Source organism: Planococcus citri, chromosome 4, assembly GCF_950023065.1.
Source record: "Planococcus citri chromosome 4, ihPlaCitr1.1, whole genome shotgun sequence".
Taxonomy (NCBI): Eukaryota; Metazoa; Arthropoda; class Insecta; order Hemiptera; family Pseudococcidae; genus Planococcus; species Planococcus citri.
The window spans coordinates 31,268,127-31,338,050 of NC_088680.1; the positions used below are offsets into that span (position 1 = coordinate 31,268,127).

Genomic DNA, 69,924 nt, shown 5'->3' on the forward strand with positions numbered 1-69,924 from the left:
GAGCTGGGCAAACTTTACAAAAAATGATGACGACTTACCAACACGCATCAAGCGACAGCTACACGAATATTTAAAGAGATTAGACCAGATACAATGTCGAGATATGAAATGCTCAAACATCATTCGTCGATTAAAAACACCTAATAATGAATTAACGATCACCGGACGAACGATCAAGAGCAATTTAGCGAAGAAATTTTCGATCGACAACTTCCAAGGAAGAGAAATATTAATGTATCAGTACCCAGATGACGTCAGAGTACCTGTAATTCCAGACGAATTATTCAAGGACTTAATCCTATTCCTACACGAAGTATACGGACACGTCGGTGCTAACAAACTCGAGGCGATTTTTCGACGTCTATATTATTCAGCAAATGCGAAATATTATATTCGATTCATAACTGGAGAATGTTTGCACTGCAAAGCGAATAAGATTTATTCCGAAAAGAAACCAATCGAGTATGCCCGGATTATTTCACACGGATTAGGAAATGTCGTTTCTGTCGACATACTGGGACCAATCGCCAATTATTCGGACCAGCCGAGATACCTACTTGTTTCGAAGGACGTCCTGACTGGAAAAACATGGATTTGTGCACTGCTGGACATAAAGCAAGAAACAGTAGTCAAAGCGATGGAACCCGTCATCAACCATATAGAACAAAAAGGATTGAAAATAGCCAGAATCGTAACCGACAATGCGACTCAATTCACGAATACCCTGTGGAAGGACCTAATGAAGAAATACAAAATTAAACTCAGCCATTCTACAGCCTATAACCCACAGTCGAATTTAGTCGAAAGGGCGATGAGAGATATTGGTCAGCGATTGAGAATCAAGATGAATACCTGTTCAGACGGAGCTTATTCCCATCACGGATGGAGTGCATTTATTGCTGAAATCGAAGCTGAAATCAACAACACGCCTAATGACGTCGACATTCCTCCAAACGAAGCCTGGGGCATAGACGATTTCGACAACGAACTTCCTGCGGAAAAATACACGATTAATGCCAAATATCATCTCAAACGACTTCAAGAACAAAAGGACAAACGAAATCCACCGTCAATTACCAGCGACGAGTTATTCATCAACAAATTAGACATTCCAAATGACGTATTAATTGCATCAGACGGATTCGCATGGATTTCGATCGACGGAGCTTGCGCTGATAATGGATCACCGAAGGCGATAGCAGGAATCGGTATATGCTGGCATCCTGAAGGAAAAAAAGAACATATCACAAAGAATCACGAATTCTAATTATTCCTTGACCAATAATCTCGCCGAAGCGATGGCGCTACTCACCGCTATGAAGATCATGCTGTTCAACGACGTCAGAAAACTGCGGGTAATTTCGGATTCGTATTATCTCACCTCAGCTGTCAACGACACCTTCGTCAAATGGTCTGAAAACAAATGGAAAAATTCAGCTAATAAACCTGTACACCATAAGGATATTTTCGAAGAGATACTTAATCTAAAAAACCAATTCGAGGAATTCCAATTAGTACACGTATATGCCCGACAGACCGACTTTGGAAATTTTACCGCTGACGCATTGGCAAGGAAAGCTGTATACACCGAAGAATTAGATATAACTCGAATCGATTCGCTGACTAACCACCAGGCACTTATTCGACTAATAAAAGAACGAAAAGAAATAAAACATCAAACCAACGAGCAAAGACATAACAAACGATACGGCGATCCACGTATATTTCAACCAGGAGAATTAGTTATGATAACTAATCATGCACAATCATCAAGCGATAAAGGAACATCAGCGAAATTGTACCCGAAACGTTATGGGCCATTTGTGGTCGTATCACACGTCGGTAGAAATTGTTACGAAGTGCAGAAAATTGGAGACAAAGATGATAGGCGCCTCATCAATGTTCGCCAAATATCGACTTATTTAAATCTCTACCACCTGAAGATTTAACGCAAAGAGCCAAAATCCGCGTGGAGAGGGGAAACACATTTCACCCCCGCCCGCCCATATGCCAACTCATACAAAGACGAACTCCTTATCGATTCCTGGAACTGACTGCGCAGATTTCGTCGATCAAACCAATTATACCACCAACACTCGGCGCTCATTATTAATGTGCCTTTTGAAGTGTATACTACGTTTGCCTTCTTTTGAATTTTTATGAGTCCATATTTGGATTTAATTTTGCGTTATTTGAATTAATTGTGGTTTATTATCAAAGGTGAGTTAATCGGTTTTCAACTTATATTATACGACGACTGCATTTCATCTAATAAGTCAATTATTCTAATTCGAAAATTTTGTTCGTTAGCCTATGTTTTGCGCGTCCTTACGCCATCTTTAATTGGTGTCAATTTTCAAGATTTTTGGTTTTTGTTGACTTCAGCGGTTCGATCTGAGTAAGTAATGCAACGAATATTTATTCATATTTACGAGTGATTATTTTTTATATCAACCAAAAGTGAATTTTCGATAACTGTACACAAAGCATGCTATGAACCGGTGGAGATATTTACGACTGTGTGACGACATTTAGGAAACACCCTGTGTCTCGAAAGGAAGATTGTCGAAAGAAAACACATTATAATTTGCTGTAGATATTTTTTTTTTTAGTCGCATAATCTCCATCGACGTCTTTTCAGCTAATAATTCCGTGCTTTATTCTATATTCTAATTCGGTGATAATATTAGATAAATAATCGACAAATCTGTCTTATAGTTCGTCAAGATTGATCCAACGATTAAGATTAACCATTCAGTCGAGGTCTTATTTGAGTACCTGCGTTTACGTCGAAAATTGCCTATCAGACCGCCTCCAGCTGCGTAAAGAAGTTTTTCGTCATCTCATAGCCAATTAATAAGGTAATAAATATCGTTCGCTAGTATCAGCTAATAATAATCAGTTTCCTGTATTAACGACGTGTTTTTCACATCTAATAGTTTGGCGATCAGACGTTCGTGGAATTTTCTAAGTTGGACGAATTTTTTGTAATACGAGGCGTTAGTTTTTGTCATTCGTCGGCAAAAATATCCGGAGTAATTTTGGTAAATATTCATCTTATAATATTCATCTTATAATTTTGCATGATTGATGGTATTGTTTATTCGTATGAACGATTGCCATATCAAACTGCATTAAGTAGCTTACCATATTTACCCATTATGACCGATAAACGCCCCAAATCACCTCGTCTGCCACTCTTGTCTGGATACTCGCTTGTATCCTCGTGCTCATCATCATGCGAAGACATCGATATTCATCAATCAGCGAAAGATCCAGAATCCGACACCGATAGCTCATCTGATAACTCAGTTACCTTTTCTGAAAACTCGTATGGAAAACCGAATGCTGATCATTACAAAGAAATCAAACAACGACTCGACGACGCTGGACATCATCGACCATATTCCTTTGATCGATACTGTTATGATTATTGTCGACGATACTACGGAAAGAAGAAGGATCCAACCAACGAAATCTCTGAATATGAGAAGATCATGGATTTTCCAAGGACCGAACGAAATGTACCGACTGTTTATCAATACGATGAAATTTTGAACGAGTTATTTCACGCCGGCCTAGATACGAGCTACAGTTACGAGGATTATCGACGCGATTATAATTCGAAGTATCAAATCGACAACAGAAAAGTATTAAGCAGACCCAACTCGCCTATCACCGATGACATTTTGGAACATGGTTCCTGGAATTTTCTGACAAAATTTATCCACGATAGAGTTTTCCAAAAACTCGATAGATCCGGAGATTTAACTCGAGGTAACTTTGCAAAGATCTATAATCAGGAATTGGCTTTATATGGACCCAACGACATCGACAAACCGCCACGAGATCGACCAGTATCGCCGAATTCAGTTGATTTCAATCTCGACGAAGGATGTATGCCCAGCGAACATACTTACGATGACCTAATATGTCGATGGAAGAAACTAGGTTGGGACCGAGAATACGACATCGACCAATTCTACGAACATCATGAAATTCGAAATCCGAAAATGTATACACACGAAAAGGAACAGCGAGAAGAAAGCCGACGCTCCCGCCTAATGGATCAACTCAAAATATTAGCAAAACGACGACTGGCTGAGAAGAAAACTCCCGTTCCTGCAACATGCCCATTTCCGGAGTGCGAAGACGATGATCATTGCTGTCCAAGATACCACATGAGATATGCTGAATTCATCGTCATGACCCAGGACCAACACCTAGAATACAAACGAGCGTGGACTGTTTACGAGAAACGAACGGAAGACGATCGACGACAGGGAGCTCCTATGTCAATGATGGAAAAACACAACATAATGATGAGAAAACTTCGAGCCGAACGCAAACAACGACCAACGATTGATCCAGAGCCACGAAAGGAAGATCCATTTCGAATTCCAAGATCATCACGAAATAGACGGATTAATTGCCCAGTATTTGGGTGTGAAATCGACATCGCTTATTATCCTGGACATAAGCACTCGTGGAATGAAATTTTTGAAACTATCAAAGAACACCACCGTCAAACTGGAACTTTATGGGATATAAACTACCATCATATCAACTCGTCGAAATCAACTGATAATTTAGAAAAAGAAGTGACTAATGAGAATCGCTTGAAGTCAGAATCTGAATTACGACGAGAGAAAATCGACGAACGAGTAAACCGATTTTTCGAGCCTTATGAACGAGCCCTTATTGAAGACTCAACAATTGATCCAATTCCAGATACATCGACTCAATCGACGAATGATTCAACTCATAACACCGATCAATCGACCAATATTCCACGTGGACAAAAACGATATCGATCAATTTCCGAAGTTTCATCAGATCCCGGCGAAGTCATAATGCAACCCAGTTCGTACCGCGAATTGCCAGTACTCGATCTATCCCAAACGACCTATTCACTCAAATCTATTTGCAACGATGCTATCAACGGCTTCAAAGAAGCAGTCGACCGACGAGATGAATTTTGTGATCAAATCAAAAAGAACTTTGAACCGCTTGAATCCATATGCAACAACGCAACGGGTATCTTTAAGGAAGTGATCGCTCGACGAAATGAATTCTGCGAAGGAATTTGGGAAAATTTTGAAAGAAAACTGGACATCAATGAAAAAGCATCGAAATGTATCGGAAAGAAAGCAATAAAGGAATTCGAATCAATGCGAAAGCCAACTGAAGAGTTAGTACCGCCATCGAATATATTATCGAAAGAGAAATTGATCGAAGCAGCAACGAACGCAAGTGCTGATTATATCAAGATGAAATCGACTTTTGAACAGTTCCATTACGAATGGATGACCGTCATCGATAAATTGGAAAAAATACACGAAGACTTAGACAACAGTATTGTATCCACGAAAAATCCTAGTTTCAGTGATCATTGCGGATTAAACCTCAAGAAAGATACAAAAAGAATGATGACTATAATTGATGAAGCATATACCAAATATCGACGATTGTTCGAAAACGCACTAGTGGTGTACGATTCCAATATTCTACCGAAACTACTCGCTCTAAAATCAGCCAATTTACTCGATACGCCGATCGACAATCCGATCAAATACAGAAACCCTGAAAAAAGACTTTTGATCGACGTCAAGAACATGACACCTTATGATTTTATCGACTTCACATTTATCTGCCACATAGTACTACGAAAGATGGAAAAATCTAGATGCAAATGGAATTTCATACGAGAAGATACCGCTGTAAGATATGAGGAAAATAAACAAAAGCGAAAGGAGCATAAAATCAAAGGAGAATTACTTGACGCATATAGAGAAGCTGATTCGCTGTTTTATACCATACGAACGACCAATCGAAAGAAATTTCTCGATGGATTAATGACCTACGATCGATTAATGAACAATATAGATGAATACTACGACGAAAACCCGACAATCAAACGCAATTCATATATGGTAAGGTTCTGCCAAGGAGCAAAGAGTAGTTTCAGTAACATGAACAACGAATGTCAAAATGTGGTGAACAAAATTCGAGACGCATACCGGTCCCAAATACAAGCTACTGTTGACAAAATTGAAGAACACGGGATCGAAAATATTCCCCTTAAACAACTTATGCCGATATCATCTAATAATTATATAAATGACAATTCAGATACTGGTAACGATAACGTAGATTTCTTCACAGATCATCCATTCAAGATGCCTAACGAATTGATTGATTTTTCACTGTTGTGTCGAGACGCTATCAAAGAACTCTACGAAATAGAGAAGCGACATCGAAAAACTTGTGAAGTGATCATTCAAGAATATGAAAAGAATATATGTCTCCGAACTGAAGCCAACATTTTGACAAGTGAGAAATCATCTATCGAGGACATCATCGCCGTTAGAAATCGACTATTTCCTTCCGACTCGGCAGAACCGTCTATTCAATCGACCATTCATATTGAACCAACTAATAATTCGACCCATACTGATAATATTGGTATGACTGCATCTAATAACCTTTCGATTGATAGTTTAGAATTATCAAACCAAACACCTAATATCAACCATAATCGACCCATTTCTCCCGTTCGAACCTATTTAGATGATATAGCCATCGCTCAGCAACGGATGATCGAAGATACGGTCAGTTTCCATTCCAGTACGCACGACTTCGACGGAATCTCCAACACTGATGAACGAACTCATTGTTCGCTAATTGAAGGCGGTCCAGACGAGAGGTGGCAACTCATAAATCCCCATGATATCTCTATTAATCAAAATAATTTTATACCTTCTAATTCTAACCATAATGTCATCTTATATGTTGATAGTATCATGGAGATCGACAATCCGCGGCAGGAGATTCGGGCAGTTTGCCAATTATGCGGCTTCACTTTTACGCCAGACCACGTCGTCGTGAAAAGTCCAAACTGTGATCATATCTACCATCTCGGCTGCCTGAGGGGTTTGACCCAAAACACTGACTTTCGCGGAAACATCGTCGAACCGGAAATCTACTGCCAACATCGTGATTGTAATGCTCGACTCGTCTATTCTGAACAACATCCATTAAGTTTTCGTTTCGGTGTAATCGACCTCCCTGCTGGTAATGACGACAACCATGAGTACCAACAACGGATACGAGTCTTGGAAGCTCATGTAGAGCATATCACTGAGGAACAGACAAGACGCGACCAACAGATCGCTGACCTCAACGATATTATCACCAACGCCAGAGCCGAGAACGCGGCAGTGGATCAAGATATTTCAACGTATCAGCAGAGAATCACCGACCTCCAAACCGAACTTGAAACTTTATCGACCCGACTTAACGACCATGATATGCGAAGGACGCAACTTGATAACGCTCAAAGAGAAATTGCCCGGTTAACCGAAGAGAATATCGCGATGAACCAAATCCGCGGAGCAAACCGTCGCCTGGAGGAAGAAGTCGATATTGCCCGCCGTACCATCGACGAACTCAACGGAGAAATGGGTAAGACAATAATGACATCTAATAATAAATATATTGATTTTCCAACTTATATCACCAACCATCTCATACGCATGTTACATGTAGAACGTCAAGTCGACGAGCGAGTCAACGAACGATTGCGGGAAATGGCGCGAAGACTCCAAGGACCGATTTCTCAACGACACGTACCTGAGCCAAATTGGAGATTAAACGACGATCCCCCGCCAGCGGTTCCAGTTCTCGTCGAACCTAATTTAGGAGAAGCCGCCCCAATTATCTCTCGACAAGATCCTCGGTTAAATCGACAAATTAATATAGACATTGGAAACGGCTTTGCGGTAGTATTACCCTTAGTCAATGTCAACGATCGCCAGTTCCCGAACGCCAACGCTGAACGACCATACCAAGTAGCGAGACGAGGAACTTCCCGACGTCACCATAATCAGCAACCGGTCGTACTTGGCCGAGAGGATTTGCAACAGATTGGTGGGATTAACCGAGAAAACGACGCGGCCAGGATGGCGATTGAAAATAATCATCAGGAAAACATCGATCAGAACAACGACGATAACGGCCAATTCGATGACGCAGAAAGCACCGACTCAGACGTGATGATTATAGGCGAAGAACCGATGTCCGACGATGATGTCGTGGAAGTTCCGATTAACGGCGATAACAACCCTCAGTTAGTCATCTCGAATGTGGTGAGCTGCGCGCCGGTAAATCCAATTGGAAATAACCCCGTCGACGATCAACCGAATCCACCACCCATCAACGAACCACAGATCCGACCAGCAGCCGAAGCCGAGAATGGGAACGATGAAAACGTCGCCGTCAACGAACTAGCTGATGAAGGCATCGAAGAAGTCGATGAAAATGAAGAAAACGCCGAAAACGGGGAAGCTGCCGAAGAACCTCCCCAAGTACCACCGGTTGGTCAAGCTGAAGATATCGCGAATATCCATCCGGCGGTGGTTGCACGAGCAAACGACCGAGTAGCGGTGATTGGAAATGACCATATGTGGAGAGGATGGAATCAACAAAATTTCCGTATCGACGACGACTACCCGATGGAAAGAGTCACCGACAATCGACCAATTCCGCGCTACGAGGCCTTTGACGGTGACCTGTATCAATACGGAGTCTTCCCCAATCGTATGACCAACAACACCGAGACATTACATCGACGAGGTTTCTTTTTTACGACCCCACTTAACCGGGAGGAAGCCCGATATTTTGAATTTAGTCGCCAAATCGATTACGTATCTATTTTTAAAACAATCTCGAAGAAAACGAATGAAGAGGTCTTCTGCGTGTTCATCAATAATTTCATGGTCCTTGGCGATGGAATCGCTCACAGTATCGCTGGCGAGCCATTAAGACACGACACGTATTTGAAAGCGAAATGGGATAGCAGCGAGGTTGGAGGAGCATTCCTATCGGACCAGAGATGTTTGTTTAATCTTATTACTCACATCACCTTTATCCCAGAATACCTGTTGGTTTCGTTCGGTGGCCATAACATCATGAAACCGGATGAGACGGAAGCATCCATTAGAGGACACACCATCGACGTCCTACGACGACTTCTCGGCCCTAATACACGACAGATTTTCATCCTACCGACACCGATAGCTCCTCGACGAACCGCACGAGACGAATTGAACAGACGGTTGAATTACCGGCAATGGCTACGGCGGGGACCGGCGAGGGAATTAAATACTCATTTGATTCGATATATTCACGAACTTGAACCAGTAATCGACAGAATGGAGCCGTATCGCACCGACCGCCCAGGAAATTTATTCGTCCATCCTTTCATCAATTATGACGTTATCCAATTCCTTGCTCCGTTTCTTCATGGCCAGCCGCTACCCCAGCCTGAAATCGACCCCGACGAAGATGAAAACCAGCTTTATTCCGACGAAGATGAAAACTAATCGACCAGCGATCTTTCAAATCGACCTATCTAGTCAAACTCCACGACCATCGACCTCTCGTCCATCAAATAAATCGACCTTGGCACATCGAAAGCTGCCTGTAAGTGTCGATCCATCTTATAATTGAATCCTCGACTAGATTTCGATCCTAACCGGAATCCACAGTAACATCGACGAGAAGGTCTAAAAAGAAGACATCTTATATTTTTTGTTCGTGAATTTTTTGTATATCAATTAAGACTTAAGCTTAATTTTCGTGTTTTGTGAATATTTTCGTGTTTCGTCGCTCTGCGACTTACTATTAGTTAGGTTTAGGGACCAGTAGTCCATTTAGTTCACGCTGTGGACCTGTAAATAGTGTTAGTTTTCGGCTTTTTAGCCATTTAAATATCGACTTATTTAGTATTATTTGACTAGATTAAGTTATCGAATTGGCGATGAAAAAATTCCGTCTCTTTTTCTTTAGAAATAAGCCTTCTTTCTCGTTTCACGATTGAAATAAATAATATTGAAACGTGTCGAGTACTGATCCAGTTTATTTACATCTCATAATTCTCAGAATTAACAACTTATAAATAGATTTTGGGAAAATAACAACTTATAAATTACATAACAACCAATAAAATTAACGACGATTTTCACCGATAGGCATCCCCATCTGGTACACTCGGAAGTACCTACCGAATCTCGTCTCCAATACACTTGATGGAATTTTACGTTGAATCCAGAAAAAAGAGGAAATTGATCACGTAAGTACCAGCTTATAGTATTGTGCTTTGAGAAAGTGTTTGCTATTTATTCATCTAATAACGTGAATCCAAAACTCGACGTAAAAAACGACCAAATTTGACAAAAATGCAAATTTAAACACGCTACGTACGACAAAGTGCGCAACTATTATTACGACGACGTTGAACCCTTTTGTTGGACGTTACGCCATTTTGTTTAGTCTATTCAACTCGTTCGCCGTACGACGCGCGCATATCAACGACTTTTGCAGCTCGACCTTTTCAGTTCACAATGCGAGGCAGTATTATTATTTTTACTTCTGTGTAAGCTGGTTCATTTTATACTTACGTAAGAACTGTGTTCAAACATCTCATAGTCCTGGAGATTTAAGTTGATTACATCTTATAATCAATTCGTAATTCAACGTAGTTCTATCAAGGTAAAATTCATCTTATAAATACCTATTCGGATTTTGGATTTTTCGACTCATCTAATAAGCATATTTTCGTTCGATAGAAATGACATTTCTTGGTGAATTGTCGGTAAAAATTGCAGCCTGCGTTGGTTGTCAAAATTCGCTAGCGATGCCGCCCAGTGAACACTGCAGTACGAATTCGGTAATATCGGCTGATTCCTGTCATCATGCCTATCATTTAGTTTGCGCTAACGCACTCGACGAAAAAAATGATCCTCTGATATGCACATACGTTGATCCAGAAGATGGCAAAAAATGCGGCATGAAAATCAACATCAAGAAATCTTACATCGTTTCATTATTAAAGCAGCCAATCGGAGAATCGCTTTGTCTAGTCGTTAATAATTCCATTCGTCGACAAATAATCCAGATACAAGAGGAAAAATCATTTTATTTCGATCAGAATCATCGACTTTACAAGGAGAATTTACAGTATCTAAAAAGAATTGACGAACTCGAGAGAGATTTAATTAAAAGCCACGGTTTTATCGTAAAATTCATCGACGATCATTATCAAGTTCCGAAGAACCAAATCACTGACGATATTGTTGAAAACCAACCGATGACAAACGACGATCCGGATACCATCAACCTGGATACTTCTTCTCTTGAGAGTGACGACGATTCAGCGGCTACGGTGATTGAAGCGATTTCGAAAATTACAACATCAACTACTCCCTCGAATCCGATTACGATTACACCGATAATTGCTGCGATCAAAGCTGAGCCAAAATCTACGACAAGCATCAATGAGAACGATCAACGTATGAATGTAGCTGAAAGAATATCAGATAGCGTGATTTCGGGAAGTGTCGTTATAAAAAATGCAACTATATTGAACGAAAATAACGTAAGCCATACCGTGACACGTACCTGTGCTGAACCGATTTCATCCGAAACATCCGAAGATTTGGAAACACCTTATCTGGCAGTATGCAGCTCGAAAACACCGACTCCAGTTCGGTCATCCAGTTCGAGATACGTAGTTCCAAAAATACGACGAACCGAACAATCTCAACGACGTTCATCGAATCGACAGCCATTCATTATTAAAGGTATACCGAGACCTGGAGAATTCGCTCAATTAACGACCCGAGATAATGCAATTCTGGATTTGAGAGACTATCATGACTTATTGCAGTACTTACCAACTTATATCGATCGAACCTTACCAGACATTTTGTTCAGAGAGTTGAAAGATGTTCAAGAAATGGAATACATGATGACTGCGACATTTTACCAGACTAAAGACGTTGATAAATTAAGAGAACTAGTGTTTTTCTTCCAGCAGTATATGGTAATCGGTGACGGAATATGCTACGACTTAGCAAACTCGGTGTTGTCTCTAGATAACAGAAAAAGGCAAAACTTATTCCTTGGACGAACACACACGGCTGCAACGATATTAGAAAATCTCAAGAAGTACGTCGTTAAGTTTCCTACCTGTGTCCTATTATCCATTGGAGATATTGATCTTACGACCACAACTCCCGTATCAATGATGAAAATTGAAACAATACGACTGGTCAAATATCTTCTCGATTCCAAGGTAAAGAATATCGTGATTCTGCCACCGTCAACGATTCCAGAGCATTATGAACGATGCCGAATATTCCGCGATTTCCTTCAGAATAATCTTCCAACGTTGAGCAACTCCGGAGAAATAACTTATGTCGAAGAAGTAGAAGAAATCCTTGACAGATATAATCCGGATGACACTTCTGTGAAAACACCGAAACACCCATTAAATATTGTATTGGAAACGGCATTGGGGTTAATTACACGATTAGCTTCAAACCTGATGGTGAAACGACAGCGTAATTCAGCTCCAGTGCGAAGAACAAATGAACATCGACATCGAACTCCAGCTTCAACATCATCTTCTCGAAATAGTCGACGAACCCCAGCACGAACACCAGCCAAACGATCGTCTTATTCATCGTCGAATCGACCTGTAAAAAGAGAAAGAAGATATTAACAAAGTATTGTGTATCGACGAGCGGCTGAAAATTCACAACTGATAACACTTCCCGTTACATAATCAACCATTTGTATTTCGGTAGCCGTACTGTAAACATCTTATAACCACGCGATCCTGAAACAAGAAAGCAAAAAACACAAAAAAACGGATCAATAATCAGCCTCTATATCAACCATTCTTTTTCTTCTATCTACCGACAACGTCACATCGGGCGTATCCAATCAGACCATCGATAAAGAATTATTTTATTTTTATTATTATTATTTTATTTTAATAAGTCTGATTTTAATTTTCACCTTATAATTCAAGACAGTATTATAATTTATTTCTATCCGTTGTGTTTGAATTCTGTTTCGATCATGAACTTCATCTCATATCATACGATTGCGAATAATTTATTGATCGCTGCTGCTAATGAACAACTATACATTTGGCATCAAAATTCTGCCATTGCAATTTGGAAAGCTGGAATAATACATTCATCAATAGTCAAGAACCCAGAGTTATCGTCATCGATCCCCGAGATATGTTCAAGCATCAATATTGGAATTTACGACACAAATACTCGAAAATTTATTATACCACCTAATAGTAATGACCATAAATACGTACATGATGGAATAAACCTGATCCCGTTCGACCAAATCCATGAAGATTCATTTCGGCCAAATTCGCAGATAGTCATTGTGACCAAGGAAACTCAAGTATTAAGCGACTACGAATTATATTTCACCTGCAAAAGTTTCGTATTAGATTTCCATCATATACCATACTTCAAAATGGTTCAAGGAGTACCTGGTTGCGGAAAAACTACTCATATCCTGAATAATCTCCATTACCTGAGCTTGGATTTGGTGTTGTTCCCAACACGGGAAGCGGCAATAGATTTCCGTTCCCGATACTGTGCACAATTTGGAGTACCCATCGATACCGCCTGGTTAAAATACCGCTTCCGTACTATCGACTCATACCTAATGGGCACCGACAAAAACATCTATAAACGACTATTTATCGACGAGGCATCAATGCTACACTTTGGTCAGATTGTGTACGCGATTTGCAAAAGTTCAGCCAGGATTGTCATCATGATTGGGGATACACACCAAATTCCCTATATCAATCGATCTCCCATACCAGTGATATTTCATAGCTCCATTCCAGATGCACTTATAAACGAAACTGAATACCTATCGACCTCATATCGATGTACTACAACTTCATCATTTCTATTGTGTCATCTCTACAAACACGGAATGTTCACTACTTCGACAGTTCGGCGGGAAATGAAACTCCATCAATACGTGAACATCGAACAACTTCCACACGTCAAAGAGGCACATTACCTGACCTTTACCCAACAAGAAAAAGCATTTCTGGCAAAACACGGATTCCCGACCAATACGATACATGAGTTCCAGGGAAAACAAAATGGTCATATCATTGTTGTTCGATTCATCAAGGACAAAGCCGCTATATTTGAAAGCTTACCTCATATCATCGTTGGACTCACTCGACACCGAGAGAAATTGGATTATTATACTTCCGACTTTACAGACTCATTATCGGCACTCATTTTAAGGTCATACGACTTAACCGACGGAGATTACGATTCAGTATATATGGGAGTCTCTGACCCCACCCAAAGTTAAAAAAAAAAAAAAAAAAAAAACCTACTAAGAAAAGAATAAAACCTCTGAAATAAATGTCATTACACAGAGAAGAATTTTCATTTTGTCTTTTTAATTCTCTCTTTTGATTTTTTGATATTTTAATCATACAATCAAGAATTTCATTTTTATACACTCAAAGAACTTAGAATTAAGATTGTAAAATATTATTAACTTACTATGTACGAAGGTTATTGACATCCGATATATCCATCATCCTTCGGCACTTCACGTTAAAGGTCACTCTTCGTTCCTAAAATCCTGGTACGAAAATCGGGGCAGGGGTCATACATCGGGTCATTATGGTCATTTGTATTCGACATTTCGTCTTATAAAATAATCGACTTCAACTTATAATTATTAATCCAGTATAGACATCGATACCCAAGCCAACCTGGACATTTTCCCGATATCATTCGATTGGATTTACGATACCATATTTTCTGCACTCATATGTCACCATAAATCGGGGCATTTGTAATGGGAGAAAATGATCACATTTATGTCACCTATACTGGGAGAAAACTAACCAATTTCTCCCACCTAAAGTGACAGAAAACTGTCAGGAACCAGTCGTCTATACTGGGAGAAAACATTTTATGCCATCTTATACTGGGAGAAAAATATCATTTTTCTTACATCTATACTGGGAGAAAAAATCGACCTGCATCATACATAATTATGCCGATTATATGCCACTTAAGTGGGAGAAATACTGCGGCGTAATCTGTCAGCTCAAAAAAAAAAAATACGTGGTATTTTTCTTATTTGATCGACGTCGAATTTTCCCATCACTGAAATCATGCGACTTTAATGACCACTCATCTATAGATCGACCCTACCTGCCGCCCCGTATACCTACCTAATCGATTTTACCTATTTATTCTCAAATATGACGCAACTTCCGGAAATATTACTTCCGAGATGATGCAATCGATTAGATATTACGTCATATTCTCGACATCCTATTCGTTCCTTAATACTTCCGGGGGTAACGCTTAGCCAATCATAATTCATGGCGCGCGCACAACTTACCCTCTCTTTTTCCTAAAAATCATAATTTCATAAGAAGCGATCCGAGCAACAACTCTCTCGGCACTCTTCTCTTTCTGCTCGTACTGTTCGGTAAAGTGCAAGTTCTGGTTCGGTTCCTGTGTTAAGTATGAGATCGATGTTCGTTCATGGGCTTCGGACTCGCTCCCAACCCAGTGGCCGTTCTTTCTAAGTTCGTTTCGATGCCGTATATTTCTAAGTATCGCTTTTTTTGACTTAGAAATATTTTCACTTCTGGACTAGTAATGTTTCCAGTCTAGGTCAACTTGGCGACCTTTCATCTTATAATCATCTCATATGGACCAGCGAAATAACCCCCAGAACTGGAGAGAGTCCGTAATTGAATAATTACGTATTTCGCGTCCCTTAGTGGACAGTTGGAGATTGCTCATCGACCTCGGATCGCCTTCTGTAAGTTTATCGTGGAGATCGATTTATTATTTCCGTTTTGTATCCTAAGTGTTCCTTATTATTTCCTTATTGACCTAAGCATCCTCGTGTTATTGATCTAAGTTTATTGACCTAAGCAACCCGTGAATCCTTTATTGACCTAAGCAACCCGCGTATCCAACAGTCCTAGGTTTATTCTGATAAGTACCCTCGCGTTATTGACCTAAGTATCCTAAAATCTATTTTTTCCTCGAAATAATAGTCAAATAACCTTCAATTTTCATCCCTTAAATGGAGACTGATTATTGGTATTGCGATGCGTTTCAATCCAATATAAACGTGTTTCGAAGTTATTTGTGTGTTCTCGATTTATTTCGCTCTATAATAGTTCCAGTGTATAAGTCGAGTCAATATAATGGTTCCATGCATATAGACCATTGAATCGCCGAAGTATTGTCATCTAATAATATGTCATCTAATAAATATGGTCGAAAATTCCCATTTTCGACATCAAAATCAACAAATCGATCAAAGATTCGATTTAACCTTTCATCTCATAGCTATTCCAGAAAATAAATTCACGCCTCAACTTATATTCTAAGGGGATTTGCGCTCAAGTGTATAATGGATTCATCTTATACGTCCTCACGTTAAATTTAAACTGTTATGATTCGTCATAACTGAATTATGTTCCAGGAGGGAACCCCTATAATCGTCCGCGATCTATCACGACCCTAAAGATTCCCTGAGCTAACAACCAGATCGCGAGAGATATCAACTTATAATTAACCACATCTATAATTAACCAACCCAGTGCTTAAAAAGATATCCAGACAACAAAGTTAATATGGATTAGTCTAATCTACGTTTCCATATTTTCATAGATCCACATTTCAAGAACCAAAAATCTACGATTTCTGGTATTTTCCGAAATTATTCGTAATTACGAAAGATCTTCCCTTAAATTCTCCCGGTACACTTGACCAAAATTTCAGATTATAAGCAAAGTTCAATTTTGAATTTTTCGCAAATTTTTGAAAATTGGAAAATAAAAACTAATAAATTGTAAAAGCTGTTTTTAAGGGAGATTTCTAAACCGTTTCATTAAATATTAAAAAAATTTAAGAATTTGTAAACAGTACTGGAAAACACATGTAAAATTTGATAACAATTTGAGAAGATGGAAATTATTTCATTTAAAACTCAATAAAAATTTTTTAAAAATAATTTCATGCTGCAAAATCATTATAAAATGCTAGAAATTTGAAAATTTTCAGATCTCTTTTCCCACAAGTATGAAGTTTCAAATAGAGTTTCTTCTCTTTCAGAAAAATTCGTTTTGTTTTTCTCTTTGTTTTTTTTTTTTGGAAACCTTTCACCCTAATTTTCGATGGATAAAAAATTCATTTAAATAGAAGAATGATGATTTTCGAACCTAAAAGTATGCCTGGGTATCATTTAGAAAAAATGTAAATTCACTCAAATTTTGTAAACATGAAGACATTTTCTCCTCTCTTTGGATACCTATTACCTATAAGTCTAGGCTTGAAAATGTCTCTCAGAAAAATATAGGTACCTAATACCTATTTGTAATACATCAATGAGTGAAATTTATTCTGCTTCGAATTTTAGCCTCCTTCTTCTTCTCCTCCGTCGAATGAGTATTTTGGTTCAGAGGAGAAAAATGTTCAAAAGTTACTCCCCCAATATGCCTGAAATCACCTTAAAAATACGACATTTTTCAAGTTTTGAGCAATCATCGTGTCGATGTCGCTATAAATTCTAATCTACGTACAGGATATATGACAGTAATTATGAAGAACTAGATATACTTGTACTACGATATCCGCATCAAAGTAGGTACCTACCTAATTTTGCAAAAAAAAAGCACTACCAATGAGAATTTTTTGCAGCAAATTTTTCGTAGAATATTTATAGTGATTACCTATAATTTTTATTTTAAAAAGTGGGTATTTTATGAGATGAATGCAAAAAGCGTTTCGATATGGGATAAATTTTACACTCTAGCACACAATAAAAGCGATAGGTAATGTTAAGAGTGCGATTAGCATTAAAATACATACTACAAAATAGCGAAAAAATTCGTTTAGCAATTTGTCAAAACGAACTAATTGTACAGGACTGACAGCAGTTTAGAGATAGATACCTTTTGTATGTTTTACAATAGAAAAACGATTAAAAACTAGACAAAATTGCTTAATTATGGTCATATGCATTTTGTATCCTGCATAAGGAAGGCAATATAGGCACAATATTCATATTTAATTACAATTCTATGAAAATAAATACCCAGAGTTAATTTTTTGCGTAACGTAGTCGATGTGTTATAAACCCAACGATGATTACACGGAGCGATGACTTGATTACAGTACAAAGCTAGGTACAATTATTACCTATACCTTGTTGTTTCGTGCTTCTTGATTGGCCTTCATACGACCAACAAAATTTTCTCCTTCTCTATGCCTCATTTTGACAAAATAATTATTACGGTATGAAGAATAATTGCAAACCAACCAAACACTCGTTTTGTCATTTTAGTTGAGTATAAGTAGGGAATATGTATAAGTTTACGGTGTATTTTTAAGGGCGAGTTGATTCGGAAAATAGTAGACAAAAATCCGGCACACTTCAAAAGATTCGTTTGTAGAAAGTATGAGTAGATATTTTTGTTTTTCTATTCGAAATTTTAAAATTTTCAAGATGCGGTATTTTCAGCTTGTTGAGTTACTTCTTCCTATCTTACTCTTCAGTCTCGTGAGTATATTTTTAATTGCCTAAATATTTGTGTTTTATCAATTTGAAACTATAAAATTAAGTTTTTTCAATGAATGGCAGCTTTGGTCAAATGTACAATCCGTTAGTAAAATGGATAAGGATGATATAGTTCCAGACGCTGTTTCAGTTGCTCCAGAAGAGATCTGTTCAGTAAGTAATAAAAATTTTAAAGCCGTATTTAAAAAAATTGAACGTGTTTTTAATTTTATTAAGAAGAAGCTTTCAATTTTTCAATTCTTGATATTTAAAAAAAATATTTTTTCGTTTATGTTATGTTATTATTTTTTTAAAATCGTTTTCCACGTTTATTATTTTATGGTGAGAGGGGTCAGGGGGGCAGTTAACAATTGAACAAAGGCGAATTGATGATCGTATATATACTTGATTTATAATTTACAGATCACGTACCCTAGCGGTTCTACCGTGAATTTGGGCAATGAATTGGCACCGGCCCAAGTCAAAGACCAACCAGTCATTAATTGGAAAGCTGAAAATGATAAATTCTACACATTATTTTTCATAGGTAATTTTACACATCTACTCTCTCCATTCCATTTACTGATGTACATATTTTCAAAACGATTAATAAAATCACCAAAGTTCTCCTACTCATCAATGTAGTTCTAAAGCATCAATGAAATATTTAGTGGCACATTCACAATCTTATTTTTTATTTTTATTTATTTTTTTGATACTCGTATCATATTATAGATCCAGATGCACCAAGTCGAGCAGATCCTAAACTTCGACAAGCAGTTCACTGGCTCGTTAGTAACATACCAGGCTCAGATATCTCTAAGGGTGAAGTTTTAACCGAATTCATCGGCTCAGGACCGCCACAAGGAACTGGTAGGTGTCTCAAAAGAAGTCAATTTTCTTTCCTCGAATCTCCCCAGCAGCGGAAAAATAAATCGAATCTGAGTAATTCAGAAGGGAGTCATCTAGGAACATTGACCTGTACATTCTCATTTTGTAAATATGTTCGCAGGACTTCATCGTTACACATTCCTGATCTATAAGCAACCTGGCAAGATTGATTTAAAAGATCATCCTCGTATTACCAATAAGTAAGTTATCTGGAATTTCAATTCCAAATTAACGAACTAAATTTTTAATTTAAAAAGTTACAAAATTATGTATTAATGGATAAATTTACTTTTAAACAGATCAGTAGCAGGTCGTTTTGGATTCAAAGTCTCCGATTGGACTGCTAAGTACAATTTGGGCAACCCTGTAGCCGGTAATTACTATCAAGCCCAGTTCGACGACTACGTACCAATATTACATAAGCAACTCGGATTATAGATAACAATATCATTCATCAGTATACTATTTTTTTTTAATATATGACTTTTTTTCCACTTTTTCAATTTACATTGAGCTCATGTCAATTTTAAGTACATATACTGTAGATATTTTTGCAATAAAATTTTACATAATTTATAAAATTGTTTTGATAGGAAAAAATTTTGAAAATAAATACCTACTTATAGGTAGGTAGGAACATAGGTATCATTTGTAGATACGAGAAAACATGAAGGCGAACTTCTTTGGTCTGCGAAGAGAACTCCATTCCTCCAAATAGTTCCAATCCTTCCTTCCACGTTTTTAATTGCTACTAAAAATATGAAACATCCAACTTGAACTTCTCAACTTCTGCTCAGTATGCTTATCTCAAACAAAACAATTTCCATGTTTTTGTACATCTTCGTTGTTGTCATTAGACCACCAATTTTCAAACTTCAATTTTTTCAACATTTTAACGTAGGTAAAAGCCAATGGTTCGATTAAAAAAATAATGAGAAACACAATTTGTAGCGAGCTGTAGTTAATTTTCCATCAATATAGTACTCGTAAAACGTAGGTAGGTAGCTTTTAGAATGCTCAACTTCATTGAATGATTTTATGAAGATCTCACAAATGAGCCACCTTCCTCCTTCGTCATGTGTTTTAGTAACACATTTTTAACAAACCAAAGAAATAGGTACCTAGAATCAGAAATGAGCCTGCTGGTTCTTCATATTTCAGGTAAGGATAATTTTTAGTCAGAAAATTAAAATCTATACGAATAGAAAATAAATGTTCTGGTAGAGTAGGTATTTATTTTTACATTTTTTCTATATACGTAGGTGGGTTGTTTCGCGTAGGTGAAGAGCTACTTGGTGCCTATTTGTGTATACCCCCTCCTCTCTATTTCAATCGAAAAAATTTCTCCTCGAAACGTATACGAACAAAGCTGATTAAATGCATAAAACTAACCGTATGAATAACCATTTTAAAATAGGTACCTACTGATGAAAATAATAATAGTCTTTAAAGAATCACACAATAGAATACGTAATAGGATAATTATTGGGAATTAATATCACAGAGGCATCAAAAAGTCAAGCAGTAGGTAAATACTATTTTATTTATTTTTTTCAACCAACAAGACTTGAGTGACAAGCTAGGTAAAAATGAGTAAGTAATTGACAGTTGGACACTATTCGTACATCCTAGCTATTTATAAATTTTGAATGAAAAAATTTTAAACAAGAAGTGAATCGGTGAGTACGGAAAGGGGATAAGTCCATTTTTACGTTTTTCAGGAATAACAAAAAACAGATTCATTCAAAAATCAAAAAAATTTAGTAAACATGCTTAAGGTCATTGAAAGAGGACCCCAAGACACAACTTTTAGCGCAGTTTCCAAAAAAAAATATTCTGCGCCGGTGCTGTTGCTGCCTAAACAAATGGGACTTAGACCCTTTCTGCACCCAATCGACAAAATTTCTTTTGAAATTTCTCGGGCACGAATGGGGCTTGATTCTACATCTAAGTACATCATTTAGACTGCTATCTCGTTTAAATTGACCAAAAACCCCTTGAGTTCTAAGACTTTTTGCCGAAGTTGTTAATTTTTTCATCATTTTTCAGTTCAGAGATTAACTTAAATTTCAAAAAATGGTCTTCTCAAAAATGTTAGTTATTTTTCAAGGAATTTAAAACATTTTACAAAAAAGTCATAAATGCGGATCCGCCCTTTTTCTGCGCCCAAATACCACTTTCCCGGCAGTTTTGCGGAAATCTGACATCACCAGTCGATCCGCCGTACTTTGAAACCCCCATTTCCGCAAAAAAATTTTTTTTCAAAAATGTGACTTGTTACCTTTCCATACTCACCGATTCAAGTGTACCTACGTATTTCAATTGTTGGCAGATTTTTCATTATTTTGAAATATTTTTATTAAATATTGTACGAACGTATTGAATTTTCGCGAAATTTTGGGAATACATAGCTGTTTTGTAAATTTCATAGGATTTGTTGATGATTTTTTTTCTTCAATTTTTGCAAGATTTTTTGATTTTTAGAGGATGCGATTGTCATTCAAAATGTGACTAGAAATGTGTTTCTCCAACATTATAATAATATCCAAATTGATTTTTTCATCAATTTTTGCAATTTTTCTGTTATTTTTTTGGGAAGTTTGAGTAGCAGTTTCTTGTGGCTTAAGATCTTTGAACAATACAATGTAACATTGCTTAACTTGAGTAGGAGAAACTTCATCCCAATCAATATTATTTTCGGTTTCTACATTTTTGATTATTGATTTAAAATTAATAACAGATTCATTTTCGGAAAACTAAATTATGAAAATTCATTTACAAATCAAAATATTTTTGAAAATTAAGAAAAATTATCTAATGCAATATTAAAGCGGTAGAATTTGACAGAATTTTCAAATTCACCAATTTCTGAAATGTTATGGGCGAAACGGCAGATTTTGCACCTTGCAGATACATTTCGCCGGTCCTGTCAGTTTCAGGAAGGGAGAGAGGGAGGACTCCCTCTGAAAAAAAGTTTAAAACACACATCATGGTGACTTCTGGTTAATCTGTCACCAGAAGTCACCAGAATTCACCAAGGAGTCACCAGACACGAAAAAAAATTTTCAAAGACTCTGAGAACATTCTGGTGATTTGTTCACCATAAATTCACCTTTAAAAAAGTCGAAAACTCACTTGGTGACTTCTGGTGAATCTGTCACCAGAAGTCACTAGGATTAACTAAAGAGTCATCATTCATCAATCATTCCAACAAAATTTCTATGATCATTAGGACAGTCTGGTGATTTTTTCACCATAAATTCACCTTTAAAAAAGTCAAAAACTCACTTTGTGACTTCTGGTGAATCTGTCACCGGAGGTCACCAGGATTCACCTATGAGTCGCCACATATTCAAAGGAGTCACCAGACTCGCAAAAAAATGTTCAAAGGATAAGGGGTAGAGCATCGTTGGAGGCTGGAGCAATTAAGTTGAAGCACTCAGTCTGGACATTAGAGCAGCCCCTCCCACCCTTTAAAATAATATGTATAGGTACCCTCTTAATGATATTTACCCATCTGTCTGACTTCTCAAGCTCGTATGTCTGCCCTCTTAAGGACATTGATCGTCTGTGTGGATCCCCAAGGTTGTAGGTTCGAGTGTCCGGGCACCAAGGTCATTGACTCGAGTGTCTGATTTCTCAAAGTCGTCTGTTTCCCTTATTAAGGTTATTGACCCGCCTGTCTGGCTTCTCAAGGTCGTCTGTCTGCCCGTCTGGAGAGTTTTCAAGGTCGTCTGTCTGTCTTTCTGGCCTGCAAGGTCATTTACTCGTCTGTCTGACTTCTCAAGGTCGTCTTGAGTTGCGTAAATAATTCAAAATTTATTCATTATAATAAATGTGGTTACTTAGTCACATTTTTTTTTCTTTTCATTGAAAATTAATTTTTCAATTTTTACTGCGTCACTTTTAATCAATGTATCTAACATTAACCAATTATCAATTGCTTTGATAAGAAAGCCACAACAACGATAGAAGATGGAAAATTTCTTCAAATAATAATCATCCTCTGTGCACACCAAGTTCATCAAAACATTGGTACATACATGAGATAAGATTACAGTTTATATTTTTATCCAGTTCAATCTTGCCTACGATTTTCAAGTTATTTGTGCTTTTATCCCAGCGAAAGAAACGATCACCGATTATAAAATATCTTTCAAGGTACGTGAAACCCTTCATTTTCAGTGTTAATTTACCAAATAAATCGACGTATCTAGCATTTTGAACCATTTCTAAAAATTACTCTAGAAAACCTCATCCCAATGGAACTCAAGACCACCATCTTGTTCCTCATCTCAAGCATCCCTTTCGGATACTTCGAGCTCGTCACTGAAACCACCAACGACTTCATCGATCTCGTAAAACAACCTTACTACGTAGACAAATCATACCTCGTGTTGGAATTCCTACACCATCGAAACGAACAAAACTTCATCACGTATCCTCGTCAATTCGGTAAAACCGTCAATATAAAAATGCTAAAAACATTCTTTCAAGCCGAGGTCAACTCCTCCGGACACATAAAACCATACAACCAAACCAACGCTTACGAGATCTTCAAATCCTCAAAACTATTTCAAAATCACCCCGACGTGATTCGAGATCACATGGCTCAATATCCCGTACTCTTTTTCGATTTCAAACTCAACATCACTAAAGAAATCACACGTCAGCAAGTGGTTAGAATATTGAACGAAAGAATCAGCCAGTCATTTTCCGAATACGAATGGATGAGGAATGTCGAATTAGACGATGTCTCCGAATGCAGCACTGTTCCCGAATTAGTAAATTTAATCGATGGTAATCTAAACGAGCACGAGTTGAAATACTCCATTCTGTCGTTTTCCATCATGTTACAAAAGTATTTCAAAAGACAGGTCATCGTTCTGGTCGACGATTACGATTACGCTTTTCTAAACGCTGTTTACGATTTTGATCATATCTACGATAGAAGTCACGGTATTCATCGATACTACGATTTAATCAACGTGATGTTAGGATTAGCTTTTCACGACGATAAGAAACACATAGATTTCGCCCTTTTGACCGGTGTAGGAGGTAAAATATTTACCGAAAATGATCCCTTCAATACCTTAGAGTATTGTCACTTCTTAGACGATAGTCACTTTTTCACACCTTACTTTGGTTTCAATAAAGAAGAACTTGATGATCTGCTCCACCGATACAACTGCACTAAACAAGATCGCAGCTCTATAAGTAAATATTACAAAGGATACTACACCAATACACGCCATACCCTCATGTACAATCCTTACTCTATAATCAGATATCTGCAATCGAAAAAGAAATCAGACAGACCCGGAGTAATGTCGGGATACTGGGTCGAAGAAGAGAAATCTAAATTTATCCCTTTGGTTCTTCAAGTTCCCGAATTTCGTCAAGTACTGAAAGCTATTGTGGAAGGACACGACTCGATTGATATGTCTGATGATAAACCCAACAAAAAGGCCATTTTTGAGACATTCTATAATAATATTTTGGTATGGGGAGTGCCAGTGGAGAAATCTGATCTCGAAGATCTGTTCAGATTTCTGTTCGACTTGGGCTACCTTAGTTTTAAAGGCAAGGAACCCAAATTATGCATACCGAATAACGAAATTGGAGACTTTTTGAAGAGCAAACTGAACGATGATAGTAAAAAGACTGCTGACGAGTCTGAATCTGAATGATTAATTTGTCGCATAGATTCGATAATTTGGACGAGAGCAATTGACTGCAGAGATTTTCTAGTCTTTGAAAATATACTAAGCACTGTTTAGAAGTTATGGTGGAGATTAACATTGTGTAATATACCTACCAAAGTATTTTTATTTTTAATAAAAAGTTCTACAAGCTGCATTTTTTCCACTTTTACAAGAAAATTCTTCAAATCTTTCGATTGTAAATTTTGCTCAAAACTTTATTTCAAGATAGCCAATCGACAAAATGCACACGAAACATAGGTACCGAAAATATTATCTTTCAAGTTCGGGAAAGGAGAGGGCTCTTCTCAGATTAGATTTCAAATTAAGTAGTTAAGCAGAAACATTTTCTAATCAACCAAACAGAAGAGGCCACATGACTGACTTCAGTTTGATAATTCGAACTGCTAATCTTTCAGTAATATGTGAACTAAGAATGAGCTACCAACTCATAGATAATGATTAATGCAATAATTTTTCATGCTTTTTATCTACTCATTTGGAGCTTGGTAAGTTTAAATTACAAACAAAATACAGTGTTACCAACTGTCATCAATGATTTTGATTCAGTTTGTTTATTTTTTAGAGTCATGTGTTCAGTGTTGATCAAAATCTAATTAATCATTTCTCAGAATCCAAATTGGTTCCAGAATTAATTCCAGAAGCACCCACCGAACTTTGCCATGTAAGCTATTTACATCAAACATCAAATTAATCCCTCCCTTCTTCCCAAACATCAATCCACAAATTTCTACGAATTTATCAGGTCACATATTCGGAGTATGGGGTCGTCCAGCCTGGATCTGTTTTAACTGACGAGCAATCATTTGTCCAACCCAGCATAACTTGGGATGCGGATCCTAATTCGTTGTACACTTTATATTGGGCTGGTAAAGAAGGAATTAATCCATAATATTCCCTATTGAAGTGATCAAAAACCTGTTTAATATTCAATGCATCAGTTTTATAATCATTTTTAGGCATAGCAAGCCAAAGATTGGTAGCAACCAGGTCACCAGATTATGAGGATATGACTTATGAAGATCGCATAAAAACAGAATACAGCATAATGGTGGTTGTCAACATCCCAGGGAACAATTACTCTGTAGGATTAGACTTATGGAGTTATGTGCCACCAGGAGACCCTCCTGTGAAAAAATGTAAGCGTCTTGACTGCATTCTGCAGTAAAAACTTGTATCGCTAAAATAATCATTGAAAAAATTTGATGACGTTTTTGTCTTTTCTCTCAGTACGTGACAGATACGCAATTCTGATTTACAAACAACAAGATACCATCGTTCCTCCGACCAAAAAAATAAAATACGACGAGTGGGTATCAATATTGTATAATTTTCCAATGTTCTCGCCATTAATCGAACCAAGTTTGTTCGTCTGGTAATAATGACCTCTTTAAATTTACAGATATGAATTTCAAACATTCACACCACTGATTAAATTTGTCAAACAGTATAACCTTATTGGTCCTGTGGCTGGGAATATGTTTTACACGCAAAAAGATGACAACGAACGAATATGAGGTATCTTAAGTTTCTGTCAACAGTGACGAGTTTTCGACTTCAATCAGAACTACCAACCCATAAAAACATATTCAATTTTTTTCTGATGCCTAATTTCATTTTCATCGAGCCAAAAAAAATCATCCAATAATTTGATTTTCAATTTCAATAAAATATCCTCTTTCTCCCTCCTTCAAAAAATTAACCAATCTATTCATATCACTGTAGAATTAATTTTGAATAAAATTGTTCTGAAAGTAGGTATACCCAGACCTAAATATGTATTTTTTCAGAGTTTTGAAACTACGAGCAAGGAACAAAGAGATACAAGAAACTTAAATTTTGAAAGAAAAAAAAATGAAAAAACCATCCTACTGATGTAGGTACCTGTCCTCCTGCTTTTATCATAACCAACCTGAATAATAATTTTCCTTCAAGCTTGACGTTCAACTCGGGTACACAATCTCATTCGAAATTTAATCGCTTTCCCAAATATGAGAAAAAATGCAGGGGGAATTCGGAAACCATTAAATTGCTCACTGATAGGTAACCCGATATAAGAAAATACTATCAAATAAATACGTTTCAAAACGTAACCTCAACGAGTTCACCCGTTAAAAGGCCAACTGAATGACTTGATAAATCATAAGATTATGAAAAATGTCGAATCGAATATTTCACTGCTCCTTATACCTTTTAACATGGAACCTGGTAAGATACCGTGATTATAATCGTCACATTCCATTAAATATTTTTTCCATTTACCCAAAAGATTCACTTTTCAGCATCATGCGATAGCTTACGATGAATATCTTGCTTCTAAATTTCACGAATCGAGATTCGTTCCTGATGTTATTCCAGAACCTCCGGAAGAGTTATTAAATGTGAGCAATAATAAATTCTTCGTTTCACAGTTGGCTTTTCTTTTTTGTTCAAAAAAATTGATAAGAGGTTCCTTCGTTTTTAACAGGTCACATTCTCAAACCATGGATATCTTTATCCAGGAGAGAAACTTTTTGAAACTGAGACCTCTGAACAGCCCAATGTGACTTGGAATGCAGATCCGAACAGTTTATATGCACTGTACATGGCAGGTACAGTGATATCACCATTTCCATAATTTTATTTCCTCGTAAGCGTTTCATTTTGGATTATTTAGGTATAACGAATTGGACGATGATCATTAGACCTCAAGTAAATCCAGCTGAGCCTAATATAACACATCGTATTTGTCATGAATTCCATCAATGGGTTACTATAAACATACCTGGCAATAATTACAGCGGTGGTATGGAATTATATCCTTACATAGCAGTCACTCCACCACCTAAGCCTTACGGTAAACTCTCTTTAATGAAAATATGACCTACGTCAGAACTCTCTCTATTCTACTTTGTTTTTGTCACAGTAAGCGATCGATACGCCATTTTGATTTACAAACAACCTGGAGTTCTTAATCCTCCATTGCCTAAATGGACCGAATGGTGAGTTCAATGTTCTCAATTTTTGGAACAACCTTTTCAAAATTTCTGGCTCCGGCTTAATGCACAGAGCCCTTCTAATATGTAAAAAATCTGCCCTTTTTACCGGCAGGTATTTTTTTCAAGAATTTTCACCCACTGTGAAATTTGTCAAAGACTATAATCTGACGGGCCCGGTGGCTGGTAATATGTTTTGGACAACTGATTAATTTATCCGTCATTTCAATACGTAAGGCTGATCTCGAACTTTGAAGAGCAGAGTAATGCATCATAGATTAATTCAAAATGAAAAATCCCACTTTTGCAGATTTCATTTATTTTTCAGAATTTTTAAACATCATTCTGTGTAATGGGTTTGGATTGAACTCCAAATAAAATATTTTTATTTAATGTTGTAAATTAATTGCAAATTGAAAATTTTCAAGACTATCTCTGGACAATGTAGGTTTCAAAAAATGAAAAAAAAACTGTTTTTGAAAAAGAATGAAAGCAAAAAAGGAGAAAATTCATCAGAACCAACAAAAATAAAATACCCATCGCATAAACGTCCTCATAAATGAAAAGCCATGAAGCACCAAATGTCTAAAATTTGAATCAAGAACACTGAAAAATTTTTCATAAATTTGAAGAGTAGGTATTTACATTAAAAGATTGAGAAAACGATGAGAGATTTTTTGATTCAGGTTGGAGCTCATTTTGAAATTTAATTCTCAAATCATGAGAACATTCCTAATTTTTTCAGATCCAGTTTTAGAACTGTTTGGGGCATTAATGTAGGTAATGGCATTTTAAAAATTTTTAGATTTAAATTCGAACAGTTGAATTATGTACAAATGGTATCGATATAATTTCAAAAAATAACATTCTCGACCTCTTCTCAATTTTTTCTAAAAATCTTCCACATTTTGCAAATTACCTAAGCCCTTTCTTACAACAACAAAAAATATTTGAAGCCTCTATTTTTTCTGAAAAGATCTTTCAAAAATTTTGATTCTTTGTTAAGAATTTGAAAACATTGAAATTTACTCATCAGATTATGTTTGTGGGCCAAAAAAATTTATAAATGAATCTGAATAAAAATAAAAGTCGATTCTGAAGAATTAGCAATATAAAGAAACATCCAACAAGTAGGTAAGTGTACCTATCGACTTCTTATCACAAATATTGCTATCATTCCGAAAGATAACACTTTTTCAGTAAACATTCGCTCTAGAAAATAAAGATATACCTACATATTTTATGATTGACCTCGATGGCAACAAAATAATGTGAAATCAATGTGACATTCTATTTCAATGATAAGACTGGCTAATTCATTATTTTTGATCATTTTCATCGCAGTAAGTAAATTCAAAATTGTGTCCCAAATCCTGATCTTTGTCTTGAGATAACCAACGTTAATGCAAATGATGTGAAATGCTTCCATTTCAGTGGTCAACTTTAGCTCAAGATGCAGACATCGAAGAGGAATTTCGTCGAGCTCGTATAATTCCTCATGCTCTATCAGCTGCTCCAACAGAATGGTTACGAGTGAGCAAATCCCAATTTAATCAAAGAGATAGGACTCGAAAAAATGACTTCCAATATACTCACAACAATACTTTTGCTATTGACAGATTATTTATGAAAATCGAACCCTTCAAACAGGCGAATTAATCGAAAACGAAGAAGATCTGCTGCATTTGCCAAAAATAAAATGGAAAAGCGCTCATTTACGAAAACTCTACACAGTTTACATGTTTGGTAAGTCAAATTATAAGTACATACCACCAATCACCATGAACATTGAACTCAACAAATAGAGAGATTTAAAATTTTTTCTTTTTTTTCTCTGCAATTTTGGAAGGTCTGACAGAAATACCTTGGAGAGAAACAAGATACGAGATGTCCGAAGGTGCGAATTTCGGTCTCTCTGATGGCTGTAATCGCACCAGACAGTATCATTGTTGGGTTCAAGTCAATATTCCAGGAGACAGGGTTCGAAAAGGAGAGCAATTGTTTCCTTACATTTCTCCGGATTGTCCATCGCACGAATTCACAGATCGAATTGTCGTACTGGCTTTTGGACAAAATTTCCTCGTCAATATTCCGACTGGAAAAATGCATCACGCGTAAGTATCAGAATAGCTTGCTGCTTTTCACTCATCTTTCTCCTCTAGGACCGCTATAATTAGTCACCTAACTATTGATTTATTTTGCACATTCCTATTCTACATAATTTGTTTTGTTTGGACAGAAAACTGTTTTCAGAATGTTCACCTACTTCGAGACTAGTCAACAAGTTCAATTTAACTGGACCAATTGCGGGGAATTTCTTTTATATGAAATGTGATACCCAGAATTTCATGTTGGAGTATCCTTGAAACCGAATTGAAACATAAATTTCCAAGATGGCGAATTTTCATAGCACCCGTCTTCATGACAAATTATTTTATACCTGTTTAAATCAATATATGATATTATCCAAATTCAATGATATATTATATTACTGATTGTATTTTTAATTAAAAGAGCAATTTTTGGTATTTCTCGTACTTCCATGACTTGAAAAATTGAAAGAAACATGGTAAAAATATTAATTCTCACTTTGATATCACAAACGTATATTCATTAAATCATATCAGATCACTAGAGCAGAGTTCATAACCAAACTTCAACCCATAATGATAAGCTCGCTAAAATGAAATAAAATGAGGAAAAAACTAATGAAAAGTCTGTTTTCTAAATCTATGTAGAAATTCTGGTAAGTAACTACTATATCTCTTAATTTTTAAAAGAAATATTGACTTAATTAAAATGGATGCCTATTGTCCATTCATTATTAGGCTATAGGTATTTTTATTCATTCATTTGTTCAATAAATTTGAGATTAAATATTTTCAAACTTTTCCATGTCTTCAGAAAATTTTTTTATTAATTATAAGTACTTAATGCTTTTCTTAAATTTTGAAATAGATATAAATTTACACATTGGTACAATTTTTACTCACCATTCTACGAAGTTATCAAAACCTGTGGAACTCGTGAAGTAATGTCAATTCATTCATTATTATGAACGATCCCCATTCTACAAAGCTTCTCAATTATGATTATTCAGCTGAAACATAAAATAAAAAAATTCATACATTAAAATATATTATTGATCAATAAATTGATATAATTTATATTAGGTAATTATTATAACATTAAAAAAATCAACTTCATTCGACCTCAAAAAATGCATTCATTGTTTGAGAAATTCACATTATATCCCTGTTTAATAGAACTAGTAAAGTAACCTGAAAATTTTGATGTTACAGGTGAAAAAAACAAAAAATGAAGCTACTGCTTTTACTGATACTTTCATCGAGGTTTAAAGACATATTATTGTTTCACATTAAAGCTGAGGAGAAAGCATTCAGAAATTTCAGTTCTGCAGAAACTACCACAGATGTCTCGCCAGAAAAAATTACTGTAATCAAAGAGTCATCTACAGATACCATAGCGAATACAACTTCAGCCACAGGCACGTCTATAGATTTCATTTCTGCACATCAGAGGATCATAAATACGAGTACCACATCAACTTCTGAAATACTTGACCCGAACACAACGAAGCAAGAAATTACCGAAGCTGGGAAAATGGTCTCGTTCAATCACTCTGTAGTGACATCAGAGACGATACCCAACGAGATAATGACAGAGGAGATATTAAAGTCGAATAAAAGTATTCTTCCAGCTTGCGAGACGTCAACTAATGTTACTTCTGCTAATGAGACTTTGACAACCATCAAAAAGACTACTCCAACCCAGTGGGTGATCACAGAAGAGGCATTAAGATCAACTACAACAATTCTTCCGGCTTTAGAAACTCCACAAAATGTGACGTTTGTCCAAGAAACCTCCACAGCCATCCCAGAAGCAACATCCACTCAGAACAAAATTGCAATTGAGACATTAGGATCGACTACTATGGTATCCCCGACCATCGCATCGAACATCAACTCCACTCAGAGCACCTCATCGATACCCATTCCAACCCAACAGACAATTGCAATACTAACTCCAGTACCACAAAATCAGACTATTAACTCCACTCAGACCACCTCATCGATACCTATCCCCACCCAACAGATAATTGCAAGCCTTACTCCAGTACCACAAAATCAGACAAAGGGAACAAATCAAACTCTGACATCATCCAGAGTCACCCCATTCGCCAACATGACCACACAGACAAAGGGTTCCAAGAAAAATAAACAAAAGGCTTCGAAAACCACACGTCTGATAACCACTCCTAAACCTAAAACCACACGTCCTTCGCGAGAAACTTCACCATTGACGCCAATCAGCAGAATCCCACTAACCACCAGGGAAATCGATTACAAAGAAAGTATCGAATTTGGTGAAGACAACTTTAAAAAGTTCATGTTCAGGACATCGGTATTTGTAGACAAGAGCTTAATGATCAAGGAATTTCTGGAACACGATAAGCAGGTAATTTTGATCACCAGACCTATACATTGGGGTAAGAGTTTGAACTTAAACATGTTGAGAAAATTCTTCGAGATCGAGATTGACCATCAAGGGAACATTATACCGGAAGAAAATCGAGTAAATCGAAAGATATTTTGTGGTGGGCAAGTTTACATAAATGATTCACAAGTGAAATCCTTTCAGCCTTTGAAAATCTCGAATTTTTCTAGTGCAATGGAGCATCAGGGGAAACATCCTGTAGTACAGCTTAATTATCATTCAATAAAGAATGGAACCTTTGATGACGTGAAAGCAGGAATGATGAATGAAGTCATCAAATCATACAAAAGATATTCCTACCTCGATAATTATTTCAAAACAAATCCTCACTTTTTAGATGAATCTGAAAAGTCTCAATTAGAAAGATATTCCAAAAATAATCTCACAGAAAGTGATCTCGTCAACAGTTTACGTTTTTTAAGCCAGCTACTTTACAAATACTTCAATCAAACAGTGTTCATATTAATCGACGAATACGATACTCCACTAAAAGATGCATTCCTTCTTTCCTCCGATAATCCAGACAATCTGGAAAAAGTGCTAAAATTTTATCGAGACTTATACGCTTCAGCTTTCAAAAACAACTCCTGCTTAGCCAAAGGATTCCTCACAGGCGAGCTCAGAATAGCTAATACAAATTTGTTTGTCGACCTAGATAACATGGCAGAATACACATTGCTCGATGACCAGTTTAGCCAATTCTATGGATTTACTGAACAGGAACTCGATCAATTCATGGAACCATCATTAAACATGGAACAGCTGCTTGATCGCCAGTTCATCCAATTCCATGGATCAACTGGACAGGCACTCGATAAATTAGTGGGCCCTTCATTAAAAAAGGAACTGTATCAAATGAAGCAATACTACAAAGGGTTCAATTACGGAGCACAAACGATGTACAATCCGTGGTCGATTAAACAATGCATTGAAAACGACTTCAGACTGGAGCAATATTGGTTACCATGTGGTGTTCAGTTTCCTGGCCGTCGACATAGTTATTCGCTCGATGGCATTGTAGAAGATGTGAAAAGACTACTGGGAGGTCATTCAATAGTAATCCCTATCGAAAATGAAGTCAGTTTTGATAATTTAGCGGATAGAAGAAACTTCTTCAATTTTATTCTCTTCACTGGATACCTAAGTCCAACTATGAAGTACCCAAATGGTACATATGAATTGGAGAAACCCAATTCCGAATTGAATATGCTTTTTGGGAGTGTAATAGGTGACTGGATGCCGAAGAGGCCTTTTGGATGAATGATGAAAGCTAGAGATTTCGATGAAAAAGTTTTCAGTTTGTAATCATAATTCCTTAAAAGACATTAAATCGCAATAGGTATTGGATAATGTATTGAATGATTTTTTTTTTTTTGAACGCCAATAAGTACATTTAAATATTTTAGATATTTCTAAAACTTAATGAAAACTGGTCAAAAACTCAATTCGCATTCTATTATCATAAACACACAATCATATTGATTTAATCATATCTCAGATCACCCAGAACTAATTTCATAATCATACTTGAGTAAATTTCAACTCATAAAATGATAAGCTCATTAAAATGAAATAAAAGTAGAAAAAAACTGACTGAACTACCAAGAAGTTTATTTTTCAACTCCAGAAAAGCCTGGTAAGTATCTCCTCTTTTCAAAAAAAATAATAACTCAAATAAAATTGGCATTCAATGCCACATCTTCAAGTTCCTTCTCGTTATTTATACATTCATTTTGAGATTAGATAATTCCTCATCATCAAGAATGGTGTCTACCAAATCAAAATACCAAAATTTTGCATTTCTTAAATTATTTTTGGTACATTATTATATTGAGTGGTATCAAATCGATCCCCACCCTCGGTATGAAATTTTTCAATAAAAAATATCAGCCACGACGACTTTTCATTTGTTTTTTTTTTCATGATCTTTTTATGCTTTTCGTCTTTGAAAAATAAATTTAAAAACAGAAGAGAACATTTTGTTGTCCAAGCGAAGCGCGAGTGCAAAATTTTTGGATAATTTTTGATCTTGCCCGAGTGAAGCGAGGCGAAAGTTTTTGAAAATTGACGATTTGTGATGTTTTTTTTTTCAAATAGTTCTAATTTTAGTCTTCTATTATAATAAGTAGGTACATAGGTACAAAAAAATTGTAGGATTTTGGTGTTTTTTTTTTTTTTTTTTTGGTACTTTTTGAGCCCATTTCAGAATTTTGTAGTTTTTTGGACAGTAGATACCACGTCAGGGTTATCGTCAAAATTCAGAAATCAATTTAGGCAGCTGAAATTCTAGTTATAGAGATTTATAACTACTCATGCTTTTTCAGTTAGATGCAAATATGGGAAATGAAGCTACTTCTCTCGCTACTAATTTCATTGAAGATTGATAACAAACTCCTGATTTGCATAAACGCTGAGAGGACAACTTTGGGAAATTCTAATTCCTTTGAAAATACCACGAAAGTGCCATGTTCTCAGATAACCATACACTCTCTCATTCTAAATACACAAAATGTCACTTCAATCGAGAAGCCATCTACAGATACCGCAGCAAATATTACTTCCTCCGAAGTGGAATTTTTAAATAACACTTCAGCTATAGCTCAACAAACTTCCACACAAGCAACTCTTGCTTCGGAAAGCCAAATCACAGTTATTGGTACAGGAAATTTGACTACAGGCCTTGATTCTGCTACAGATATCGCTGAATGTCATCATACTAAATGCATGTTAAAGCAAAGCATAGCTATCACCTCAGCTGTGGAAATTGCTCAAAAACCCACAACTACTCCAATACCCATTTTCACTCAACAGAATACGACAGGACTTACTCAAAACCCCCAAGCTGAAGAAATTGCTCAAAAACCCACAACTACTCCAATACCCATCTCCATTCAACAGAATACCGCAGGACTTACTCAAAACCCCCAACCTGTGGAAATTTCTCAAAAAACCACATCTACTCCAATACCCATTTCCACTCAACAGAAAACCGCACGACTCACTCCAAAACCCAATCACCAGACCAAGAAAACGAATCAAACCCGTCGCACACCTCTCAAAATCACTCCATTCCGAAACACAACAGCAAAAGTGACACGTCCCAAACTAGAGATGAGAAAAGCTTCAAACTTCACGGTTTTTGTAAAGACCCCTCCAACAACAAACACACCTTCACGAAAGACATACACATTCAGTCGTTATAATTGGTCAATCAGCATAACTCAACCAACCACCAAAGAAATCGATTTCAGGGAAAGTATCGAATTTGGTGAAGAAAGCTTTAAAAAATTTATGTTCAGGACAGCAGCCTTTGTAGACAAGAGCTTAATGATCAAAGAATTTCTAGAACACGACAAACAGGTAATTCTGATCACAAGACCTGTACTTTGGGGTAAGAGTTTGAACTTAAACATGTTAAGAAAATTCTTCGAGATCGAGGTCGACGACCAGGGGAACATTTTACCAGAAGAAAATCGAGTAAATCGAAAGATATTTTGTGGCGGGCAAGTTTACGTGAATGATTCGCTAGTGAAATCCTTCCAGCCTCTGAAGATCTCCAATTTTTCCAGTCCAATGAAGTATCAGGGGAAACATCCTGTAGTACAGCTTAATTATCATTTTATACAGAATGGAAACTTTGAAGAGGTGAAAGCGATCATGACGTATGAAGTAATCAAATCGTATAAAAGACATTTCTACCTCGACAGTTACTTCAAAAAGAATCCGCAATTTTTAGACGAATCTGAAAAGTCTCAATTGGAGAGATACTCCAAAGGTAATCTTACAGAAAGCGATCTCGTCAACAGTTTGTGTTTTTTAAGTCACCTTCTTTACAAATACTTCAATGAAACGGTGTTCATATTAATCGACGAATACGATACTCCGCTTAGAGGTGCATTCCTTCATTCATCTGATAATCCTGACAATCTGGAAAAAGTGCTTAAATTTTATCGAGAATTATACACTGCTGCTTTCAAAAACAACCCTTGCTTAGCCAAAGGATTCCTCACAGGTAAGCTCAGGATATCTAATTCGAATCTGTTCGTCAACTTGGATAACGTGGCTGAGTACACTTTGCTTGATCACGAGTTCAGCCAATTCTATGGATTTACTGAACAGGAAGTTGACCAATTAGTGGGACCATCATTAGGGACAGAATTACTACATCAAATGAAGGCTTACTACAAAGGGTATAATTATGGAGGGCAAATGATGTATAATCCGTGGTCGATTAAACAATGCATTGAAAACGACTACAAAATTGAACATTATTGGTTAGGAAGTCAACTTCTGTTTCCTGTCCATAGACAAAGTTTTTCGCTTGATCACATTGAACCAGATGTAAGATCGTTATTGGAAGGCGGTTGCGTTGAAATTCCTATTAGAAATGAAGTCAGCTTTGATAATTTAACGGATAGAAGAAACTTTTTCAATTTTATTCTCTTCACTGGATATCTGAGTCCGGGTGTCAAGTATCCAAATGGAACGTATCAGTTGGTGAAACCAAATACCGAATCGATGTTGTATTACGAGATCGTATTGCACGGTTGGTTGAAGCCTACGACGTGGGGACTCCATTTTTCAAAATCCAAAAACCTAGCAAATGTCTCCTCCTTTTCAGAAGAAATGAATTCGTGACGAAAGGGAATTTTATATTTGAGAGACCTGCCATATTTTTATTCTTTTTTTGTAACTTGTCCAATTATTTCAGAAGTTGGCTATTCTGCTAGTTTTTCACTACAATAAAATCCTCTCTAGTCTGAATAACTCTTTTTTTTTTCTTTTTTGAAATAAATGAAACAATCATGCAATTTTTACTTATCATTCCATGAATAGGTACAAAAAAAATCCGTATACGAATCTAATTGTTTTGATGTAAGTATTGCTGCAGACATTAAAATCACCTCACTAAAATGTAGTATCGTATTTACAGAGTAAATTCAAACATATTAAACCATGAAAAATCTGACAACTTGAGATATCAATTCATAATTGTAAACTTGGCAACACTGCAAACTATACTAAAAAATTATTGATGATTTTTTTGATTAGCTGAGAGCTGCAAGTTTACTTATATCCTTGGAATTCCTATCTGGCATTGATTATTCAATGATTACAATCACTTAACGAAATATTAATTGAAGTAGAACTAAAAGTAAGGCCAATGTTTGTAGTGTTACCACTTGAGAAGAAAATTAATGACTTGAGTACACCTTGGACTTCATCGCTCTCATTTTTTCATTTTTAAATCCTACTACAATAAGCCTAGTAATTAGAAGTGCCAATGAAAATTTTTTAGGTGAATTCTGATCAGTGATACTCCATCCAAAAATCATAAAAAAATCTCAGAAAAGTAGGGTCTACTCGTATAGGCATCTCATAGTGACGTTATCTTTATGAATTCCTCAATTATTCGTAATGAACTAATTAATCTCAAATTGTAGAATAGTTATCAATTTGAAACATCGAACCGAACATGTGTGACATTTCATGAAAAAGAATCAAGCCAAACTGCGATGTTTGAAACCTCTCTCAGGTTTATTTTTTTCGTAATATGCACTCCATACCTGGTAAGTTCGCCATGCCATCCCAAATTATATATTTTCGGAATGTAAAAGTACCTAATCTGTTCCATTTCTGTAAAGTGCCAAGCGTTCTCGAGTGAAGATGAAGAAGAAGTGAAACCCAAAGAATGGAATATCACACACGAGATGACCAAGGCTGGAATTATCCCCAAAGTGCTACCCCACGGACCCGAACAACTCCTTAAGGTATTCAAGAATCGATTCCAATATTTTCCCACTAATTATAAAGTTATTGAATCGGTATAATTCAGTTTTTTTCTTTTTGTAGGTATTCTTACCACATGGTTTTCTAGATCCAGGTATGATGTTGCTTCACGAACATGCCATTTCGGTACCGGGAATTGTTTATGACGCTCCTAATGACACGTGGAATGCGCTATTTATCGTTGGTAAGAATTTCTTATTGCCTTTGGCATTTTTCAGGCAGATTTTCATAAGAAGAAAAATGCTCCCAGGATTTATGAGCTTCTCAGTCTATAAAAATAAAATTTGGCATTTTGGTTCAATTTTATGCCATATTTGTGGGGTATGAGGTCTGGGGATGCATAACCTTGAATCAAAATTCACACGTGACTAAATTTTAAAATTGAGAGTATGGAAGTGAAAATCGTGAAACATATTCATATGTACCTTGGTCGTAACAAGATAATTAGGAAAAGATGTATCATGGATTTTCATGGGTTTTGATCTTGAAAAATGTTGTCCATGCTCCTAATCTCTTCAGAACAAACAGAAAAAAAAATGAAATTTATTATGCAGAAGCCTGAGATTTGAATATCAGAAGTTTTAATTTACTACCCCTCCCCCGCCCTCGCCACAATCTAGATTTCATTTTCTAAATATTTTTCTCTAGTTAAAGAAAACTGGGACCCGGAGGAAAAATTAGCCAGCCGATCGTATAACGCGACTCTTCCACCACCTGCCAAAAACGAATGGCATCAATTGGTCGTGCTGAATATTCCAGGGAACGAATACATGAAGGGAAGAACGATTCTAAAATACGATCCACCTTATCACGATTTAGAAGAAGAAAGTAAGCTCTGGCCTCTACCTCTCGAGAATCCTTATTGAAAATGTGCATCGATAATATGAAAAAATAAACTTACGATTACATAAATTACTTTCAGTCGTTGATCTTCACCTTTACTTGGTGTACAGACAACCTCGGGAATTTGAAGTTCATCGTAAGACTAGAATGATTTCGTAAGTAAACCTTCAATTCATTTGTGAATGTAGAAATACTTATATGAAAATTTCATCTTAACAAATAGCTATCCTCAACCTCAAAGTATGTACTTATGTGTACCTATTCAAATCCTTATTTGCAGGAAAAATGATACACTATTGGCCTCGCTCAATGATTACATCAGATTCTACGACCTGACTGGCCCGATTGCTGCCAACTTTCATTATCGTCGTTGGTTACATCCACCTGGTTTCCAGACCCCGGTGTACCCTATTTTAGAAGTAGGATAATCTTTTCGAAAGAATAGCACCGTTTTTCTAATTTTTACCTACTTATTCGATTATTTATCTGTGTAAATTCATAATGACTGCTTTCAAATACAAAATTTTCCGAGTCCGTAGAATAATTGACTAATTTTAGTATTTATTTTCGATAACGCCAAAATGTGGCAAGAGAGTATACTCCAAATCAATGCTCGATGTATCCTTGAGAAATTGGGATAAATACGACCAGATTGCTCTATTTTCGACATTCCCAGTTGACTAGAGATGATTTTGGGTCATTTTGTAGCCGTCTGCAGATTTTTTGAAAATTCCAGTTTATAAAAAAATGTCCTAACATTTGTTCGATTTATAAAATAAAATCAACGTGGATGTTTTTTATAAAAATTTTTGAGATTCTGGAATTTACAAAAAGAAAAAAAATAATAGCTAAGACTCTAGAATAGCTTGAAATCGCCTCGAATCGACTCACCATTTTGAAATTACAGTATGCAGTAAATTTTAGCTTTTCAACTTATTTTTTGGAAATTCCAACTTTCAAAAACTTGCTGGAGACTCCAAATCTGCTCAAAACTGGTCCAAACGGTTTCCAATCGATTTTGGGAGGATGGGGTCAAAAAAAGAGCATACACCAGAATTTTATAAAATTTTGATTTTTTTTCACTTTTTTGACCCAAATTTGACATTTGAAAATTGACCAAAAATTGAAAAATGCACTTTAGTTCCAGAAATTTTGGCTGATGTATACTTTTTCGTGCTTTTTCGATCAAGCTTCATGATGGTCCAAACATTTTTTTTCGACTATTGGGATACCTTTCTTGTCAGTATGAAAATCAAAATTTGAAATTTTTTAGAAAATTCTCAAACATAAAAATTGATTTTGTTTAGACTTTTTCAATTTCACTTTTTTGTTTTCACTTTATTTTAGATGGTTAAGCGTGAAAATAAATTTTAAAAAGTGTGAAAACGACTATAGTGTTTTGAGTTTATTATACAACTTCTATTTGCTCGACTGGATTCCTTTCAACAAGTTTTGAAAAAAATTCAAACTATTATGGAGCCAAATTCAACCATCTGAAATCAATTTTACCACAAATATCTGCATCTTTTCCCTTTCCATACCCTTCCTTTTTTGCGTTCAATTTTGTTCCTGCAATTTTACACAAGAAGGCCACAGCCCCATCTACATACGATCCTTTAGCCTAAGCTCAAATAAATCTCATCTCACCTATTGCAATTAAATTAAAAATGAAATTTTTCTTATCACATTTTTGCTACTTAATTGGCCTACTCCCGTATTGAAAACTACAGATAATGATTCCGCGTACACACCTATCAGTAAACGAATTCAAGAATGTAACGTGTACATCTGTTACTCAGCATCTATCACCCCAAATGCATCATTCACGATGTTAAAATTTACCGCACTTTTTTGTATATTTACAGCCATTGTAAGTATTTCATAGACCTGTTCAACATAAGTTCCATTGTTGATTCTACCCGATTGATTTTTTCCGTCCTAGATGGCTGGCAAAGATCGACTTTCGGATAGCGATTTCGATTGGAGCATGTTCCTTCGATTCGACGTGAAAAATAAAATGATCGAGCATAAGATAACTCCGACAGCTGTACCTGTTCCTCCAGAGGGTACATGCCACGTATGTAATTCCAGTATTTTGTTTCAAATTAGACATAACTATATAAAAGTGTTCATTCATTCGATTTTGATTTCTGAAACTTATAGGTACATTTTCATTGGGGTGAACCCGAACCAGGCCAAGTGGTACCTGAAGATCTGGATAAAGTAGCTCGACCCACGGTTACCTGGAGTGCCAAAAATGAATCTCTATACTTGATGATGTCTTACTGTGAGTACCATACCTAGCTCCTGTAATGCTTCGTGGTGAAATGAAAAAAATCGTTTGTGTATTTAAAATTTCAATGAAATTGTCCAGGTGTATTGAACTGGTTCGACGTAAGAGATGCTCCAGAACAAGGACGCAATTACACTTTAAACGAATGGACCGAATGGATAATTTATAACGTTCATAAACAAAAAATATACGAAGGATCGGATCTATACGACTACCAACCATGTCCGGTACCGAAGAATAACACGGGTACGTCATGCTGACACCAAAATATAAATAAAACCTTGCTTATTCAGTAAAAATAATCCAAAATACCAACTACCTAACTCCTTTTTGGGGCACATTTTCTTTCAGTCAAACATTTGGTAATTTACTTGATATTCAAACAAAATGGAACCATACACATCCCTCGTCCAACCGAAATCAATTGGTAAACCTATGCTCATCTATCTCCTCATTTTTACCACCCTTACTACCTGTTTTTCAACTTCATTAGGGAGGAATTCCATGCTCGTCAAACTATCGCTGGATTCATCAAAACGTACAATTTGGGTACTCCGATCGCCGCTAATTTTTATTACATCAGATACGACAAGCAAAGAAGAAAAGATACTTTTAAAGATTCCGTAGCAGGTATGTATTTTAACAACCATTTTTGCACTTTCAAAATCAATGAGATATTTTCGTTTTTCCACGACGAGAATTACATTTCGGATAATTTCAACGTTTGATTTCAGATTGGGAGAAAGTTTTATCGTACGAGAATTTGGAGACCAAAGAAGTCGAAAAAACGTGATTGTGTTCAAAAAATGTTACCTATTTAGTTTTCTACAAAGATAATCATGAGAGTATTTTAGTGAATTTTGATTAGCACTCTGAAAGCTCGTCGACCCTCGAATTTCGCGTTATTTCACAAGAATTAAGTATTTTTTAGGTAATAAAAAAATATCATTGATAAGCTATTTCGAATTTTCCTTGACAAGAAGTAAATTTTTTGATAAAATGTTCATAAATTTTTTTTCAGTTCTGAGAAAATAGTAAGCTATTAAAAGTATTCAGCGAATAAAAGTGGGTATCTGGTTAAAAATTCAAAATTAAAGCGAATAAGTAGGTACTTGAAAAATTCAGTAATTATGAAAAGTACCCAAAAATGTTGGTAAAATGAGCTGACAATTTGAAAAAAAAATATCATGAAATTCTGCAAAGAAAAAATTGGAAAAATGACCGAATACGAAAAAAACTGTCATTGAACGAAAAAATGAAAAAAAATAGAAACAAGCAATGAAAAAAAAAAATGAAAAATACGTAAGTTCTGAAAAATCATTTAAAACTTGATGAAAAATGGCGAAAATCAAAATTTTGATTTTTGGGAATTGTAAAAAATGTTTAAATTTTTCTACGTAGTTACCGATTTTATTATAATTATTTTCCAATTTTTTAAAATAGATTCATTGTTTTCTTTTTTCTTTTTCAATTGCCTATTTGAAGCACAGAAATTCCAAATTAAAAGGAATCGTTCTAAAACATATACGAGTATTTTTTTTTTTTTTTTTTGAAAAATCTCCTGAAAAATTTTACAATTTGACTTCATAATGTATTTTTAAAGATTCTAAACATGTACACACTTCTCTTAAGATGCTTTTAAAAATTGTCAATTTCAATTTTAAGAAGAAAAGAGAAGAGGAGAACTATAATTTATTTCATTGCATCAATATTACAGTACAGCTTGGCACTTTCATCACGTTGAGAGGAGAGAAGGACAAATATTAAGTTGAAACACCGAAGTATATTACATGGATTGACATGATTTTCAGGAAAATATAGAACTTTCTGTTTTCAAAGTTTGTATTTAACGAATCAATCACACAAGCGAGTAAAAATATTAAAATCGCTGCGGTAGATCAATCAAATGTAAGGAGAGGGGATCAAGATCTCCTATAAAGAGAGGCCTATAGGTACCCAGAAGAGGCTAAAAATTCTCTCTAATCATGAACTGAAAAATCTCACTATCGATTGCATGAACTCTCATAATCAATAATATCAAAATTCCGATCAATTTTGAACTAAAATACACCTTCCCAAATAGGTACCTACCTAGAATCGCCTGAAGAATTGATAGGTACCTAACCTAACATTTATCTCGAATTCTCGATGCTGCTTGATTTTTTTTTTATCAAGCTACGCTAAATACAATAAATTAACGAGCTACCAATTTCATGATTTTCATTCAGTACTCCGGACGAATCACAATCGACCTAATGTTTTCGCAAGCAGGAAAATTATTAATCAAACCATCGTTTAAGAAACTTTTACAGCAAATGTTTAAGAAGAAGCGAGATTAATTGCCTAATTGGGAAAAGATGATCGGGTTGTATTGCTATGGAAAAATTTTGGCTGTACTATTGATGCTCGTAAGTACAAATAAATATAAGCAAGAAGGATGGGTATTGTGGGTTTGTGTGTACTGTGTAGTCTACACCCATGTGGGGGCAATGAGGTCATAAATCATGATTTCTGATTTCAGTGTGGGTTCATTTCGTTGGAACCGGTTGAAGATGAATACGATATACCGAAGATTTTCAACGAGGAGCTCATTGTCCCTGATGTGATACCCGTTCCTCCGAAATTACGAGCTCGGGTAAGCTACGAGAATTATTCTGATGAAAGTTACCAAAATATTGAGACTATTGAGCGATCTTAGTACCTCTATCAGTTCTCTTTATTTTCGAACTGTTAAAATTTTTTTGCAGATGTTCTACCCTAGGGGTGAAATTCTACCTGGATCTGCTATGTCATACAACGAATCGAGTTTTCCTCCTGTTAATGTATCATGGCCTTACGAAGAGGGAGCCCTGTACACCTTATTTATGTCGGGTATATGCTCTTCAAATCTTCATAATATGCGAATTGGTTCTATTTGGGTTTACCATATTGCCCCGCAGGCAATCCACTTGGAATATTGACCACGACACCGTGCTAGTTAATCGTATTCTTGTTACAGGCATAAGTGACTGGAAACTAGCCAAAGACAGAACTCCTGATTACAAGCAGGGGATTCACGGACAGGAATGGCATCAGTGGCTCGTCTCTAATATACCTCAAAATAATATTAGCGCCGGAGTCGTCAATTGCGAGCTATTACTAGCCGGAGATCCTTGTATCGAAGGGAGTACGTTTTTATTCACTTTTTCCCCAATTTTTCATCACATTGCAATTCGCAGAAACCCTTTTTGATTTTTTTTTTCGTGAATGTTTCAGTGAGAGATCTCATTATGTTATTGATTTACAAACAACGTTGGCCTGTGAACATCACCGTCGACAATGAACCAGGCTGGTAAGTGTGAAAATCCTTGTCTACTCAGTGGCCAACTATTCGTACAAATAACGCAAAATATTCCTCATTTGCAACATACCGTGCTCATTTTCCAAAATTGATTCTGTTCACAGGATCGAATTCCAACGTGATTTCAGACCTTATAGATTCGCCAGACGGTACAGGCTCGGTCATCCAATTGCTGGTTCTTATCATTACATTGTGTATGAAGGCTACAAAGGAGAATACGACGATTATGATGTTCCTCAGTGATGAATAAAACGATAATTATAAACTTTTTTTTATTGCGTTCCTATTTTAAATAATTTTGTAGACAATTCACGATTCCATTTCTCACCCCAAAAATCATAAAACAACAAATTATCAAAATTTGGACATTTTTTTCAAACTATTTCACATCATTTCCGAGCTTAAGTATCTAGGTACCTATTCGACAATTTGAAGTAACAGAACTGGATTGGAACATATCTCATGTAGGGACAAATCGAAGGGTAGAAAGCAAAGAGTAGTCTTCCCATTTAAAATTAGATCGGCAAAATTTGACAAAATTTAGCAAAAATTGCAAAAAAACATTGCTGTAAATGTATTTTTTGAAAAAAGTTGATGTATCAAAAAAAATTATAAAATGGCATAAAAAAAAGTCTTGAAAACGCGTAAAAATGATATAAAAACATAAATTTAAATTAATATCTATATGTTCAAAAAAAATATTATAAAATTCAAGCAAGGTACATTGCTACAAAAAAAAAGTGAAAAAAAGGTCAAAAAACGCCTGTAAATCATCAAAAAATTGATATATGTATCTATGAAAGAGGTGTTGAAAAACCGTTGGGATAATGTACTTAAAAGTATTACTGAAAAAAAAATCAGTAAAATTACTAAAAATATCCAAAAAATTAGAAAAAATGAAAAATTATTTTTAAAAATTCTGATGATTGCCCAAAACATGTAAAAAGCTCAGCCAAAAAATTACCTGAAGAAAAAATTGCTCAAAAATAAGTTTGTGTAAAATCCAACTCCTACATTTTCAGTCATACTTGAGTACCTTAGAGTCAAACCCAGAATTCTCCACTTTTCACCATTTTGAGAAAAACGCAAAAAACTGATGAAAGGTGGGAATCAGTAGTAGCAGGTTTCTGATCTCGCCTATATATGTGACCCGCTCTGACAAAACCGACCATTTCGACAAAATTTCAAAAAATGTTTTTTTCTCAAAAATCTGATCTTTCAACCCTTAAAACTCATTTTAAACATCATTATTTTGGATACTTTTTTTTGTCGAAACGGTCGGTTTTGTCAGAGCGGGTCACATATAGTGCTTCGGGTAACAATCGAATTGACAAAAAAAAAAATTTTTTCAAGTCTTTCCATAGCAGTAATTCACGATACCGTTTTGGAGAATTCTGGTTTTGACTCCAAGTCTGTAAAAAATATCGAAAATACACGAAAATGCATGATAAAATGAGGGATAATTCTTGATTCAAGTCTGTTGAAAGTATCTCAAGGTTGTTTATAGTCGACTAGAATGAAAAAAAAATTTTTTTTCAAGTATTTTTTTCAAAGTTTGACTTGAACCCGGTACTTTGGACCCCCTAACCATGATGGTATCGAATGGGGTAAAATGTTGAATGGCAATTGATGCGTACCTACTAACTGTACCCAAAACGACCATAATCTCATTTTTGAAAATTTTGGACAATTTTCGGAATTTGACTCTGACCCAGTACTTTGGACCCCCCTGACTGTGTAATTGTGTCAGATAGGTAAAAACGGAGAATGGCAATCGATGCGTACCTACTAACTGTGCCCAAAACGATCATAACCTCATTTTTGAAAAATTTGGAGAATTCTGGGTTTGACTCTAAGGTACTCACTTATTGTTAATAATACCTACCTGTAAGTAATTACTTTATGAAGTTTGAAGAAATACTTATTCATCGTTTAAAAAAATTTTAAAAAACTCAGAGGAGGGAATAAAATGCTAAAATTCTTCATAACTACCTCTAAAGTCTAAACTCAAATCCCAGCACCATTTTTTCGAATAAAGATTTAATTGACATATTTTCTATCACATTGAAATGTTGGGAAGTTGAGCTTCAAACTAAAATGATGATTTCCTTCTTCTTAGATAATTTTTTTCTGGTAGGTTTTTTTTTAAAAACTCAGGCTAATTCGATTTTGATCAGCCGTAAGAATTTTTTCAAAAAAATAGATGATTCAATTTTTTGTGACCTTGGGTTATAACGAGCAAATCAAAAAACTGCAAGGCATCTATAGAATCTCAAAAAAATTTCAGAGTAGGTAAGATATTTCTCGATTGTTTTGAAAAATCATTTCCTTTTTCTACCCTACGGAAAAATCCAAAAACATTGGCAAACTATGAAAATTGTGTAGGTAAGTGTTCAAGTATCTATTTTATGTTTTGAAAAAACTATGCAAAAATCTTACACTGAAATCTTTCAAAATTGGCAAGAGCTTTTTTGACCAACACGTCACCTTTAAAAATCATTTTGTAAATCCCTTTTCCACGCTTTAAAGTCAAATCATTCAAAGAAAAATTACTCCTCTGATAAACGAAACTTCGCTTCGGAATTTTTCTAATCACACGATGATGAATCGAAACCAAAAAAACGAGATAATACTTTATCATCGAATTTTCGAGCTTGTGATATTTTTCGACCAAAAACAGGAAGTTCCCAGCAGTACAACGATTTATTTTTTAAAAAATAAAAATTCCTCATCGGACAATGGACAATATAACTTACTTCTGCATTTTATTAATGATCGCTCTTTCGGTAAGTTCCTCTCATACAAGATCATTGTATTCTGTTCTCGAATCTCAAATAATTTTCAACAAATTTTCTCGGTTGATTTGGTGAATTTTTCGAATGCCTGCAGTCTGAAATATACTACATCGACGAAGATGCCACAATTATAGTCGAAGAAATCAACATCGAAGAGGAGATGAAAAAGGCAGAAATAGTTCCAGACGTAGTGCCACGAGGACCGAAGAAACTGCTCAGAGTATGTACCATGGGACCAATTGGTTAGAGTATTCAGACCTTCAGCATCTTACCTACCTCTTACCTAACATTATTAATATCATAAACATAGTATCCCCCATGATATATTGCAACAGGTGCAATTTCCTCAAGAACGTGATCTGATTCCGGGCCAACGACTGTTCTATAGCCAGATCATCATGCAGCCAGAATTCTTTTACGACGATTACGAAAGTGAAACATATTATACCATGTATATGACTCGTGAGTGAATAGAACCATGTACATACTAGATGAAATTTTACGTAGGATAAGTAGGTATCTAAGTCGACTCCAGCTTGCAGGATTGACTAGATATGCGGATACTCAAGAGCACTTCAAAATAGACCCCTTTTACAATCTAACCTACGGTAGAGACGAGCTGGGATTTTGGATAATAATCAATATGTGGGAAAATAACACGCTGAATGGTCGTACACTTGTAGAATATGAAACTCCGTTGGATCCGTACGATCGTAGAAGTACTGTTGAGAATTTTACTCATCGACTTTTGATTTTCTGTGATCATCATGTCATTGTCATATCTAATCAATTCATTTCATTTTTTCTCTTTTCGCAGCTTGTGATCGTTTTGCGTTCTTTGTATTTAAGCAAAAATACGAAATAACCGAATTACCCGAACCGGAAGAGCGATCAATTTATTTGTATGGAGAATTACCTAAAACCGCAGCGTTTGCGAAGAAATATGATCTAGGGGATCCTTTGTATGGCAATTATTTTGTCAACCATTGGTAATTCATAATTAGTACACATAAATTAATAAGTAGGTGATGCAAATATTCGAATTCTCGTTATAGAAAGTTTCTTTTTAATCACATAAATACTTACTTGACCTCTCATAAACAAGCAAACCGCCAGAAGTGTTGGTTAGGTATGGTTTTGAACAAGAATGCGATTTTTTGAAAGAGAGTTTATAAAATCAATTTTGACAAATGAAATTTTGGTGAGAAGGGGCTTTAGAATTTATAGGTATTTTCTAAAAGATATATTAAATTCGGTGAAATTAAATGCAAAATTAAGTTATCTACATATGTATTTATGGAAATTTAAAATTGAATGAATCAGATACTTAATTACTATTAAAATGGGAAAGATCTCATTCCATTAGTATTTTTAAAAATCATTTTAATAAAATTTTTGTTTTTTAATCATGTGATTATTATGAATAGTGTTTGTGCTTGTTCACTTCGTTCAATAATACATCGAGAAACATTTAGATCCAACACCTGTGACAATTTGATTATTCAGAAGAATTAACTGCAAGATTTATCACAAGAAGTTCCAAGACACTTTTTTCTCAACTTTCTTTCTTTCTAACTCTAAAATGAAGATAATTGAGAGAATAAAAGAAAACATTTACAACATACATACTTTAAAATATCAATCATCACGTAACATAAGCATAGCTATACGAGCGAATGCACTATACTTATAGGAATAGATAACAATTAGGTATACAATCTTATAAATCAAGAAATTGGTAAGTATGTACATTCGAGTCAAGAAATATGATTGAATCAACATTTTAATATTTAATTTAATGTATACTTATTAGGAACCTATTACGTAGGTAAGGTACCTATCTAGTTGTTAACATGAAATTCATTAAGTATAGACATTCTATCAATCCGACATTAAAAATTTAAACATCGATATTTTCGAGTTCGATAAATAGATAAAGAATTTTTTATAACGTTTTAATTCACCAATCACTTATTTTAATCAATTTTTTTCATTTCTTTATTTGGAAAAATGCAGTTATCATGAGAAAAAAATGTAAAAATTTTTATTTTTTGACTTTGAGTGGGAAAAAGTTATGAAAAAACTCTATGAGCATTTCGCCAGTTGAACGCCCTTGAAAAAATTGCCAACAATTTCCATGAATAACATTTAATAATTAGAGTTCTACATTCCCACAAGTTTATAAAAATTTCGCAAAAAACACCCAAAAATGGAATTATACATAAGTTGTCATTGTCATCAAAATCAGCGATCATTTCAATTTTTATAGGAACCCACATGTGGATGTCTCAATCCATAGAACCTGGCATTAGGTACTCGTTTTTGCACCTCTGATAATCCTAAATCAAACATATCGTAGGCGAACGAATGCGTTTTAAAGAAATCATTGTAGAAATTTTTTTCAGGAAGGGTTTCATTTAAAGCTTCTCTAAAAGGCAACATTTTATACCTTTCATTCTCAAAATAGGTCTTGAATACACCAAGCATATAGTAAACACTATTCAAAAGGAAATCCGGAGATTTTCTTTTCCAAAACGAAACAGGATCCTCATCCTTTGCTTTTTCTGTATGGTTTACTTCACGAACCCCCCGAGGGCCCCAACCAATTAAATTGTAGCTTTGCAAAAATGGTTTTTGATCATAAGCGACATAACTAGGATCATCGTCCACCAAGATTACATCCGATAACGTTTCGCCATCTCGAATAACTGCTTTCAAATCTTTCACGTAATTTCCTTCACCCGAACGAAACGAATCATTTCCCTCGCGCATATTTCCCAAGGAGAGAATATCGAATTGTCCTTTGGCTTTCATTGTTTCAAATTTCACGGTGCCCCAGAAGGATGTGAGTAGTTCAGCGATAACCTGTAGATTTCTTTTCTTGTCACCGGCAGAAAAAATTACGATTCGAACGTCTTGCTTCAATAAGTAATCAAATAAAATGTGCAGGTAAGGTAAAAATACATGCGTGTATGTCGTATTTAACACACAAGAAGTATCGGTAAAGCAAATAATTGGACATTCTGGATAGTTTTTTCTGACGATGCCCAATTCGTCCAATTCGTGCCCAAATAAACCCAAGCTTGTGCAAAGAGTATCATCAATATCGAAGACTACAACACGACTTCTACTTGATGGAGATGTGACGGGTCCCAGTGATGCAGGTGTTACGTGGATTATATTGAAGGAAAATAAGCCACAGAAGATGTACACGATGGTATTCATTTCTTCACTCAGGATACGGATAAGTACCTACCTAACTCGTTAAATATGAATTTTTATGATTATTGAATGATATTCATAAAGTTTTCCGAGCTGCTATGTTGACATGTCAAAAAAACACTGCACCATAAACCGAACGCCAAACAAAAACGAACTTCAGTTAAATAAAATGAATCAACGAGAAAAAAATCAATCTTCATTTTCCTTTATCGGGATCGATAAGTTTATCAAAATAATGAGTTATATCCCAACCGGAATTACAAATTGTAATGGTATTCATTAACACATTCATAACAATTTTTGATATTTATCTGAATTTATCCAATGATATCAGTAATTTGAAGAAAGCACTAAACGTGATTTTTAAATTTGACCCAGTCATTTTAGACATGTTCGTTACGTTTGACTCAAGAAACCCAAACAAGTAGATTTGTCATATTGGAAGTACCGTCCTGAGTATTATGTATATTGAAATTCTTTCACTTTAGTCTGGGAGCGTCACTCCAAGAGGATCCGGCCTTTCCAAAAATAAAGTTCATATATTCAATACCAGTATCAGAACAACCAAAATTTGTCATGCTAATGTGCATTTTTCTGATTTTGGCGAATTTTTGAAAAATCCGGTTTGGGCTGAAAATCATAAGAAAAATCAAAATTTCAACAAATTGAAATGCCCACTTGACAAGTTAAAATTTAGGCATGTCACAAGGTAAAATTCAATTTTCCAACGTCATATTTCAGAAAAATGTTGAGGAAATTCAACCCTCAAAAAAAATTTTTGTAAATCAAAAACATGATGCTTATCAGTTGTCAAGTATATCAACTTTCGGTCATCTTTATCAATTTGGTGAAATTTTGACCCTCTATTCATTATTGGGGCAAACTTTATTTCCAAAAATTCACCAATAATGGAAAGATGCACTTTGGCCAGTAGTTCAGCTGTGACGTCTTATCGATTCACGATTGCATATCAAATTTTCTCCAAAATCATTCTTTCAAACACAAAACAAACATCTTCACTCAAACTTATTTTTTTATGTAATTTACCTTTAATATTTTTTTAAATTGGAGAATTAATAGAAAAATTTGAACATTTTGACTAATTTTGAAAAGGGATCAAAGCAAGGAAACACTTGAATGAACTTTTTTTACATGATGCGTAATTTATTGTCAATTATCATTGATAACTTGGCAGACCAAATGTCAAGGAAATTGTGTGTTGTTGTTTTATTTTTTTGAAAAATTCCTAATTTTCAACGAGAATTGTACAGGCTTCTAGCAAGGCAGTCATTCGAACTGGAATACTTTTGGGATAAATTGAAAGTTGATCAAAGAGTCAACCAAGAATAAGTAGGTATTACAAGAAATGCCATGACACTTTCTTTCAATTTTTCTCCTTCTAACTATAAAATTGAAGATAATTGAGCGAATGAAAGAAAACATTTAAAACACTCTTTAAAATAAATCACATACCAAGTTGTCAACTTTAAATTTATTAGGTACAGATATTCTATCAATCCGCGATTCTTAAAGACCAAGACCTTTTTATCACATTTTTATTTACCTACTAATAATTTCATTTAATCAATAATCCTTCTTCCTATCCTTTTGGTTTTTACTTGTTCTCGTTGAAGGTTTTTTTATTTTTCAATTAATTAAAAAATGCATTCATCATAAGTGAAAAAAAAATTGAATTTTTTAAAATAAAATTGTGAGAAAAAAATTTTCTACCAAAAAAGACCATTTTGGGCGAAAACCGATTTAAAAAATGTATGTGCGTTTCGCCAAGTCACCATCTTTGAAAAAATTGCCAACAATTTTCATAAATAACTTTTAATAGTGTTAGACATCATCGAAAAAACTGAAAAAATTTGTCAGGAAACAACCAAAAATGGAATTTCTAGTTGTCATTCTCATCAAAAATAGCGACCTGATTTGCTTTTATAGGAGCCCACGTGTGGATGTCTCAATCCATAGAACGTGGCATTAGGTACTCGTTTTTGCACTTCGGATAATCCTAAATCAAACATATCGTATACGAACGAATGCTCATGAAAGAAATCATAGAAGTATCCTTTTTCAGGCAGAGTTTCATTTAAAGCTTCTCTAAAAGGCAACTTTTTACACCTTTCATTCTCAAAATAGGTCTTGAATACACCAAGCATATAGTAAACATTATTCAAAGGAAAATGCGGAGATTTCCTTCTCCAAAATGAAACGGGATCCTCATCCTTTGCCATTTCTGTATGGTTTACTTCACGAATCTCCCAAAATGCTAAATTATAGACTCGCAAAAATGGTTTTTGATCATAAGCGACAAAACTGGCATCATCTTCAACTAAGATTACATCCAATAACGTTTCGCCATCTCGAATAACTGCTTTCAAATCTTTCACGTAATTTCCTTCACCGGAACGAAACGATTTATTTCCTTCGCGCATATTTTCCAAAGAGAGAATATCGAATTGTCCTTTGGCTTTCAGTGTTTCAAATTTCACTGTGCCCCAGAAGGATGTGAGTAGTTCAGCGATAACCTGTAGATTTCTTCTCTTGTCAGCGGCAGAAAAAAATACGATTCGAACGTCTTCCTTCAGTAAGTAATCGAATAAAATGTGCAGGTAAGGTAAAAATACATACGTATATGTCGTATTTAACACACAAGAAGTATCGGTAAAGCAAATAATTGGACATTCTGGATGGTTTTTTCTGACGATGTTCAATTGTTCCAATTCGTCCCGAAAATAATCCGGACGTGTGCAAAGAGTATCGTCAATATCGAAGGCTACAACACGACTTCTTTTTATTGGAGATGTGACGGGTCCCAGTGATGCTGGTGTTACGTGGATTATATTGAAGGAAAATAAGCAACAGAAGATGTACACGATGGAATTCATTTCTTCACTCGGCATACAAATACATAAATACAATTAACTGATTAAATATGAATTTTTATGATTATTGAGTATTTTCATGAAGTTTTCTCACGTTTTCTGTCGACTGTTCGCCTTTCGAGCTGCTATGTTGATATGTCAAAAAGAAACTGCACCATAAACCAAATGCCAAACAATAATGAACTTCTAAATAAAATGAATCAACGAGAAGAAATCAACATCGTTCATTGCTTATTACCACGCATTACTTGATTCATCTTGATTTTCCTTTATCGACTAAGTACAAAATCGATAGTTGATTTCTTCCTAAATGTATCGGATAAGTTTATCAAAATAATGAATTATTTCCCAACCGTAAATTCAAATTGTAATGGGATTCATTAGGTAATATATCGCATTGAAAAAAAAAAAAAAAATTTGTCACTTTGTCTTACTCTAAAATTTAAGACATTTTTGAAGCTCGAAAATTGTAAATAATGTAATTTTTAACAAATCAAAGATTGTTGAGCTTCAAAAACGTTTTGAATTTCAGAGTAGGTCAAAAAAATAATCGTAACAAAATTTGTTTATTTTTTGACGTAGTATTGATTTCCGCATTCATTTTTTTCATCGCAATTTGTTTGAAATTGAAAATCATTTGTAGCCCCTTCAATTTGCAAGTTGGCCATAAAATCATAGGGTTAATATCTACATAATTTTGTTAATTTCTCAAAGTACTACCGACTTTCCATGGTCAAAATTCGATTTTGGCTCTTACATTTTGAAAACGAAATTTTCCCACTTCAATTTTCAAAATAATACTCGTACCCGGTTATATCCAAATCTGAAGTTTGTTTGTACCACCTCTCAAATGGATTTAAAACAGTTTCGAATCATTTTGAGTAATCTGCAGCCAGAGGCAAATTTTTTAAAATTGAAATTTACACAAAATTATACTAAAACTATGTTGAAAGCTATGATTTATTCTATACCCTGACCTTAACATGCTGAATGGACTGAAGCTGGTTTCCAGCTGTTCTGAAGCCTCTGGAGATATTTTGAAAATTCCAGTTTCCAAGAAACGCTATAAAATTTTATTAAACAAACCTGACCTCAGTGTTTTGACCAGCGAGACTTATGAACGCTTATTCGAGGTCTACCTACATCACGTATGTATGTATATGTATCTATCTATCTATTGCTATGGAGTCATGGGAGCACAAGCGTCCTCGAAACTAGGTACCAGCTTAAGGTTTGGACAGATATTGTGGCGCTCGAGTTTCTTGGAGAACTGGAATAGATATCCAAAAGACTATTATGGCATTTTGGTAGTTACTAGAATTTTTATAATGTACCGCGGAAGGCTTTAGAATGATTTGAAAACTTCTTCAGCCGACTTAGCATGTTAAAATTTAGGCAGGTCAAAGAGTAAAATTCAACTTTCCAACTTCATATTTCGAAAGAATTTTGAAGACATTAAACTCTCACAAAAAATGTTTGTAAGTCAAAAATATGATACTTGTCAAGTGCATCAAATTTCAGTCATCTTTATCAATTTGGTTGAATTTTGATCGTTTTTTCATTTTTGTTTTTATTTCCAAAAATTCGCCGAAAATGGAAATATACACTTTGGCCAGCAGTTTGGCTGTGACGTCTTATCGATTCTATATCAAATTTTTTCCAAAATCATTCCTTCAAACACAAAACAAAAATCTTCACTCAAAATTTCCAATTTTTGTATGCATTTATTTGTTTATTTTTCAATTGGAGAGAATTAACAGACAAATTTGAACATTTTTGACTAATTTTGAAAAAAGACCAAAGCGATGAAACCCTTGAATGAACTTTTTTACCATGATGCATAATTTATTGTCATATGATTAATAACTTGGCAGACCAAATGCCAAGAAAATTGTGTGTTTTTTTTTTGAAAGTTCCTAATCTTTAGCGATAATTGTAGGATTGTAGCAAGGCAGTCATTTGAACTGGCATACTTTTGGGACAAATTGAAAGTTAATCAAAAAGTCATCCATGAATTATTACAAGAAATTCCAAGACACCTTTTTTCGAATTCTCTCCGTCTAACTAGGTATAAAATTGGAGATAATTGAGCGAATGAAAGAAAACATTTACAACACTCTTGAAAATAAATCACGTACCTAGTTGTCAACTTGAAATTCATTAGGTACAGATATTCTATCAATCCAATACTAAAAATATCAACATCGATATTTTCGATAAACACCTACGTAGATATAAAGGCCTTTTAATCACAGTTTTATTTACTAATCACTTCATTTAAACAATAATTCTTCGTGCTATCCTTTTAGTTTTTACTTATTTTCGTTGAAGGTTTTTTCATTTTTCATATTAAACAAATATGCATTCATGATGAGTTTTTGATTTTTTTTGTAACAAAATTGTGAGAAAAAAAATTTCTAAATTATGTAGGGGAGAGGGAGGATGTTTTGGACACTTTTCTTTGATTTGAAATTGCGAGCGATAGGAAACACCTAGAAAGGTGGGGTTGGTCTCATTTGAAAGAGGATCTCAACGCGCACATTTTGACCTACTCAAAAAATTTTTAAGTTTCAAATTGAGCCAACCACTGGACTTTGAAGAAAACCTATTTTGGGTGGATGTGTTGGACAACGGTGTGATGTTTTGGACACCACGGGTGGATGTTTTGGACATGCTGAGAAAAGACGTTTTTTTGAATGTTTATTTTTGGAAATCCCAAATTTCAATCCATTGGAAATCAATCGTCAGTATCTGTCTACAATTTCATTCGATTTCAGTTGACTCCGATTGTTTTTAGTATTAGTGAGGCAATGTTGAAGAGTCCACTTTTTTATGCCATATTTTTCAGCCAGTGCTGGCCTGCTCGAATCGACATATTTTCAGGAGGCAACTTCAAATCGTTCTTGATTAGCATTTATCATTCCAGACTCATTAAAAGTCTTTCCTGTATTTGTCGTATAAAACTGATGCATTCTTACACCCAAACATAGCGAATTAACACAAATTAATCGAGGTGTCCAAAACATCCACCCCTGACATTTTTACTTCAACGGGCTCTAGGAAAAAAGTATCAGCTTTTTACGAAAAGGTGATAAGTGATTATTGTAGAGGAGGAATCAGAGATTTCATTTCACCTTGGCGCTTGATGAAATTCTTCCTGGTTATTTTTCTGGAGCAGAAAAAGTGAGAGGACAATTTTCTCAAAAAACAGCACTTTGAAATTAAAACTAAAATATTTTTATCACACAAGTTGATAGCCAGTAAATGTTGTCAAATATCGGGTGTGGTGCGACGTTGCCACATAATAGCGAAAACCCAGCCAAAAAAAAGCAACCCAACTCGTCGAACCAGCAACTGTCCAAAACATCCACATGTCCAAAACATCCTCCCTCTCCCCTACATTTTCACCAGTTCACCAACTTTTATAAAATTTCCAACAATCTCTACAAGTAACTTTTAATAGTGTTCAACATTCTCACAAGTTTGAAAAAATTTTGTTGAAAACAACCAAAAATTAATTTCAAGTTGTCATTGTCATAAAAAAAAGCTATCTCAATCTGGTAAGCTTTCATAGGAGCCCACGTGTGGATGTCTCAATCCATAGAACGTGGCATTAGGTACTCGTTTTCGCACTTCGGATAATCCTAAATCAAACATATCGTAGGCGAACGAATGCTCATGAAAGAAATCATTGTAGAAATTTTTTCAGGCAGGGTTTCATTTAAAGCTTCTCTAAAAGGCAACATTTTATACCTTTCATTCTCGAAACAGGTTTTGAAAACACCAAGCATATAGTAAACACTATTCAAAGGAAAATGAGGAGATTTTCTTTCCCAAAACCTAACAGGATCCTCATCCTCTGCTTTTTCTGTATGGTTTACTTCACGAATCTCCCAAAGCGCTAAATTATAGACTTGCAAAAATGGTTTTTGATCATAAGCGACAAAACTGGCATCATCTTCAACCAAGATTACATCCAATAACGTTTCGCCATCTCGAATAACTGCTTTCAAATCTTTCACGTAATTTCCTTCACCGGAACGAAACGATTTATTTCCTTCGCGCATATTTTCCAAAGAGAGAATATCGAATTGTCCTTTGGCTTTCAGTGTTTCAAATTTCACTGGGCCCCAGAAGGATGTAAGTAGTTCAGCGATAATCGATAGATTTCTTTTCTTGTTACCGCCAGAGAAAATTACGATTCGAACGTCTTCCTTCAATAAGTAATTGAATAAAATTGGCAAGTGGGGTAAAAAAACAAACTTATATGTTCTATTAGAAGAAATATCGGTAAAGAAAATAATTGGACATTCTGGATGGTTTTTTCTGGCGATGTCCAATTGTTCCAATACGTCCCGAACATACGAGTTCGGACGTGTGCAAATGGTACCATCAATATCGAAGACTACAACTCGACTTCTACTTGATGGAGATGTGACGGGTTCCAGTGATCCTGGTGTTACGTGGATCGCGTTGAAGGAAAACAAGCAACACAAGATGTACACGATGGAATTCATTTCTTTACTCAGGAAACGAATGAATACGAGTAACTTACTCGTATTAAATATGAATTTTTAGGATTATTGAATCATTTTTATCAAGTTTTCTCACGTTTTCTATCGACTGTTCGCCTTTCGATCTGATATGTTGATGTCAAAAAGAAACTGCACCATAAACCAAATGCCAAACAAAAATGAACCTCAATTCAGTACGAATCAACGAGGAAAAAGTCAAAATCGTTCATTGCTTATTACCATGCATTACTTCATTCATCTTGATTTTCCGTTATCTAATTACAAAATCAATAACTGATTTTTTCCTAAATGTGTACGATAAGTTTATCAAAATAATGAATTATTTCCCAACCGCAGATTCAAATTGTAATGGGATTCATTAATACCCACATCGCGATGAAAAAAAAACAATTTCGTCATGATCATTTTTTTCTTACTCTAAAATTTAAGAAGTTTTTGAAGCTCGAAAATTGTACCTAAATTTAATGTAATTCTTAATTAAATCAAAAATTGACGAGCTTCAAAAACTTTTTAAATTTTAAGGTGAGAAAAAAAATAATTGTATCAAAATTGGTTTATTTTTTGACGCATCTACTCGTAGTATTCATTTCCGCATTCATTTTTTTGATCGCGATTTTTTAAAATTAAAAATCATATTTTGTAGCTCATTCAATTTACCTATATCACCGAAAATGGAAAGATGAACTTTGGCTAATAGTTTGACTATGACGTTTTATCGATTCGTAAATTTTCTCCAAAATCACTCCTTAAACCACAAAAAAAAAAAATCTTCACTATAAAAAAGCTCCCATTTTGTTTCTTTAGATTGGAGAATTTAACTGAAAAATTTGAACATTTCAACTAATTAGAAAAATTGACTTTTTTTACTGGGTGCGTAATTTATTGTCTCATGATGATTAATAACTTGGCAGGCCAAATGTCAAGAAGTTTGTGTGCTTTTTTTTTTTTGCAAAGTTCCTAATTTTTTTTAGGAAATTTGCAGGCTCCTAGCACGGCAGTCATTCGAACTGGCGTACGTTTTGGGACAAATTAAAACTTGATTAAAAAGTCATCCAAGAATACCATATCATTCAGAATTTCAGGTTCCAAAATCCATGTTTTGCTAAATTTTAAAAATGAAATTTGGGTTGACAAAAAATTAATTTTATTGAATTGTACATTCTTACTCGTATATATCAAGTTTGCATCTAACATTAAACATCTTCTAGCTAAATCGAAGATCATTTAGCCGGATACAAACTTGTAATCTCAGCTAATAATGCGCTGCACATGTTAAAAATAATCTGCAAATCAGTTAAGGTAAAGTTCCAGTTGTGGATAGGTTTTTTCAAAAAAAAATTTTGTGCCCAATTTTGAACTTTTTTTCAATCTAATTCTCTATGATGAACATCAAATTTCAACTGACCACATCACCCAAATGCGTTTTATTTTCTCTAAATTAATCGAGAAAATAAAAGCCCGGTTGAGGATAGATCCGAACTAAAAAATTTGGGGCCCGGTTGTGGATAAGTCCCGCTTGAGGATAGAAATTTTTTCAAATTTTGAAAAGAATTTACCGGAAATACAGTCTACACCATAAATAAGTAATGTCTAAGCCACACTACTACTCCAAATTTGAAGACATTCTCAAGTACCTATTACACATTTTATACGTACCTCATCATAAAAGCATGTACCAATGTGACTAAACATTCGCGAAAAATTTTGAAACCATCAAAAACTGATTATTTGACTTATTTAGTACCAGAATATAGTCCATCAACCGCAAAAAATAACAAATTTATTAACCTCTTTCTATTTTTTCAAAATTTCACAAAATGAAAAACTTGAAAAATCACTGAAAGTCACGCACTTTTATTTCAGAATTTTTTTTTAGGACTTCCTAATTGAGAATCGCGATGTAAAGTTGTACACATGTTAACCTGATGACAAAGAATAAGGTATCACATTTTTCTTTTCTTTTTGGGGGGCACATGGAGCGTCACAAAATGATTATCCATAACTGGTGTCGATATCTGCAACTGGTACTTTACCTTACTTCTATTGGAAGCCGCGTGTGGATATCTATATCCATAAAGCGTGGCATTCGGTATCCATTTTTGTACCTCAGATAATCCTAAATCATACATTTCGTATGCAAGCGAATTCGCTACAAAAAATTTATCATCGTTTACTATTTCAGGTACAATTTGATTTATGCCTTCTTTAAACGGTAACGTTTTATATATTTCGTTCTCAAAATACCTCTTAAATACTCCAAGCATATAGTAAACACTATTCAAAGGGAAATCTGGACATTCTAATCTCCACATAAATGGCGGTAGATCCGCTGCTTCTTTTGTTGTACGGTTTACTCGTACTTCATCAATATGCCAAGCTATTAAATTGTAGCTTTTCAAAAATGGTTTTTGATCATAAGCGACAAAACTGGAATCATCTTCCACCAAGATTACATCGGACAACGTTTCGCCATCTCGAATAACTGCTTTCAAATCTTTCACGTAATTTCCTTCACCTGCAAAGTACGACCGATTTCCCTCGCGCATATTTTCCTTAGAGAGAATGTCAAATTGTCCTTTGGCTTTCAGTGTTTCAAATTTCACTGTGCCCCAGAAGGATGTGAGTAGTTCAGCGATAACCTGTAGATTTCTTTCCTTGTCACCGCCAGAAAAAATTACGATTCGGACGTCTTCTTTCAATAAGTATTCGAACAAAATGTGCAGGTAAGGTAAAAATACAAACTCATCTGTGTAATTGTCCACGGTATAGGAAATAATCGGACATTCCGAGTAGTTTTTTCTGACAATTTCCAATTTGTCCCCCAAGCAGTAGGGTGTGCTAAGAGTAAGATCAATATCGAAGACTACAACACGACTTCTACTTGATGAAGATGTGCCGGGTCCCAGTGATCCTGGTGTTACGTGGATTATATTGAAGGAAAATAAGCAACAAGAGATGTACACGACGGAATTCATTTCTTCACTTAGGATACAAATAAATACGAGTAACTGATTAAATATGAGTTTTTATCATTATTGAATTATTTTCATCAAGTTTTCTCACTTTTCTGTCGACTGTTCGCCTTTCGAGCTGCTACGTATGCCAAAAAAAAAAAAAGTGAACCTCAATTCAATAAAATTAAATCAACAATGTTCATAGTTCATTACCATGCATTATTTCATTCATCTTGATTTGCCTTTATCGAGTACGAAATCAATAATTGATTTCTTTCTGTATATTTTGTATGTTAGGTTTATCAAAATCATGAGTTATTTCCCAACCGCAAATTGAAATAGAAAATGGATTTATTATTATCTTCGACGTTCATCTAAATATATTCAATAGTAAATTGAAGAATACACATTGATCGGATTATTTGAAAATTTCACCATGACTTCTTTTTCACCTTACTCATCCCGCAAAACAAAGACCATAAGCTTACAAATTTTCTCAAAAATACGTTTTTCAGACATCTTTACGTTTGACTCAAGAAACCACAACAATCAGATTTTTTAATTTGGGAATACAATCCAATCCTGAGTAGGTAATGTATTGAAATTCTCTGACCTTGGACAAGCAGTGTCGTTCAATGGACTACGAAAATTAGACCCTTCAAAAAAATGTTTCATCTTCAATACCTACATCACCACAACCAAAATTTTTGACAACATTTTAAAAATTCCAGTTTGAGCAAAAAATAAGAGAAAAAAAACAAAATTTCAGAAAATTCAATTAGATAGCTGACATTTTGTTTACACCCCATTTTCAATCTCCCAATGTAGATTTAAAACGGTTTCGGACCGTTTTGAGTAAGTAAATCTGGAGCCTGTAGAAGACTTTTGAAAATTGGAATTTCCATAAAATTTTGCTAAAACGATGTTGAAAAACCAAGATTTCCTCTATACCCTAATCTCAACATGCTGGGTGGATTGAAGCTGGTTTTCAGCTGGCTGCAGTTGACTTGCCATCTTATAATTTAGGCAGTCACAGAGTGAAATTTAGCTTTCCAACTTCATACAATTTTGAAACAATTTTGAAGAAATTCAACTGTCAAAAATTTTTTTGCAAGTCAAAAATAAGATACTTATCAAGTAAATCAAATTTCAGCCATCTTTATCAATTTGGTGAAATTTTGATTCTTTTTCTCATTTTTGATCGAGACAAACTTTCATTTTTAAAAATTAACCAAAAATGGAAAAATATAGGTTGGCCAGTAGTTTGGCCATAATAACGTTAGGTACATATATCAATTTGATCATATAAATTTTTTACAATATCATTCCTTTAGACACAAAAAAAAATACTTTTTTTTAAAAATCGAGGCTCCAAAACGATCTAAAAAAACATCTCCACTGAAGTCAGTACGTTTGAATTAAGGCAGGTACCTTATCTACATGAAAAAGTAAATTTCAATTCTCTGAGTAAAATTTTTTGGAAATTTCAACTTTCAAAAACAAATATTAGTTTGTTTAGTAGTCATTTTCCAACATGATTTTTCTTTGCAAGCTCAACTTTTTTGTGATTTGGTCAATTTGGCAGAGTACTCTACCTATTACAATATAGTCCATTAAAACAATTTGTTTCCCCAATATGGAAACCTAGAAAACCTCCAAAGGGTTAACTTACCGAAGTATCTAAATTATTTTTTATTAATATGAAAGACAAACAAGCTAGACTATTGGGGCCATTTATGAGAAAAAGAGGCTTTTGTTGCTCTCATTCTTCGTTTTTATTCAATTTTGTTGTAAGCGAATAACATGAATTTGAAATATCAGCAAATCGAGATTTTTTAACAATGAAGAATAAAATAAGATATTTACCTTATGCGATAAATTAAAAGCACAGAAGACTGTCACATGAAAAAAAAATGGACTAAAATACTCTCTACATCTTATTTTGTCCAAGTTTAAAAAACATTTTATTAGAATGTTTATACGTATATCCTAACAAGACTATCCTAATTATTTTAAACATTTTGTCACTCGATTACATTGTTTTATCCGAATTTACTTGAAGATCAATTATTGGTTACAGGTATCACGTTGTGCTTAGTAATATTATTGTAGAAAAAAAAGTAAAACTTGCATACAATCAAGTAATAAGTACATACAATACATACTCGTATATACCTACCTATTTTCACCACATTCATCACGTATGCCTACATCTATTTCAGCATTTGAATTCCGATAGGCTTAAACATTGGGCTGCCTTAGTTATCAACCTGTCATGGTTTATTTCCATAAGTACCAATTTCTGGATGTTTCAAGCCATAAAACGTTGCATTAGGTACTCGTTTTTGTACCTCTGATAATCCTAACTCATACATAGCATAGGCGAACAAATGCGTTTCGAAGAAATCATTGGTATATTCTTTTTCAGGAAGAATTTCATTCAAAGCTTCTCTGAAAGGTAATATTTTATACTTTTCATTCTCGAAATAGGTCTTGAATACCGCGATCATGAAGTAAATACTATTGAAAGCAAATTGCGGACATGTTCTTTCCCAATACAAAACAGGATGCTCATTCTTCGTATTTTCTCTATGGTCTACTTCACCAATGCCGGTAAGCAACCATATACTATAGATTTGCAAAAATGGTTTTTGATCATAAGCGACATAACTAGGATCATCTTCCACCAAGATTACATCTGATAACGTTTCGCCTTCTCGAATAACTGCGTTCAAATCTTTCACGTAATTCCCTTCACCCGAATCGAACGAATGATTTCCCTCGCGCATATTTTTCGTAGAGAGAAGGTCGAATTGTCCTTTGGCTTTCAGGGTTTCAAATTTCACTGGGCCCCAAAAAGATGTAAGTAATTCATCGATAAGCACAAGATTTCTTTTCTTGTCAGCGCCAGAAAAAAATACGATTCGAACATCTTCTTTCAATAAGTAATCGAATAAAATTTGCAGGTAAGGTAATAGTATATTACTTAACTGTTCGGTAAAGTGCGTGAATACCAACGAGTGTGATTTTTGCAGCGCGAGCCGAAGGCGAGCGTTGCAAAGCACACGAGTTGGTGTTCACGTACATTTGCCGAATCGTTGAGTAATATGTTTTACTTAATTAGTATAGGTAAAGCTCTCAGTGCCTCACTGTTTAAAACAAGGCAGTTGTCTTTAAGTCACTATGCGTACAAAATTACACAAAAATGTAAAAAAAATTACAATTGTAGTTCTTTAATTATTTATCTAAATGGCAACCCTGCTTTACATTCGAAGCGTGTTTTTCAGTAGATAGAAAAGATAACGTACGTACATGTGGTAGTGATTTTGATTTCTTGAATATGAATTTCTTTCTTCTTATTCGTTTAATTTTGAAATAAAGCAATGGGTGTTTGATTTTTATCTATCAGAAAATGAATTCCGTTTTGTTTTAGTTTATTTATTCACAAAATCAATTTCGATTTTTAGTATTTACATTAAAATGTGAAGTGATGATAACAAAGTGATGTGAATTTTACTGAAGTACGTAGTAGTTTAGTTATGTACTCGTACATACAATTTATTCTTCAAAAAAGAATTTTAAAACATGGTTACTTGATATCTTTTGAACACAAATTTCATCGAATACCTTCGAATGAACTGGCTGAAAGTAGATTACAGATTTACGTACATGTGATTTCTTACTTCTTTGAGTGAATTTTACTTCGTTTAGTTCGTTTAGTTTTGAAATAAATCGTGGATGTTCAATTTCTATCTAGGTATCAGAAAATGAATTTTGTTTTGTTTATAATGTGATGATAACAAAGTGATGTGAATTTTACCAAAGTACTTATATACTCATATTATGTATTACCGTTTATTCTCGAAATTAGTTACACTTCACTTGATCATTCTCAATGTGTGTTTTGTTTGTAAATCAACTCTCCCAAGGAATTATCAACAGGTACTGTGGTCTATGATGTTCTTACTTTGAAAAAATTATTCATAAAAGAATTTAACAACGTAACTTGATATCTTTTGAAAGTTGAAACTAAATTTCATCGAATATGTACGAATATGAGGAATGAACTGGCCCAAATCCTTAATCATAGTATTGAAAGTACAGAAGAATATTTAATTTAATAGTTCAGTTAGAATAGATTCGCTCAAAAACGTCTGAAAAATGTTATAAAGATTCACTAATCGCCATTTTATGCATACTCACATAGGTATTGTTGATATTACGGTTGTGTCACTGATAAACTCGCGTCAGTACCGTACTGCTGAAACATATAAACTCATGCGTACTATTGTATGTGGATGTAACAGCTTCAGTCCAGGAAATTATTGGACATTCTGGATAGTTTTTTCTGATGATGTCCAATCCGTTCAATTTGTCCTCCTCAAAATACAGAAGTTTGCAAAGAGTATCATCAATATCGAAGACTACAACACGACTTCTACTCAATGAAGATGTGATGGGTCCCAGTGATCCTGGTGTTACGTGGAATATATTGAAGGAAAATAAGCAACAAGAGATGTACACGATGGAATTCATTTCTTCACTCAAGTTGCGGATAAATAACTTATTAAATATTATGAATTTTTACAATTATTGAATAATTTTTATAAATTTTTCTCACGTTTTCTGTCGACTGTTGGTCTTTCGAGCTGCTATGTTGATTTGTCAAAAAGGAACTGGGCCATCAAGCAGAAGAAATCAACATCGTTCGTTCATAGTTCATTACCTGTATCATTTCATTCATCTTGATTTTCCTTTATCGACTACAAAATCGATATTTGATTTCTTCCTGTATGTATAGGATGCTCCGCGAGGGCACAGGTTGTTGTCGCTAGAGGTAGTCTCTAGGTAGTAGCTCGGATCATCAAGAGGAGCCAGTCCCCCAGGACAGATGAGAAGGCGAAGACAACACCAGGGGTATTCTGCGCGTCCACGTCGTGCGGAGTGGTAACATGTTGCTGTTCGATGGACTCGGAATCGATAAACATGGCTAAAGCAGAATTCTCCAGTTGGTGGAACGACGGGGAGGAGTGGCAAGTCGAAGGCCAAGCCTCTACATAAATCCGGATTACAAACAAGAATGCATAAGAGCTGCAGAACACCAACAACTCACTCGTTCCAGCCCCAGGGAAGCGCAAGAGCTTCAGAGTGAGTAGGCGAATACCAGCGCCTAAAAACTGGCAAATTCGGCTAAGGGAGTAAACCCCAACAGAAAATCATGGTGGAAGGCAACGGGAAACCAACACCATTATATTTCCCTAGAATTATATGGACATCAATTTAGCAATGGCCCTAAGTCTCCGTCAGGCTGATCCTCATCCGCCAAGGCAGCCGGATAGGGTGCTAAGAATACGCGGAGTTAAAACAAGGCGGAACAACATCAACGTCGCAACCTGGAATGTACGAACTTTGTATAAAATTGGACAACTTGCTAGTGTAATTAAAGAAGCCAGGAGATTGCAAATCGACGTGTTAGGAGTAAGTGAGACCCGATGGACTGGAAACGGTAGATACCGGGTAGATGAGAATTATGAAATGATCTTCGCTGGGAAAGACACACACGAACAAGGTGTGGGTATATTAATACATACCAGAATCAGCGATAAAATCAGTGCCATAATTCCAAAATCAGAGAGGATACTACTCGTGAGATTGGAGGTCAAGCCAAAACCAATGGTGATAATTCAAGTTTATGCGCCAACAGCGGAAAGCAGTACAGCAGAAATCAACAACTTCTACAACGACCTAGAAGAAGTGATGAGATGCTCGAAAAACAATGATGTTGTGTTTTTGATGGGAGACTTCAATGCCAAAGTTGGGAAGGATCATGGCAGCCAAGTTGCAGGGAGATACACACTTGGAGAGCAGAATGAAAGAGGTGAAATGCTCGTAGAGTTTGCTGAAAGACACGATCTAGTAATATGCAATACCTGGTTCAAGCAGCATGAAAGAAGATTATACACTTGGGTCAGTCCTGGAGATCGAGTCAGAAACCAGATAGACTATATACTTGTAAAAAGAAGATTCAGGAACACAGTGAAGAACTGTCACACATATCCTGGTGCTGACTGCAACTCTGACCACAAACTACTGGCTGCAAAATGCCAGCTAGTCTTGAAGAGCCAGAAGAAGAGCAAAGAACGATACCAACAACTTGACATTGCAAAAATCAAATCAAAAGAAGTTCAAAAGAAATTCCAAGAAGAACTGGAAAAGCAAAAGGAAGACAGGTTGGAAGAAGAACAAGGTATCGAGGAAAAGTGGCAAACATGGAAGCGAAAGGTTAAAACAGCAGCAGAAAAGTCTATTCCATTCAAAGGAAGAAGAAAACACAAACCATGGATGACTCAAGAGATACTGGATCTGATGGAAGAACGAAGACAAGCAAACAGACCAAGTAATGAATACACAGTGATAAATAATCAGATCATGGGAATGTGCAGAATGGCCAAAAACAAGTGGTATGAGGAGAAGTGTCAAGAAATAGAAGATCTGGAGAAAAGGCACAACTCTAGAGAAATGCATACCAAAGTGAAGCAGATGATGGCCACCCACAAGAAAAGGAGAAGTGGAATAGCATATATGCGAGGAAAAGACGGAAAGTACTGTGTTACCAATCAAGAAACTGAAGAGGTCTGGATCAGCTATATACAAGAACTGTATGGAGATGATACACGTCCGGCTCAATTTGCAGTTTCATCCACAGAAGAGGCACCACAAATTGAAATGTGGGAGCTGAGGAATGCTGTGAAGCGAGCCAGAAACCACAAAGCAGTGGGAGAAGATCTCATACCAGCAGACTTGATCAAACATTTAACACCAGAGTATGAAAAGGAGCTGCTGAAGATAATAAACAAAATATACGATGAAGGCACTCTGCCTAAGGACTTCAAAGCAGTAAATTTTGTACCAATACCAAAAAAGAACAACTCGCAAAAATGCTCTGAATATAGAACCATCGCACTGATGAGCCACGCACTGAAGCTACTACTCTCCATCATAAATGCCAGAATTGAAAAGAAGATAGATGAAAATCTAAGTGAAACACAATATGGCTTTGTAGCAAAAAAAGGGACGAGAGATGCAATTGCCCTGCTGAAAGTGATCATTCAAAGAGCACTGAATGCAAATAGGGAAATCATTGCTTGCTTCGTCGATTATGAAAAAGCATTTGATCGTGTCAACCATGAGAAGATGTTGGAGATCCTGGAAAAATACAATATCGATAACAAAGACCTGCAAATAATCAAGAACCTGTACTGGGAGCAAAGCGCTAACATCAAGATTGGAACTGAGTACTCGGAGAACGGATGTGGAATAAAGAGAGGTGTGAGGCAAGGATGCCCCCTCTCACCCAGGTTGTTCAACGTGTACGCAGAAGAAATAATGAGAGAAGCGCGAATCGAACGAATGGGATTCAAGATCAATGGCAAGAGAATAAATGAAATAAGTTATGCAGACGACAAAGTGATCCTTGCTGAGACAGAGGCGCAGATGCAGAAAATGATCAACCAAATCAACAGTGCTGGATTAAAATATGGAATGAAAATAAATGCAGGCAAGACCAAGGTGATGAGATTTACGAAAGGAGATGATAAAGAGGTCAAAATCAACATCGGATCACAAGAAATTGAAAATGTAAAGCAATACAGGTACCTTGGAGCACTGATAAACAACGATGCTAGAGATCATAAAGAAATCAAATCACGGATTGGAATGGCAAAGACTGCTTTCAACAACCTTGCCAATGTGCTGGGAAATCGAACGATGAGTATTGATCTGAGGAAGAGAATTATGCGATGCTACGTATGGACCGTTCTGAAGTATTCCTGCGAAACATGGACCATGAGTGCAGAATGCGAGAAGAAAGTATCCGCTTTTGAGATGTGGTGCTATCGAAGGCTACTACGGATCTCATGGAAGGACTTCGTTACCAACAAGGAAGTACTAGCAAGAATAGGAGAGGAGCGGAAAGTCGTAGTTGAAGACATCAAAAACAGAAAGCTAAAGTATTTAGCTCATAAAATACGAGAAAACGGTATTTTCATGCTAGCGGTACAGGGGAAAATCCAAGGAAGATCGACGAGAGGGAGGAAACGATCGGAACTGTTAACAACAAACTCACCGGCCAACTCCCCCTGCAAGACCCTGAAAGAAACAATTAGATACGCTAGATACCGGCTAATATAGATGGACATATACGCTATCTCCTGTAAAGGAGCGCGACTACGACGACGACGTATAGGATAGGTTTATCAAAATAATGAGTTATTTCCTAATTGCAAATTCAAATTTGTAAATGGATTTATTACTATATTTATCGAAATTTATCCAATATTGTAAATAGAAGAATGCACATTGACTGGACTAAACTTCAATATTTTGAAACAATTTTAAGGAAATTCAACTATCGAAATTTTTTTTTGCAAAATTTCAGCCATCTTTATCAATTTGATCAAATGTTGATTTTTTTTCATTTTTGAGACAAACTTTTTTTAATTCAAAAATTCACCAACAATGGAAAAATACACTTTGGCCAGTAGTTTGGCTGTGACGTTAGATTACTTAATTTGTTTTCACAAATTTTTTCCGAAATCATTCCTTCAGACGCAGAAAAAAAATTCTTCCCTCAGAATTTAGCATTTTTTTAAAACGGAAAATTTTCCCAACAAAACTTGAACATTTGGATAACCAGAAAAGGGAT

The 69,924-nt window shown here is 35.3% G+C and overlaps 11 protein-coding genes across 13 annotated transcripts; 10 read left to right on the forward strand and 1 right to left on the reverse strand.

The window, feature by feature from the left end:
* Positions 1-18,194: 18,194 nt before the first annotated feature.
* On the forward strand, positions 18,195-19,922 carry LOC135845797 (protein D3-like). The gene is made up of 6 exons (XM_065364625.1): positions 18,195-18,453; positions 18,535-18,624; positions 18,874-18,997; positions 19,186-19,323; positions 19,463-19,541; positions 19,641-19,922. The coding sequence occupies exons 1-6, from the start codon at positions 18,352-18,354 to the stop codon at positions 19,777-19,779; spliced, it is 672 nt and encodes a 223-aa protein (XP_065220697.1). The 5' UTR covers positions 18,195-18,351; the 3' UTR covers positions 19,780-19,922.
* Positions 19,923-23,331: 3,409 nt separating this feature from the next.
* Positions 23,332-25,200, forward strand: LOC135845794 (uncharacterized). The gene is made up of 2 exons (XM_065364622.1): positions 23,332-23,502; positions 23,590-25,200. Exon 2 carries the CDS (start codon positions 23,604-23,606, stop codon positions 25,029-25,031), a length of 1,428 nt encoding a protein of 475 aa, XP_065220694.1. The 5' UTR covers positions 23,332-23,502; positions 23,590-23,603; the 3' UTR covers positions 25,032-25,200.
* Positions 25,201-25,392: 192 nt separating this feature from the next.
* On the forward strand, positions 25,393-26,839 carry LOC135845799 (putative odorant-binding protein A5). The gene is made up of 6 exons (XM_065364628.1): positions 25,393-25,552; positions 25,630-25,728; positions 25,810-25,933; positions 26,024-26,203; positions 26,295-26,373; positions 26,467-26,839. The coding sequence occupies exons 1-6, from the start codon at positions 25,502-25,504 to the stop codon at positions 26,579-26,581; spliced, it is 648 nt and encodes a 215-aa protein (XP_065220700.1). The 5' UTR covers positions 25,393-25,501; the 3' UTR covers positions 26,582-26,839.
* Positions 26,840-27,111: 272 nt separating this feature from the next.
* Positions 27,112-28,432, forward strand: LOC135845800 (OV-16 antigen-like). Its single transcript, XM_065364629.1, has 6 exons — positions 27,112-27,272; positions 27,347-27,445; positions 27,532-27,655; positions 27,721-27,900; positions 27,970-28,045; positions 28,155-28,432. Exons 1-6 carry the CDS (start codon positions 27,222-27,224, stop codon positions 28,249-28,251), a joined length of 627 nt encoding a protein of 208 aa, XP_065220701.1. The 5' UTR covers positions 27,112-27,221; the 3' UTR covers positions 28,252-28,432.
* Positions 28,433-29,221: 789 nt separating this feature from the next.
* On the forward strand, positions 29,222-30,787 carry LOC135845798 (uncharacterized). Its single transcript, XM_065364627.1, has 5 exons — positions 29,222-29,382; positions 29,474-29,572; positions 29,659-29,785; positions 29,889-30,153; positions 30,279-30,787. Exons 1-5 carry the CDS (start codon positions 29,338-29,340, stop codon positions 30,403-30,405), a joined length of 663 nt encoding a protein of 220 aa, XP_065220699.1. The 5' UTR covers positions 29,222-29,337; the 3' UTR covers positions 30,406-30,787.
* Positions 30,788-33,832: 3,045 nt separating this feature from the next.
* On the forward strand, positions 33,833-37,328 carry LOC135845793 (uncharacterized). 2 transcript variants are annotated; one of them, XM_065364620.1, is made up of 2 exons: positions 33,833-34,193; positions 34,882-37,328. In XM_065364620.1, the coding sequence occupies exon 2, from the start codon at positions 34,886-34,888 to the stop codon at positions 37,193-37,195; it is 2,310 nt and encodes a 769-aa protein (XP_065220692.1). In that variant the 5' UTR covers positions 33,833-34,193; positions 34,882-34,885; the 3' UTR covers positions 37,196-37,328. The 2 variants fall into 2 exon arrangements, with proteins under 2 accessions (XP_065220692.1, XP_065220693.1); XM_065364621.1 differs by having other exon boundaries at positions 34,886-37,328.
* Positions 37,329-37,983: 655 nt separating this feature from the next.
* LOC135845796 (phosphatidylethanolamine-binding protein homolog F40A3.3-like) lies at positions 37,984-39,724 on the forward strand. The gene is made up of 6 exons (XM_065364624.1): positions 37,984-38,127; positions 38,203-38,328; positions 38,411-38,531; positions 38,996-39,175; positions 39,270-39,345; positions 39,471-39,724. The coding sequence occupies exons 1-6, from the start codon at positions 38,074-38,076 to the stop codon at positions 39,616-39,618; spliced, it is 705 nt and encodes a 234-aa protein (XP_065220696.1). The 5' UTR covers positions 37,984-38,073; the 3' UTR covers positions 39,619-39,724.
* A 1,191-nt stretch (positions 39,725-40,915) lies between these two features.
* LOC135845795 (uncharacterized) lies at positions 40,916-42,442 on the forward strand. Its single transcript, XM_065364623.1, has 7 exons — positions 40,916-41,060; positions 41,133-41,267; positions 41,354-41,477; positions 41,565-41,729; positions 41,835-41,910; positions 41,977-42,113; positions 42,218-42,442. The coding sequence occupies exons 1-7, from the start codon at positions 41,019-41,021 to the stop codon at positions 42,274-42,276; spliced, it is 738 nt and encodes a 245-aa protein (XP_065220695.1). The 5' UTR covers positions 40,916-41,018; the 3' UTR covers positions 42,277-42,442.
* Positions 42,443-43,690: 1,248 nt separating this feature from the next.
* Positions 43,691-45,093, forward strand: LOC135844681 (protein D2-like). The gene is made up of 6 exons (XM_065362992.1): positions 43,691-43,891; positions 44,005-44,118; positions 44,231-44,354; positions 44,482-44,649; positions 44,739-44,814; positions 44,928-45,093. Exons 1-6 carry the CDS (start codon positions 43,841-43,843, stop codon positions 45,064-45,066), a joined length of 672 nt encoding a protein of 223 aa, XP_065219064.1. The 5' UTR covers positions 43,691-43,840; the 3' UTR covers positions 45,067-45,093.
* Positions 45,094-47,267: 2,174 nt separating this feature from the next.
* Positions 47,268-49,019, forward strand: LOC135843535 (putative odorant-binding protein A5). 2 transcript variants are annotated; one of them, XR_010558337.1, is made up of 5 exons: positions 47,268-47,609; positions 47,713-47,838; positions 47,954-48,080; positions 48,154-48,337; positions 48,436-48,493. XR_010558337.1 is itself a non-coding variant. In XM_065361470.1 (5 exons), the coding sequence occupies exons 1-5, from the start codon at positions 47,562-47,564 to the stop codon at positions 48,609-48,611; spliced, it is 654 nt and encodes a 217-aa protein (XP_065217542.1). In that variant the 5' UTR covers positions 47,296-47,561; the 3' UTR covers positions 48,612-49,019. The 2 variants fall into 2 exon arrangements, 1 of the variants encoding a protein (XP_065217542.1); XM_065361470.1 differs by having other exon boundaries at positions 47,296-47,609; positions 48,161-48,337; positions 48,436-49,019.
* A 3,295-nt stretch (positions 49,020-52,314) lies between these two features.
* On the reverse strand, positions 52,315-54,048 carry LOC135843534 (uncharacterized). The gene is made up of 2 exons (XM_065361469.1): positions 53,826-54,048; positions 52,315-53,736 (listed from the first exon to the last, which is right to left on the reverse strand). The coding sequence occupies exon 2, from the start codon at positions 53,732-53,734 to the stop codon at positions 52,757-52,759; it is 978 nt and encodes a 325-aa protein (XP_065217541.1). The 5' UTR covers positions 53,735-53,736; positions 53,826-54,048; the 3' UTR covers positions 52,315-52,756.
* Between the last annotated feature and the right edge of the window lie 15,876 nt (positions 54,049-69,924).

Bases quoted from the DNA above. Each gene is read 5' to 3' on its own strand.
- LOC135845797 (XM_065364625.1), top strand. From the start codon at position 18,352: ATGAGTAGATATTTTTGTTTTTCTATTCGAAATTTTAAAATTTTCAAG. The intron at 18,998-19,185 runs GTAATTTTACAC...ATCATATTATAG, and splicing joins CTACACATTATTTTTCATAG to ATCCAGATGCACCAAGTCGA. The intron at 19,542-19,640 runs GTAAGTTATCTG...ACTTTTAAACAG, and splicing joins CATCCTCGTATTACCAATAA to ATCAGTAGCAGGTCGTTTTG.
- LOC135845794 (XM_065364622.1), top strand. From the start codon at position 23,604: ATGGAACTCAAGACCACCATCTTGTTCCTCATCTCAAGCATCCCTTTC.
- LOC135845799 (XM_065364628.1), top strand. From the start codon at position 25,502: ATGATTAATGCAATAATTTTTCATGCTTTTTATCTACTCATTTGGAGC. The intron at 25,729-25,809 runs GTAAGCTATTTA...CGAATTTATCAG, and splicing joins CACCCACCGAACTTTGCCAT to GTCACATATTCGGAGTATGG. The intron at 26,374-26,466 runs GTGGGTATCAAT...TTAAATTTACAG, and splicing joins AAAAAAATAAAATACGACGA to ATATGAATTTCAAACATTCA.
- LOC135845800 (XM_065364629.1), top strand. From the start codon at position 27,222: ATGTCGAATCGAATATTTCACTGCTCCTTATACCTTTTAACATGGAAC. The intron at 27,656-27,720 runs GTACAGTGATAT...TGGATTATTTAG, and splicing joins ATATGCACTGTACATGGCAG to GTATAACGAATTGGACGATG. The intron at 28,046-28,154 runs GTGAGTTCAATG...TTTTACCGGCAG, and splicing joins TTGCCTAAATGGACCGAATG to GTATTTTTTTCAAGAATTTT.
- LOC135845798 (XM_065364627.1), top strand. From the start codon at position 29,338: ATGATAAGACTGGCTAATTCATTATTTTTGATCATTTTCATCGCA. The intron at 29,573-29,658 runs GTGAGCAAATCC...TGCTATTGACAG, and splicing joins CTCCAACAGAATGGTTACGA to ATTATTTATGAAAATCGAAC. The intron at 29,786-29,888 runs GTAAGTCAAATT...CAATTTTGGAAG, and splicing joins CTACACAGTTTACATGTTTG to GTCTGACAGAAATACCTTGG.
- LOC135845793 (XM_065364620.1), top strand. From the start codon at position 34,886: ATGCAAATATGGGAAATGAAGCTACTTCTCTCGCTACTAATTTCATTG.
- LOC135845796 (XM_065364624.1), top strand. From the start codon at position 38,074: ATGTTTGAAACCTCTCTCAGGTTTATTTTTTTCGTAATATGCACTCCA. The intron at 38,128-38,202 runs GTAAGTTCGCCA...ATTTCTGTAAAG, and splicing joins TAATATGCACTCCATACCTG to TGCCAAGCGTTCTCGAGTGA. The intron at 39,176-39,269 runs GTAAGCTCTGGC...AATTACTTTCAG, and splicing joins TCACGATTTAGAAGAAGAAA to TCGTTGATCTTCACCTTTAC.
- LOC135845795 (XM_065364623.1), top strand. From the start codon at position 41,019: ATGTTAAAATTTACCGCACTTTTTTGTATATTTACAGCCATT. The intron at 41,061-41,132 runs GTAAGTATTTCA...TTTCCGTCCTAG, and splicing joins TTTGTATATTTACAGCCATT to ATGGCTGGCAAAGATCGACT. The intron at 42,114-42,217 runs GTATGTATTTTA...GTTTGATTTCAG, and splicing joins TTTTAAAGATTCCGTAGCAG to ATTGGGAGAAAGTTTTATCG.
- LOC135844681 (XM_065362992.1), top strand. From the start codon at position 43,841: ATGATCGGGTTGTATTGCTATGGAAAAATTTTGGCTGTACTATTGATG. The intron at 44,119-44,230 runs GTAAGCTACGAG...ATTTTTTTGCAG, and splicing joins CTCCGAAATTACGAGCTCGG to ATGTTCTACCCTAGGGGTGA. The intron at 44,355-44,481 runs GTATATGCTCTT...TTCTTGTTACAG, and splicing joins GTACACCTTATTTATGTCGG to GCATAAGTGACTGGAAACTA.
- LOC135843535 (XM_065361470.1), top strand. From the start codon at position 47,562: ATGGACAATATAACTTACTTCTGCATTTTATTAATGATCGCTCTTTCG. The intron at 47,610-47,712 runs GTAAGTTCCTCT...GAATGCCTGCAG, and splicing joins TATTAATGATCGCTCTTTCG to TCTGAAATATACTACATCGA. The intron at 48,338-48,435 runs GTACTGTTGAGA...CTCTTTTCGCAG, and splicing joins GGATCCGTACGATCGTAGAA to CTTGTGATCGTTTTGCGTTC.
- LOC135843534 (XM_065361469.1), bottom strand. From the start codon at position 53,734: ATGAATTCCATCGTGTACATCTTCTGTTGCTTATTTTCCTTCAATATA.